At 38.7% G+C, this 72,089-nt stretch overlaps 1 long non-coding RNA gene across 1 annotated transcript; it reads left to right on the top strand.

Annotated features, from left to right (window-relative positions):
• The first annotated feature begins 30,922 nt into the window (after positions 1-30,922).
• LOC117095402 lies at positions 30,923-62,337 on the top strand. Its single transcript, XR_004441959.1, has 3 exons — positions 30,923-31,138; positions 36,691-36,793; positions 62,155-62,337. It is a non-coding gene; the product is annotated as an uncharacterized LOC117095402 (long non-coding RNA).
• Positions 62,338-72,089: the final 9,752 nt, after the last annotated feature.

Genomic DNA, 72,089 nt, shown 5'->3' with positions numbered 1-72,089 from the left:
GATCTCCTGACCTCGTGATCTGCCCACCTTGGCCTCCCAAAGTGCTGGGATTACAGGCGTGAGCCACCGTGCCCGGCCATAATTCCTATTTTTACAACTTATGGTTATGATGATAATATGCTATAAGTTTTAATTTTATTGTATATTGTAAAATATATACTCAGTATTGAGGATTTTCTTTAATATGCTAGAGTTTATATTATTCAATGATTATAAATTTTTTGAATATTGCTTTTTGAAATACTGACCTATAGGGATGGTAGGTGCCATATATTATTCCCTCCAGCCTACAGATTCATTTCTTTATGGATTACTTTTATTTCCATTATTAACCATTGCTAGATCAGCTGGAGAACCTCCATTTGCAGCCTCAGGGCCACTCTCTAGCCGTCTCTACCCTGTTCAGTACCTATTGGCAGAAGCTGCTCCACACACTGCATCAGTGGGCTCTGTGGCCCTCCATCTTCCTGTTGGGTTTGACATCTGGCGGAAGATCAGAAGGCAAGAAAAGAGCAAAGTTTGGGTGTTTATTCCCTCTGGTTTCCTCCCTGTGAGGCCTCTTTACACTGACAGAGCTGCAACCAAAGGCCACACCTCTTGCCAGATGGCCCTTTCCACACAAGGCCCCTTTCTGGATTCCAGTAAAGGTTCCTTTCACTATCACCTTAAGCCTGGAGGTGAAAAGCCTGCTGCTGCCACTACCTCTGAGGCATTGCTCCCTCATTTTCAGACTGCTTATACCCTCTTTACAACTTTGTAAATCATTCTTTTTATTAATCTCCTTAAATTACCCTTCTTGGATGTGCCATGCATTTTTTGTCAGAGCCTGGTCTGATAATGAGGCTGAGTGTATTTCCATTTGTTAGGATATTTTTCTATGTGATAACTTTCATGTATCATGATTTGTTCTCTAAAGGATTTGTTGTATTTTAAAATAATCCACAAAATATACAAAATAAAATAAAATGAATATTGGTAAGAAAAGGAAGAAAAGAGACAAAGGGAAAAATAAGGACAAGGACTTAACTAAAATTGGGAATTATACTAGCATGTGAGAAGTGGAAGCCATTTTGTCTCCAAACTTGCTAACAGACAAAGCCAAAAAGAAAAAATATTTTAAAAAGTAGTTCAGACTGGGCATCGTGGTTCACGCCTGTAATCCTAGCACTTTGGGAGGCCAAGGCGGGTGGATCATGAGGTCAAGATCGAGACCATCCTGGCCAACATGGTGAAACCCCACCTCGACTAAAAATACAAAAATTAGCTGGGTGTGACCTGTAGTCCCAGATACTCGGGAGGCTGAGGCAGGAGAATCACTTGAATCCGGAAGGCGGATGTTGCAGTGAGCCGAGAACACGCCAGTGCACGCCAGTCTGGCGACAGAGCGAGACTCCATCTCAAAAAAAAAAAAGTTCATAGGAGAAATACAACATTCGTCACATCAAGAACAGAGAAAACTCCTTTAAGGTAAAGAGGAAACAATGCAATAAATGGCATCTTTAACCACATTCTGAGTGTCCCAATCAGATGAAAATATTTTCCCTAAAGTGACAAAATATTACTATCTGATTTATATAATGTTTGCTAAGAGGAATCTTTACTAGTTTAAAAACAAAGTCATGTTTTCATTTTCTGGGGTGATAGAAGCTAACTTTTAATGGGTTTTAACTTTTAATGAGTTATAATGAGTGAGTTTGGCGTCTTATGCTTTATGTCTGTTTTTGTTTAAAAATATGTTTAAATAATTTCAGAATTGATTTGCAACCATCGAAATGATCAGGCACTAAGAACAACAAAGCTAGATTAAAGATAGATTGCACTATATATGTTTATTTAATCAACCTAGGATTAAAATGATTATACATGAGCAGAACTGTGGCGCTGGATTGGCATATATAGATTATAAATTAAGAAACCCTAAGAAAACATTTTTCCCCTAATAAATTGTAATTATCACCACAGCCTATTGGCGGCACTAATCTGGAGAGATGTTAACACCACTAGAATATAAACTCATACTCATCATATTAATAATATAATCATGTAGTGCTTTATAATTTGAAGAGGATTATGGCACACACACACTGTTTTAATCCCACCACAGTTTGGTGAGACAGTCACTGCTATCCTCATTTTTATAAATTAGGAGAATGAGTGCAAAAAGGTGAGGTGACTTGCCCAAGGTCTTACAGATGGTGTATGTCAGAGCTCAGAGTAGAACCCCAGAGATCTTTCAATGGGGATCTAGTGTGTTTACTGTATCATAGTCTATGACTCAATGCTTAGGGAAACTGAGGGGAGAGGGAGGGAGGAGGAATCCTCATGTGGAAAAGCAATATTATACCTACAACTAGAAAGAAAAGACTCGAGTGTATAAATTCCAGTGATTGAAGTTTAGAAAGGACTTTAGAAACCATTCAGTTCAGACCCATGTTTGTAGCTGTACAAACCTGAAATGGCTAAGATTCCCCAAATGGCTTCATTTTCATTCCCTCTGATTTGTAATACTTTTCTCAAAGGAGTGCTAAGCCAAGTGAAAGAATCTTTCAATTAAATATATGTAAATCTTTGAATAATGAAGCTGGCAACTTGGAGTATGATTTTTCAAAAGGCACCTTTTGAATTAAAAGCAATCACAATTCATTTTTGGATGAGTCTTAAACTCAAGTGACAATATAGTCTACAGTCACCATTCCCAAGCTGCACTTAGGTGCCCTAGGGCGGTGCAGGGAACTCACAGGGACTACAAGGTATTTTAAACTTTAGAGGGAAACATGGTATTAACTGACATCTGCCAATAGCATGAGACCTGCTAGCTCAAGGTAGTTTAAACATTATTAGATCATGCTACATTCCTTTCTATGACAGCTTCTTATTGTAAAGCTGAGTTTTTGGCAACTGACATCATAAAAACAAATATGGCACCACAATCAGTGTGAATTAGGAAAAGAGGATAGCCACACCTAATCTGATTTCCAGGATTTGAAAAGCTGTGCAGTGCCCAATAGGTGCACACAGCCTGTTAGTAACTGATTGTGGCTATGTACCAGTGAACTAAAATATATTTTATTTTAATATATGTGTATTATTTTTTAAATGGCTATTGAGTTGTTAGGACATAAAACTAAGTTGTTTTGACTTAGCTACTTAATAAATGAAACTCAAATATCTCTTGGCCTTGGGACAATGTGAAAAAAAAAAATTACTGTAATACTAAAGGTACCATGAACCCAAGAAAGTTTGGGCATCTTTGTCCTAATGGTAAAGAATGTGGACTCCAGGGTTAGCATGCCAGCTTTACCACTTACCGCCTGTGCTACTTTGAGCCAAGCCTCTCTCTGCCTCCATTTCTTTATCTATAATATGGAGCTTATAGTGGGACATACAACAATAGTTTTTGCATGGATTAGTAAGTCAGTGTATGTAAGCTAGGTAGAAGAAAGCCAGTAACAGAATATTTTTTCTATTAGTATTAGCCATTATGCTTATATGACAAGCTTTCACTACAGGCCTTCCGATTGCAGTATGTGCTTGCTCAGTCAAATAAAGAACATGCAAGCTTGGGGACGCTGTGCATGTGGAGCCTGTGACCTAGAGAACTTTCTTCTTTCATTCCTTTTTTTGTTTGTTTTATGTGGAAGGAAGCATACCAGAAATTTTTTGGAGAAATTTCAGCTAGCATTCAGTGCTTTCTCAGTCAGAATTCCAGAGAAGGTAAGGCGTTTCAATGTTCCACACACAGCTTCAGAAATGTTCATGTGTACCTTTTGCTTGGTAAACAGAACTGAAATAACTTCAGTCCCTGGCAAGGTGAGTGTCTGCACTGATCATCCTTTTGAGGAAATGACCTTTGAAACAATTGCTATGCCTATTCCCACATCGAGAATTAGCTTTCACTTTCTTCTCTGTGGATCTTTATAGCTGTTCACAGCTATATTTTGGAAATGTCACATCTCTTGAGCTGTGTTTTGTCTGACTTCCCATGTAATTATTAGTTTCTAAAGAAGAGGTGTATTTTATTTCTTTTTAAAGTTGTCTCTTTTTTTCTAACAATTACTGTGTACCTATTTTATGCACTGAAAGTAGCGTAATAGCTTCTAGAGAACAAAAGATTCTGTTTCAGATATTAAATAAGCAAAGATTTAACAATATGCAAATTAATTACAGCAGATTCATACTATTATAAGTTATAGTTTTAGAAATTATTCAATGACATTCTTAAACACAATATAGTAATGAGCAAAAAGAATACAAAATCGTATTATCAATATGGACCTGTTTTATAAAAATGGAAATTAGATATATTTAGATATATGTATGTACACCCATTTTAGAAGTCTGAAAACATACAGCAAATATGATTAGATATATGCAAAAACTTCATTTCACTTACATTTTGGTTCAGTTATTTCAACTGAAAGAGACAGAATAGACAACTAACATTAAATAAGAAAGATATTTCATCATCACAGATGTCTAGAGAAGGCTTACAAGCATTCCAAGGAACTAATATAAATATGTCATTTTATTAAAATTATTTCTAGCTATGGCCAGCATAAGTACATGTGAATATGTGATCCCTTAAGAAGTTCATTTGTAAGTCCACAGACTTAGGTTTGCCTAAAATGTAAACTCTAGCAAGGTGCTGCTCGGTAAACTTCTCAGGGAAATGTGTGGCAGAATATAACAAATAAGTCAGTTTATAAACTAGATATTTGCATACTTATTCCCATATAAAATCATAACTAAAGTTAATTCTCTTGTTATATTTGAGCACTGAAGCATAAAAACAATGAAATTAATGGTACATGAATGATAAGGCATCATGACTTGAGGTCATTGCCAAATTGTCCCAATAGATGTTAGTTTTAATAAGCTTGGAGATTTTAATAAATATTTATTTGACCAACTGGAGATTGTGTATTATAGCATTAAACTGGTCATATTAATTAGATGCTTTAATTATTTCTAGACTCCCATAGCTTTTGTTGTTACCTGGAATACCAGAACATTTCAAGATAATAATTAAATGTGAGGTTTAATATCATCTCCAGAGCAGGGACCTTGTGCAGCATGTGCTTACCAATGATAATAACAGTTAATAATATAAATAATCAATGATGTTAAAGTTAGTTAAAATTAAATTTTTTTCAAAATTTCTCAATCTAGCACATAATAAAATAAACCTAGTCATTTGGTTAATTAGTCATCACTCTTGATTTTAAAAAAAGGAGAGAAGGGGTTAGAACTATAAAGGATAAGAAAATGTAATAAGAAAGCTAGTGAGTATTTGGCCAAATAAGAACAGAACTGAATATTATCTCGTGTAACCATATAATTATAGGTGGGATATAAGGAAATATCCAAAGTGTGGCCTAGTGCACTCAGAAAAAATAGTATCACCCCCACATTCTATTATGAACAATTTCAAACCTAAAGGAAATTTGGAAAACTGGTACAATGAGCACCTGTATGCTCACCACCTACATTCTAGCAAATATTTTGTACCCGAAAGAAGCATTAGAAAACAGAGAAAAGAGAAGAAGTCATTCAGGGTGGCAGTTAAAAAAAAGTACAATAAACAACTATCCTTATATCAAAAATAAATAGTAGGAAATAAAATTAAATATAAGATCCCATTCACAATAACAGCAAAATATTAAAATGTCAAGAAAGCAACAAGAAATGTGAATGATATATATAAAGGGAAATATTTATTTTTCTGAGTCACATTAGATAGTAAACAAGAAAGCATACACTCTTGATTTTAAAAAATCACTCATCATAAAGATGTAAATTCACCTTAAAATAATGTTGAATTTATTTGCAATCTCAATTAAAAGTAATCAAATTGCCTTTTACAAAAACACTATTAAAATTTGTTTGAAGGAATACACTTGTGTAAAGTGAGGAAAAATGTGAAAAAAATCTAAAAAGGGAGAAAAATATGCAACATATTAAAATGTTTCAAAAGGCAATGTTCAAAAATGGTGGCACAAGAATAGACAAGGAAATCAATGGAGGAATCGGTAACAGCCAGAAATACATTCCTAGAAAAACTGAAATTTTAGTGTGTTAAAATGGGGTTGCCAAACTGTTGGGGAAAGATGTACTATTTCGTACATGTTGTTGGTTCATATGTGTAGCTATTTGGACAAAATGCACTTACTCTTTACTTCATAATAAATTCTACACAAATTAAAGGTTTTAACTTTTTTTTAAATGTAAAATAACCAAAGACAAAACTTTTTTGGTAATCTTGGACTAGGAAAGACATTTCTCAGTATAACAAAAATCTGTAAGTAATAAACTAAAATCCAGATAAGTTTGTTTCAAACACTTATGTTTAATGCAAGACATTATAAACAAAGTGAAACAATAATACCAATGGCAAAGAAAAATAGAATCGTTACATATGTGACTGAAAGGATTAATTTAATACACAAAAACTGTCTTTTTTTTTTTTTTTTTTGAGACGGAGTCTCGCTCTGTCTCCCGGGCTGGAGTGCAGTGGCTAGATCTCAGCTCACTGCAAGCTCCGCCTCCCGGGTTTAGGCCATTCTCCTGCCTCAGCCTCCCAAGTAGCTGGGACTACAGGCGCCAGCCACCTCGCCTGGCTAGTTTTTTGTATTTTTAGTAGAGACGGGGTTTCACTGTGTTAGCCAGGATGGTCTCGATCTCCTGACCTTGTGATCCGCCCGTCTCAGCCTCCCAAAGTGCTGGGATTACAAAAAACTTTCATATAAATCAATAAGAATAAGGCAAATTACTCTGTAGGAATTTGGACAGAAGATAGGAGAATTGAAAGAAATACAAATCAACAAAAAACACTAAAATTGCATGGCCTTGCTCTTAAATAAAAACAAGATACATTGCTTAAGTCTTTTAAGAAAGACTTAAAATTTATAAATAATACTGTGCATTAATAAAGTCTAAAGAAAATGCATGCATTAGCCAAGAGGTTAATGAATTATATCTAAATTATTCGTGATTAAGAATTAAGAAAACCTAAACATACGGATATAAATAGGTGCCCAAAATATATTGTGAAGGGAAAAAGCAAGTCATAGAACAGCACATAGTATGAGACGATTTTGTTAAAAAAAAAAAATGTACATACACGCATGCCCTGCATAATGACATTTTGGTTAACGATGGACAATGGTAGTCCTGTAAGATTATAATACTGGGCCGGGTGGGAGGTGGGCTGATCACTTGAGGCCAGGAGCTCGAGACCAGCCTGGTCAACATGGCAAAACCCCGTCTCTACTAAAATATACAACAACAAGAAAATCAGTGAAGTATGGTGGCGCAGGCCTGTAATCCCAGCTACTCATGGGGCTGAAGCACGAGAATCACTTGAACTCGAGAGGCAGAGATTGCAGTGAGTCAAGATCACACCACTGTACTCCAGCCCGGGCAACACGGCGAGGCTCTGTAGCAAAATAAATAAATAAATAAGATTATAATACTATAGTTTTACTGTACCTTTTCTGTGTTTAGATATGTTTAAATACACAAGTACCACTGTGTTACAATTGCCTACAGTATTTAATACAGTAACATGCTGTACAGGTGTGTAGCCTAGGAACAATAGGCTAGCCCATCTATTGTAGGTGTGTAGTAGGCTATACCAGCTAAGTTTGTGTAAGTGTACTCTGATGTTTGCACAATGAAATAATCTATGATGTTTCTCCAAAAGTATCAAGTATCCCCATTGTTAAGTGACACATTGCTGTATACTCATATATATGTATGTTCACATATTTATATGTGTAGAAGTCCATATACCAAACTATTTTCAGTGTCGACTTCTCAGAAGTGAGATGATGAAGAATAGGAAAAAGAGTCATAGGGACTTTTATTTTTCTTCCACAAAACTTCACATTTTGGGATTTTAAAATTTTATCTATATAAGAATCTTTACTTTTTTCGATAATCATAGGCTAATAATTTTTTTTTTCTTTTTTTGAGACAAAGTCTTCCTCTGTCACCCAGGCTGGAAGTGCAGTGGCATGTTCTTGGCTCACTGCAAGCTCCACCTCCCAGGTTCATGCCATTATCCTGCCTCAGCCTCCCAAGTAGCTGGGACTACAGGCGCCCGCCACCGCACCCAGCTAATTTTTTGTATTTTTACTAGAGACGGGGTTTCACCATGTTAGCCAGGATGATCTTGATCTCCTGACCTTGTGATCCACCCGCCTCGGCCTCCCAAAGTGCTGGGATTACAGGTGTGAGCCACCGTGCCCAGCTGGCTAATGATTTTTTTTTTACAAGGAGCATCCATTTTATAGTGGAAGAAAATGTAAAAGACTAAAACACTTTAAGTAAAAAAAAAAAATGATAAAAATAGTTGACAAAAGAAAAAGAAAATCAATTCTGCAGCTTCTTTAGTGAGAAAAGACTGGCTTTCACAGCCCCACGCTTAATGTGTCTTATTATATCTGAGTTAACTGTGTAGTTACACTGTTATCTCTACACTTGATACTTATAACCTATATATAGTTTTCATTCCATTAGGAGGGTCCAGTCATTCTCAGCTAATAATGTTTCTATCTTCATAAAGTCCTTGTTTAAGGAGCATGCCAAGCATTATTATAGATAGGTATCAGGAATAAGAGAACTCCACCTGCCAACTGTGGTCTCGATTCTGTTGCTCAAGAGAGGCAGAACAGATGCAACCCCCCATAGCATGAGGCCCTCAGAGCCTCATTTGTGCCTGAGTAGACCACAACTTTAACTTACAGCAGACATTTGTTATAGCTACCTTTTGTTCTATACTTACTATGTGCCAAATGCAGCTCTAAACTCTTCATATTATTAACTAATTTGAATCTCATGAACAATCCCATAAGGTTATTATCCCTTTTAGTATTTTCAGTGTACAGATAAAAAAAAAAAAAAAAAAAAAAAACCTCAGGTCTAAAAGGCTCAGTAACTTCCTTAATGACACATATCTGGAATGATGTTCATATGCTAATTCAGGATTTCCTAATTCTAATGTTCATATGGCTTTGCTCTACTTAAGAGTAGTGGAGTATCTAGTGAAGAGAATTTTTGGGGGGAGGATGGATAAGAAAACAACTATTGATATACAAGCTTGTATCATGGTTAGAGAGAGCTTGGGCAAATGTATGCAAGATCACAGGTCTTCTGAAATTTCAGCTCAATTTTCAAAGCTACTGTGACCTGTCAGGGTGGTCATTGCCGATGCCCAGTGGCTGGGAAGGACAACAAAGGCTCCAAAGATAAAATTTTCTTGATGGCAAGAAAAAAATAGGGTCAGATCTATGTTATGAGTGTCTGAATACCAGAACCTGACCTAGCTTTATTTATGTTAGCAGAAAGAGTTTCTGTGAATATGAAGACTTTGGTAGAAGAGGCTATCTTAGAATGAGATGCCCTTAGATGATATTTCAAGTATTAAAATCTCTGGGGTCAAAGTCCTGCACTAGTGGAAGTGACTAAAATATGAGTTTCAGACTCAGGCAATCCTGCTTCAGATACGAATGACATGCAGAATGTGCTGCTTAAATAGCAGCAGCAGATCTCTTTTGTCTGGGTCTTTAGATGCTCAGCAGGTCTCTGGCTTTGCTAGCAATGGTCATGATGAAAGGGGTGGGATCCAGTCTGTTACAGCTGGTCTCTAGAATTGGTTATGATGTTCCCATCCTGAAGAGAGTGTGTGGGAGTCATAGTCCAGGGCAGTTGGGAGCAAACAGGACCATTCCTTTGCACAAGTATAAGCATCCTAGGGGAATTCCTAGAAATACTGGGGGGGTTCCCTTAAAGAGGGATGCTGGGTTTCCTGTTACTCTGGGCTGCAGATTACTGAGTGGTGTACTCTGAGGCAAATTATTCACAAACCACGTTGCGAAACAGCATTTCACCAGATGCGTTTTCATGGCAGGCTTGTTGAAGGCAGAAAAACTGCCCAAGATTGGGACATCTTCTGGAAGTTTTGAAAGAAAAAAATGGTACCTGATGGCCAGGAAGTTTGACTATCAACATAAGTCCCAAGCAGTGAAATGGGTTTCTGATTTGGTAGAAGTTCTAAAATATTGATCATGACTGAAACATCACACACAAGCAAATCTAAGTGAAATGTAACCATGGCCACTGGCTCGTGAGCAGTGAGTAAGTAATGCCCACTGTCCAGCATAAAATAGAGCTTAATGGAGTGAGAACAAAGTGGCAAGTAATTAAAAGCCACTTCTAACAATCAAGTGTGAATGCCCCACGGGAAGGATATGTTCTGGACAGCTGGCCACAAAAGACTGGGGACCTCTTTCACTAAATGACAAGCCAATATACTTACTCTGTAATAAAGGTCTTCCTTCCTAGCCATTTGCATGGACATACAATCTGAAGATTTCATGTGGTGATCTCTGATTCAAAGATTTCCTTAGTTAAGCAAATTACTAAAGCAAAAACTTTCATGACCTGGAAGGAAAAAGGAAACAGAGCAACCAAGGATTCTGCCTATATATGGCAGGATCGAGCCTATTCCCCCATGAATGTGGAACTCACTGAGTGTGGACACTCAGTGTGTGCTTCACACCTTCACAAGCATGAAGAATAAGGCTAGTTTGTTTCCCAGGTTGACTAATGTAGATTGCAGCCATCCCAAATATAGACAGGATTAACTAATTGGACTCACTTCCTGCTATTACCAAGCAATGAAACTTGCAGTTGACCTTGATGTAGGTTTTAAGGGGTGGAACACTTAGCCTTTGTCTTCCACATATCACCTTCTTCTAGCCCCAGCTCTCATCATGAAACAAAGATGTGGTTCACTGAGTGCTGAATACCTCCTTTTGTGGTAAGTACAATGACAAGTATACCCATCACATTGAATGCAAAGTGGCCCATTGTGAAAATAGGTCACACATGCTGTTTCTATGTCGTAAATACCAAGGCTACCTGGACATTGTTTTTAGAAAATAGTGTCTATTGTCTTTTTGCTTGTATAAGTCTTTCATGAAGCCTTGATCATTTTCTGCCCTCACTTCTTCCTCAACATTTAGAGGAAACAGCTTCCAACTACTTCTCATCTTTTCCTGTTTTCTAACACCCCACTCCTCCCGCCCAGAGACTTTCTTTCTTCTACCCCATAGGATTATTTTATGCCTGACATCTACCCCTACCATGTTGCCTCCACATCCTGTCATAACATGAAGCCTGTACTCTCATGTAGGCCCACACTCTCAGGCTCTTCTTCATGCAGCCACCATGGGAAATTTGGCTTCTTTTTTGATCTCTGTTCTCTCATGAAAAATTGACTTTTAACCTTTCTTGGTGGTAGGCAAAATGAAAGGCTCAAGCAGAGGTTGGGAAAGGATGTGAACCCTATCCAGGCTAATAATAATTATTATTCTATGATACCTGTTTGTGATCTTTAGTGCTGTTTTTTATTTTTCATTTTTTGCTATTGATGATGTTGTTTCTTTCATTAACTGTTTTGTGGCCAGGCGCAGTGGCTCACGCCTGTAATCCTGGTACTTTGGGAGGCCAAGAAGGGTGGATTACCTGAGGTCAGGAGTTCAAGACCAGCCTGCCCAACATGGTGAAACCCTGTCTCCACCAAAAATACAAAAAATTAGCCGGGTGTAGTGCCACGCACCTGTAATCCCAGTTACTCAGGAGGCTAAGGCAGGAGAATTGCTTGAACCCGGGAGGTAGAGGGTGCAGTGAGCCAAGATCATGCCACTGCACTCCAGCCTGGTGACAGAGCGAAATTCTATCTCAAAAAAGAAAAAAACAAAAAACTGTTATTTAGCAGTTATTAATCTGTAGGTTTTCTCAGTATATTTGTCTTTTTACCATCCTACTCTAAATCTTTAGGAACTACATCGTATCACAGGAGTGCAAGATTTTATGTTTCTTTTGTCTTGTATAAATGTTTTCAAACTGGTTTAACCTTTGAGTTATTTTGGTTTCAAAACAAGAATTGTGATTTCTCTCCTTTGGACATATCTGTTGCAACCTTACTCTTTCCTTTTACTTTGCTGGATTGCACAGTTGCTAACTTACTGCATGCTTAGGGCACAGAATACAAAGCATTTCCTTAATGACTCCAGATTTCACATGGAGAACTCAGACACATGTTTCCCATTTTTCTCCCTTTTATGCTGCATATTTGTGCTGAATCATTTTATTGGTAATGGGAGAGATGCCAGAATATTTACAGGATCATGATCATGGGAGTGTGCTGTTATTTGTAATATGTCTGGATAATACCAACATAATCAATCAAAATGGAAACATTTGGTCAAATAAGCATTTTCAAAATCATTAGTATAATGCTAATAGCTTTGAGTATTTAACCAAACTTACAGTTATTTGGACATGATCAGAAACAAACTTAGCAGAGTACCTTGTAAACACTTCTATTTCCAAAAAATGAAGAAATTTTGTTGGAATTTTGTGTAGTTGCAGCATCGCTCAGGAAAATAGGACTCCATCAGCAGCACCAGAACTGATATTCTGAAGGAGACATAAGCAAGTTGCTTAACCATGCCATGCCTCAGCTTCCTCCTTTACAAGATGAACATTACTAAGTCTTATTTATTTTGGGGGACCTTTGGGAATATAATGAAAACTGTGAACCCTCATAGATAAATACAACATGAAACTTGCAAGCGACTTCTAGAGGTTTTACAGACATCCTAAAGTCAATCCACACATCTCGTAGGGAGTTGTTAAGAACTCTTACAACTGATGACTTTTGAAGTCTTGTTAGTTGAACATTTTATGATTCTGTGAATTTTCTCCTCTCTCCTCAACCATTCCTTTACCATGAACTCCTACAACGCATATTACGTGGGAGTTGTAGATTTGCTAAAACATGCTTTGTTGCCAATCTAGTAATGCTTCTACATTTTGTGGCTTCTTTTCGTGAGCAAAGATTCTCATAGAATTAAGAAACATGAAGAATCAGGATCTATTCCTGTCTCACAACCATCCAGGCATGACTGACAAGCACCACCTTCTGGAGGAAACAAGTAGTAAATGTCAAAGTTGACGATCCTTGATGCAGCTATGCTTTTCTCGGGTACCCAGGGCCCAATCTCTCCCTGACTTCAGCATCAGTCTTACCCCACACTTCTTAAGCAATCTCTTTTTCCTTACTCTAACCAATGGTGAAGCTGCCTTTTGCCTGGGGAACCTACAAAATGGTTTGAGTCTAAAAATTAATTATATTAATTGAAAGAATTCTACCTTTCATTAGAAATCTCATAGTAACAAACTTCAGATCATTTGGAGATACTAGGCTAGAGTTCATACTAGAGGCCATATGTCAAAGGACTTTCATATGACTTGTCATTAAAATGTGGTGAAGTAGTTTAAAGTACTTAGTGGGAATAGGGAAGAGACTATGAAAACAACAAATGATCTTGGATGTAACAATGATGAATTAATTAAAATAATGTTCCACTGTATCCCTATGCATAACAAAGCATCAAAAGAGTGATTCAAAAGATTTATTTTAAGCATGCAAAATAGTTTTGGATAAATAGCTATTCTTGCTTTTTCATATGCATAGTAACTTTTTATACATACTTTGGATTAGTTGTAAGATGCAAATTTATTAAATAACAGAATTGCCAGAAATTGTTTGTGGATATCCTCATTATGACTCAAAACACTTAATTTTCTGTTACAATTTTCATAGCAGGCTTTTTTGTCTCAAAATTTTTTCTCTGGTTCACTGGGATCAGATCAATGTTTAAATGAAACCAGTTGCCCTGTGGGAATCCCGAGGAGTGGTAAGTTCTATAAGGGTTTTCTCCATTGTCAAATTGAAAGACCCCATCCCATTTATATCTTTTCTTAATCTAAGAGGCAAGAATGACTATGTTTCCTGAGAAATGATCCTTTTCTTTAAAATAAAACAAATTATTTACATCCCATTCACAATGTATCTTAGAAAACTTTGGGAGTTGAGTCAGATAATGAAATGTTCCTTGAGGCCAATAATATCCCAGAACAACACTGGTTTTCTAGGGAGATAAATTGAGTACAATGAAGTTTACTGTGAAGGAATCGCAAAAATGAAACCTTAGAAATATAGACTCTAGACATATTAATATAGTTTTCCTGGAATTTAATGAAAAAGTAGGCATTGATTGTTTACTCCTAGGCAAAATTTCTCTGACCTACCTAAAAATCCTCAGTCTGTGAGTGTTTGGTCTTCCCAAGGGGCTATTCATCATTCTGTGGTGCTATATTTATTTTTTGAACTTACTTTCCAGATGGACATATGTATGGTTTCATTAAAGCCAAATGTGGTTTATGAAATATGAGAATAATAGCTAATCATGCCAGTGAGAGCACCTGAGTGAGGCAGACTGAGGGCATTTTCAGGAAAATCAATAATAAAGTTAAAGTGGCTACCATTTGAGGGGTACCTACTATTTTCCAAGCACTTTTTATATAGGGATATAACTATAATCTTGCAGAATAAATACAGTTCCTATTTTCTCCATGGAGAGATGAGGCCCTGAGAGCCATTAAATGATGGAACCAGGATTTGGATCCAAGTTTGTCTGGTCCAGAGTCCATGTACTTTCTGTTCTGCACTACTGCCTCTGAAGGTAAGTGTTCAACCTTGGGGGCTTGCTAAATTGCACAAGTTCTCTATAACAGATAACTGGAAAATGAATAATTATGAAAATTCTGCTTAGTCCATCCATGCACAAAATTTTGTCTTTAAATAATATGCCTTGTTGGTAGATACTTTTTCATTGGTACTCTTCATTAAGCATCTCAGATGTTTGTTCAGCTGAAAAATCATCAGCATAAGCATACACAGAGGTTCAGCCTACCATCCTTTAGGAGCACATTTGGAACATAAAAGTATGGCAATATCAAGAAGAGAATTATTAGGGCAGCTATGCTGCCAGAGTCTTAGGAATAAACAATGAAAAGAATAAGTCAGAGACTGATAAATCAATCCAAGACAAAGCATTGGTGCAAGACAATGAAAGCAATGATACAGATACTTCAAACTATTTTCAAAGAAAGGGAAAAAAGCTTCCCATGTATTGGGGATGTAAACCCAGCAGAAGGAAATCTCTCCCACACTCCTGCCCTCATCCTGTTGGGAGAAGTGTTGATAATGACCTCAAGGAAAATCTTGGAGGTTGTACTGTTTTAAAATAGGCACTTGGCCAAAGAGAAGAAGTCTGCAGCATGCCAACATCCAGTCTAGTACTGGGTGCTCCTGATAAGGAACAGATGTAAACACAGACAACTGTTCAAATTTGCCAGGAGAGCTGATCATCCTTTAGCCAGTAATCAAAGTCTAGAAAATAACCAGAAATGCTTTCCTATAAACAAAGAAAATTGGAAAAAGAATGGGAAACTAACATCCAGGTTTTTAAATTACTGAAAAAGGCGAGGATGTGCTACACATTCACACATAACAAAGACACACGTGTCAAAGATGCAATGTGGTGAATGTTACAGAGAGGGTCCAGGTGCAGTGCCCACTCTGTGATGGGACATGCGGCTGGGACCTAACAGCCCTGCAGGGAAGGGCATGGGAAATTAATGGGCATCAATGCTGGAATTGTTCACATACCTCATCACACGGAATGAAGAAGTTTTACTGAAATGCTTCCCCAGGAATGGCCTGTAAAACCTCAGTGTGTCTGTTTCCAAGTTAAGAACACAGAAAGTTCAGAAACTAGAAAACAAAATGCATTTTTGTTGGGATACTTCATGTTGCAATACTGAACCTCTGGGTTTCTAAGTTCAAGGCTCAAAGGTTGCTTTTTTCCTCTTAGGTATTTTGCTTTAGTTCTGTCTATAAGTTGGAATTGCCAGGATTCCAATAGAGCCTGGGTTAACTGAGAAAAAGATTAACAGTCTTTTTACTCATCATTTAAAACTCAAAAGAAGAATTATTTAATAAAGTTAAACAGCAGCCCTAAAGAGCACTTTAAAAAGATGCTATAAAAATATAACCCTAATAAAACTGGGCCTCTCTGTGACCTACCTCAGCAAGCGTCCTACATAAAAGAAACACCTACCTGACATCCAAAAAGGAATTCAAAAGCAATTTAAAACATAGTGATGTCTATAGAGAGGCAGCAAAGAGGTCTGCCATTCACAGCACATAGCAAAACCTCCTAAAATGTCTTTTCCCCTTTCTCTCCCAAGACTTCACATAACAGAATCACTCTCCTAAGTACGTCTCCACACACGTTTAAACTTGGTCTCCCCTAGTTGAGCCTATGTTGACTTTCCTGTCTCCAGATCTCTCTCTCCTTTCTACTCCATCCTCTCTCACACATTTGCATTTAGGAGCAAGAAGAGCAATTATTCTGTATAACAAAATGATATGTACCTTTTAATGGAAATTAGCTTAGCCCTTCAACTGTCAGCTCTGTATTTGTCCTTCATGTCAGATTAGAAAAGCAAACACCCAAGAACCAACATGATCTCTTCCTTCACTGGAAGGACGGGGTATGGATATGCATTCTTTAGTGTTTTTGTTGGTCCTTGTCATATTAAAAAAGGCTTAAAAGGACCCAAATAATACACAAGTCTTAATACTTTCATTCCTGTAATCTTTAAATGATCAATTATTACCTAACACACATCCTTCATTCTTGTTGACCCTGAATCTTTGGGTCAAACCTTTAGAAAGACATCTGTACTTGAATAACATAGATTCAACTCTCTGGCTTTTCTTATGATATAAAATTGTTATATGCACTTCCCAAAAGCTCTCTCACATTTTGGGAACTCTGTATATATTAAAAGATAATGGGAGACTTCTAAACAGAGCCCAGATGGTCTGGTTTTCAATTCAATGCTGGTTCTGTTTAGAGCTAGCTGAGAAGAAACGGCAGTGACATAAAGGGAAGAAGGAGGGGTAATGAGATCAGTGACCTCTGAAGGAGTTGCCTGAGTGGAAAAGGTAAGTGTGTCAGTCCCAGACGTGCTTGTCTCACACCCACCCTTTCCTCCTCCTCTCTGTGTCCTCAGGAGGCTTATTCCACACACTATATTTCCTAGTATTTCTTGCCTGCTGGTTCGTGGCCAGTAGGAGCCATCAGTAGAAGGCTGGAGAACAGAAAGAAGAGAGAAACCAGAGTATGTCTCCTACTACTACTCATTTCATCCAGACAGCAACTTATTTCGTGACTGAACTTGACCAGAACTAACAAGAGGCCATTTCTTATCTTCATTGATCCCACTTTGGGTGACTATGTGCATATGTTGCTGAATTTTGTCAGGTGGCGCTGACCCTAAAATTCCGGGGGCCGTGGCATACTCTATGATAGATGTACTGTATTTCCTTTCTAAAATCTGAAAAATTATGAGTTATGAGACTTCTCTACCCCAAGAAGTTTCAGATGAGGGACTACAGATGTATAACATACAAATTCCATATGATTTTTAATTCATAAAAAACTAGACATGTAATCGGACATTAAATTTGACTTTTCCTGTTGCCTTGGATTTTCAACAACAACAAAAAATGCAGTAGTATCTCCCACAGCTTAAAGAAGATGCTCTACCACGTAAGTGAGACACACTTGGTGATTATGCTGGTTATTCTGCCGAAGCTAGCCCATCCTGCACCTCCAGACTACAGAAGGTGTGGCGAAGAACTCATTTTGGGGATAGATTGATGATTAGATTTCTTTACAGAGACAGTTGTTGCTGTGTTGGTCATCCATCCCTCCCCACTCTTGAAGCATCTAAGGAGTCCTCCCCTCAATCCAAAGGAGGGATGGCTCCAGGAGGAACCCTGAGGGAAGGACCTATGAACACCTAGAAGATGCAAGACAGGAATCTGGCTCATCCCCAAAGAATGTCAATGCATGAGTCTGTATATGAAGTATCTGTTGCTTGGTGGTAGAGGGAAGGGACAGGTCTGAGTTGGGACAAGCCTGCACTTCCACAGTTTAGAAGGGCAAAGAGAAGATTTTCATTTGGTCCAGATCCAGCCTACAAAAGGGGTGCCCTTGAGAGGGATTCTGCAGAGGTGAGGAGACCTAAGGAGCGGGCTAGATTGCTCAAAGCTTGAGGAGTCTCAGCAGGTGGGAAAAGTCATAAAAATATCCAGGTGAGACTCATCATTGGATATGATCACATCCAGAAGTCTCCAGTGGAAAGTTATATCATTCTCAGTCACAGAAGACCCTTTCATATCCTATGCATTAAAAATGAGATAAATTCTGGGTATGTGGTAGGGTTATCAGAAGAGAGGATTGAATACACCTCTCTTCTGCACTATAAGTTTCCTAGCCTGAAGGAGGCTTAACCAAGGGAGAACTTTAAAATTGAATGACAGTGTAAATTTTGAATGAATGATATTTCTCTGGAACTGGCATTCTGATGCTGGGAAGAAGAAACGACTTATTTCAAGGCAGACATGCAAATAAGCAAAAAGAAGCAACAGCTCATAGGCTCCCTGTAGGCAGTGTATGTGGGATTGCCTGCAGTTCTGGGCAGGGGAGGACTGTCAGCCATGACGAGGCCTAGTGGGAAGATGTGCCATGACCACAGGGACTTGGGAACTGAGAGCAGAGGCACATAAGCCAGACACCTGTCATCTGTGGGTTAAGGAAGTGGTGATAGTAGACCTAGTATTCTTTCTACACCATGAGAACCCTTAGGAGTGAGTCTGAGATAGGGCCAAACACACAGTAGGCACTCAGTAAATTTTTGTTGAATGAGGATAATGTAAGTTGTGGAGCAAATCTACCTTCCTCATGTTCTAGAGTATTCTTTGCACATTTGAACGTGAGCTTCTGCTAAAGCAAAAAAAGGGCTTTGATCCATTACTTCGCTGTAAGAATAACTACTGCCACCAATAGTATGACATGCCTGAAGGTCAGGCAGACCCTCATCAGTAGAGACCTACAACTCTAGAGGAGCTGTCATTGAAGGATGACTACTAACTTCCCAGCTACAATTTACCTATAAGGCTGGTGATGCAATTTATCAATAAGACTGGCTTATTATTTAGACAGTGTCTCTAAGAGGATGTAATCAGGATAGAAGTAAGATGGAGTTGTTGAGGCACCTAAAGACCTTAAACCCTCTTCTTTTATAGCCTCCGTCTTTTGGGAACTCAGAAGTCTCTCTTGAGATTTTTTTTCTAATTTATGCATTGACAGACCAGTCTCCTCTGCATTGCTAGAATTACTTAAAGGGATTAATTTCCCTCCCTTTAAGCCATATCCTACCCAGTCGTCACATTTGTCTTCCTAAAATACTGCATTATCTGTATTTCTTCTTGCTTAAAAAATGTTCAGTAGCTGCTTACTGCTTATGAAATAGAACCCAAATTCCTTGGTCAGTTATGCAAAGCACAACATAGATTTAAGCAAAGATTTTGAGTGGAGTCATTTCACCGACAATGACACTCCAGCCACCATGAATGATCACCCTTTGAATGTTGATAGAATTGATGGATTCATGGTTTCCACCTGCAGTCTCTCCCTGTTCCAATATACCCAGCAAAATGTCGCCAGATTTACTTTGTCGCAGAAACATTACTAGCTACTCATTACCTACCAAAAAAATCCCTAATGTCTTAAGTCAATGGCTGTTAACTGTGAGTGTATGTTACAATTAACTATGTTACAATTAACTGGTGGGTTTTGTAAACATGCCAACAATGCTCCAGTCATCTGAGTTAGAAGTGATAACCAGTGAGGACCTGGGGTCGTCATTCTTTTCAAAGCTCCCCAAGTGAGTCTAATGCATAGCCAGAATCCAGAGCCACCATCTTGGCTGATCTTTCAGGAGCTCTGCATAGGAAATGGCAAGGACAGAGGCGTGAGAGGTAGGATCAAAAGGAGATAATTGAGGTAATTGAGATGTTGCTTGCAGATGCCCTGGGGATGAGAAAGCTAGAGTTTTTACTCTCTGAGTGCAAATGAAAAATGAACTCTGCAACCAGCCCTTGCCAGTTACAGTTCCTGAGCCACTCTTCAGTCTTTTATATCTGGTTCTGGCAGAAGTGTCAGCAGTGCAGCCTTTAGCAGGTTCCCAGTAGTGCTTTGGTAGGCCGCTGTCCCCATTCTGTGCCTGTGTGTCCCAACCCTGCCCTTTCCTAAGGGACAGGACTCTGAGAGGCACAACTGCAAAAGTAAGGCTTTATTGGCTGATAATTTTTCCCATTGCATAAAAAGGAATAGGGAGACAGAGTTTTGTCTGTTATAGCTACTTATAGGGTACTCATAGCTCTTTTCTCCCTGGGGTAGAATTAGGTGCAATTTATGTCACATAGCCTCCCTGCCAGGATTTCTATCCCAAAGTGAAACAGAGACTCTTGATGGACATAAATGATACTACTATGAGTGAACAGAGATAGCTGTGCCCCCTAACTCCTATTAGGAGGTATTAATGTCTAGGTTGTGCTATGAGATCTAGGGTGGGCTTTATCGAAGCGCTTTATGACTGTGCTTTCAAAAATGTTTCCCTCTAGTCATCATTATGAGGTAATGTATTAGGTAATGTCTTGAAAAATGGCCAGAGGGCTGAAGTGTCAGCTTTACAGCTCACATACCTGAAAATAACAATGTTGGTTATTATTTTTACACTACAATATATTTGGAATGCCTCATAAACAGAAATTAATCATGACAACTCTGTTTCTGTACTTAAACACAACCTTACCAACAAAAAATGCTCAGAGAAGCCTAGGCCATGAACTTAATACTTTAGAGAAGAATTTCTCTCTTTTATCCCATCTAGAGAACATTCCCAGCATCTTTTGTCTCAGCCATAAGAGCCAACATCAGTTACCCGAGGTTCACTAAAATCCACAGATAATCTCCAATCAACATGTTTAAAGAGTTACAACCTCCATTTCCATCTTATCTTCTACCAGAAATTCCAATAACCACAGAGAAATGACTTAATATATTCAGCTCTAAAGACAAAAAGACTACTTGAAAAGTGAGTGTTAGCAAAGAAATGACCACATTATTTTGAAACCCCATATGTATGTATATAACTCATCTCATTAAAAAAAAATTTTTTTTAGTCCTGTATGTGTGATTCAGTGCTGTTTTTGTTTTGTTTTCCTTTGTTTTGTTTTTGGAATTTAATACCTTATAAATAAATGAAAAGACAACTTAGTGTCTGTGAACTGGGCCAAAAAAAAGCATTGATTTGTGTGGGTCCTATACAGAAATCACTCTAGCAAGTATGAACTTCACATGCAAAGTTTGGTCACTACTTTGGAGTAACACTTTTCAGATTATTGAAAGAAAACAATATTAATAAAATATGAATTAAGCATACACTATGTACAAAACAATATCGGCAAAATGCAAAGTAGTATCTCTACAGTCCTAGATTCTAGGAGATTTATATATAATTGAAGATATATATATACACTGTCCTATACAATTACCTTGGACTCTCAATAAAACTGATAGTTTTCTCATACTGCACTAATCCAATTAGTCATTTCCATGAATGTCCTTCTGCTGGAGATTAGGGACTAGGTCATACTTGCTTTGTTGTTGTTACCTCCAGGTGCCTCATAGAGTAGATATTCACATGAGGTAATTAATATATGTTTGCTGGATAAATGACCATTTATAGAGAATGTGTACACTAATATATGTATATGCAAATACACATATATGCAATAAATACATATCCAACTTAAAATTATATATATATTCACTTACATGAAATTTGATGTATATTTGTGTAAGATTAGAAGAAAGGAAATAACAAATGTATTACAATATTTCCATCATGCTGGTGTTACAAAAATGGAGCTATGTCTAAATTGCCCTTTAATGTCATAGTACAAGTGGTGGCCTACAAGACACATGAGTAGGAACTGGTTTGGCCTTTATTTTAACTGAATCTCTGGCATAACAATGCCCTTTAGCACGTTTTTCCAGATGCATTCTCCAAGAGTTTTTCAATAAAGCAGATTTTGGCATTGCTGCTTCTTAGTGAGGTCCTGAAAAAACTGCAATGAAAAGGAAGATAACTTCCTTCCAAATATGTGTCTCTGTATTATATGGAAATAAACAATAAAATATGTGATACAATATTTGTATTACCTGAATTATGTATTTTGAGGTCCAAAGAATGAAAAAGATGTTCCATTTTTTTTCTTCCAGCTTGCTTGGAGGCAAATGTCCTTTAAAATTTGCACATCATGAGAATGGAATGTGCTCAGAGATCAGCTGAAAGTTTTTTTAAAAAAAATGAGGGCTTTGCAGCTGTGGCTGTGTGCTTAGGCTCAGCAGGAGAGGACAGGTCCCCTTCTGGTCATCCTACAGGGAGTTTTGACAAGCTCACCAGGGAATACAGACAATGCTCTCTACCCTGATAAAGCCCCATGTGGGCTCTAAGCCAAACAGATGCAGGTGTATTATAATAATAATATATTTTCTAGTACAGTATAATCTGTTTCCCACTATAATCTTTTGAACTAGACAGAAAAGATAATTATCCCCAGGTTATAGACAAGGAAGCCAAACGTTGGTGAGGTTTAGTGGCTTGGAAGTTTCCACAGTAGAAAGAGGTTCAATTGGAAATAGGACCTAGTATCAGATTCCCTATAGATGTCAAAGGATATAAATGTTTGCAGTCTTATTATTTCCTGACTTTTTGACCCTCTGCAAGTTTCTCAAGCTCTGAGTTTGACCAGCTTCTTCAATAACACAGAATAAAAGTCTCTCACATTGTTACTCTAAGGGTGAAATAACATCTGAAAATAGTTTTGTCAACAGCGAAGTAGTATTCAGAGTTCTTGTCTGCTTACTCTTTTATTCCTCTCCAAACAGAAACTAGTTTCCCAGATGCATACACTTATAACAACACAGATACACAATTCTTTATATACAATTCTGAAATCCCCAAGAATCTAAATCCAAAAGTATGTGTAACTCATTTAGAGGCAAAATCTTCTCTGAATTGACAGGCCTATGTATTACCTTTGTTTTTCTTTATTTAGTATGAGTATTCATTTGTTTCACAGCAGAAATACCAATGTAATTACAAGGTCATGAGTTGCTGACTCATACCTGTAGGAGGTATTCTGCAATAATTGTTAACATAACATTTTATCTTTATTGGGATTACCAAATATCCTGTATCCCAATAAACATCTTGTCTTAGGGATTTTGGAGACTTGTAACATGAGGCTTGTAACATAGAATCCCATTGACCCAGCTTCCAGATCACCCCACGATGCAATGCTACAGTTCTAGGTGAAGACTGTTTCGTTCTCAGAGGCTGAGTAGTTCTGGGGTCAGCCATAGGTTGGGTCTACTCCAGAGCAGACTTGGGACAGCCTTGGAGATGCCAAACACTTTCCATCCTGAGCTTCACCTTGATCCCTGTGGCCCGTAGAATGATTCTTCTTACAGCAACACATCCAAGTGATAGAACCAGTAGCCATGTTAAAAAATGGATGAGCACTGGCCAATTCAATCTGAGTTTGAATCCCTGACCTACCACTTACCAGTTCTGTACCCTTGACAAGTTTATCAAGTTTTTTAAACTTCAGCTTCTCATCCTTAAAGTGGGAATTTTTATAGCGTTTTTGAGGGCTGTGTAAGTTTTAAATGGCACAGCATATGTAAAAGGGCTTTCTGTGGTGACTTACTCATATTAAGTGTTCAGTAAAAGTCAGATTATTTTCCCCTTTCATTTGTTGGCATTTCTGTAGTAATTCCATAACAGAAATCTCTACCATAAGGCTATTTGTGAAGAGTTTCTTCAAATAACTGATTTATTGTTGTGGTGGTTGTTAATTAAAATAGCTGATGATTGTTATTGCTTTTTTATTTCTGAATCTCAGTCTGGATCTGTGCCATTTTCAAGTCCAGAAAGTTGAATTGGTTTAATTCCAATAGTATTCTGCCAAGATATTTTTTTAAGAAAACAAACTCCGTTAATAATGTATGAGGTTTATAATGCACACATATCAGTTTGCAGGACACAGAGCAAAATACCCCTAAGTGATAAAGTGTGCTTATTGTAGGTCAACTAATCCCATTTCTTAAACCTGGAATATATGAAATTTGATGCTTGGCTCTAGTCTGTAAAGAACTGCTGGGCACGGACTGTACCTTGGCTGTGATTCATTCTAATCTTCTGAAGGCTGGAGCTCATGACAATAGAGTGTGAGCCTGGCATGACTAATTCCCTTATAATTATCAAAAGGTCTTGAGTCAAAAAGTTCTCTCCCGAGTTTGATCACAAGTCGTAAATGCACAAGGAGAGATTCCCTCCAGTTTTCAAGTTTCTCTCTGCTGCTGACTTGGGCAGCATGGGAGTCTCTTCTCAGATTACCAGGGAGCCTCACGGTCAGGTGCTGGATGATGCTCTTGACCCTTCTCCTCAAGTAAAGGAGGGCATGCTACACAAGGAAGGATTGCAAGTTTAGGGAGGTGGCGTTATAGGTCAGTGGGGAAAGGAAGGACAATTCAATAAACAGTCATAGGACAGATAGACATTATAAACTAAAATAAGCCTCCCTAATTTGGATTTGAGGAAATCAATGCCAGGTGATTTAAAGACTTGAACAGAAAAAATTTTATAAGAAAATACGATATGACTTCAGGACAGTGATACAATTTAGATGTTTGTTCCTTCTGAGTCTCATGGTGAAATGGAATCCCCAGTGTTGGAGGTGGGACCTGGTGGGAGATGCTTGGGTCATGGGGGCAGATCCCTCATGAACTGGGGGTTGGTGCTTTCTTCCCACCAATTAGAGCTCTCTAATTTCACGTGAGATCTGGTTGTTTAAATGTGTGGCACCTCTCCCCTCACTCTCGCTCCCTCTCACCATGTGACATGCCTGCTCCTGCTTCACCTTCTGCCATAAAAGTTTCCTGAGGTCTCACCAGAAGCCGAGCAGATGCTGTGCCATGCTTCCTTTACAGCCTGCAGAACCATGAACCAATTATACCTCTCCTTTATAAATTAACCAGGCTTACATATTGCTTTATAGCAATGCAAAAATAGCCTAATACAGATAGGGAAGGAGTCTTAAAAAAGCAAGAATGCACAAACCATGAAAGAAAATGTTGCCAAATTTTACTAAATGAAAGTTAAAACTTCTGTAGAAGAAAAGGTACCAAAAGTTACCATAACACTATTTTTATAAAAATTGGAAATGTGCAAAATAGGTCTATATATTATTTTTATATTATGTATATAATATGTATGTTTGTGGGATGTGTGTATATATATATGTGTATATAAATATATATATATATATATATATATATATATATATATATAGCATAAAATACTCTTGAGAAAAACATGCATTAAATTCAGAAATTACTGGAGTTACCTCCAAGAACACAGTGAAGGAAATGAGAGAAGAGAGTGATACACAGGGGGCTTCACCTGTATCTGTAATATTTTATTTCTTTAAAATTTTCTTTCTTGGCTGGGCACAGTGGCTTATGACTGTAATCCCAGCACTTTGGGAGGCCGAGGTGCATGGATCAGCTGAGGTCGGGAGTTCAAGACCAGCCTGACCAACACGGAGAAACCCCGTCTCTACTAAAAATACAAAATTAGCCAGGTGTGGTTGTGCATGCCTGTAATCCCAGCTACTCAGGGGGCTGAGGCAGGAGAATTGTTTGAATCCAGGAGGCAGAAGTTGCAGTGAGCCAAGATTGTGCCACTGCACTCCAGCCTGGGCGACAGAACTAGATTCCGTCAAATATATATATATTTGTATGGAATGCACAGTGGATACACAGGTATTTGTTATTTTAGTAATTCTTGTATGTTTGAAAGATTCTATATTTAATGTAAAAAATACTATTCACTTGATAAACAATTCACTTTGTGTTTACATAGGCAAACATTTGGAAGAACTAGCAAGCTTCAGAGTCCCTGGGCCTTTTGCCTCTCCTACAACATGGATCAAAGCCTGCTTCTCTGTCACCTCATTTATTTTTCCTAAGTTTGACTTGAGAGAAAAAGTGAAAAGTTTTCCACCGATGGACTGGAGTTCTCCTCTGCCATCAGAGCAACACAGACAGTTTTCGCCTCCTTGCAGTTGTCTTTTATGGCTGGAAATATGTGTGTTGTTTCCCTTCCTGCTCCAATCCCCACATCCGGGAAGTCCTACAGTTTCCTCCTCTGGGTTCTGGGATGTGCTGAGGCATAGCAGAGTGGGTGATTGTCATTGAAACTTGGCTGCAGCTGCTGCTGCTTCTGACACTGGAGAATGCACTTTAGCATCATGTCCCACTCTCTGATGCTAAACAGTCCTTTTCAGTCTTTTAATAGATTCTTGGGGGAGGAGGAAGTGGAGGCTGAGGTTAGCTTTGTTCGCTTGTGTGCCTGTCTCAGTCAGATTGGCATCTGGCACCAAGCCTACTGTTTACTCAGATGGTATTGTTTTCTGTTATACACACACACACACACACACACACACACACACACAGCACGAGCTCAAACCATATGTCTCTATGTCTTCAAGTTACGTTGCACTGACCAAAATCATATTTACCACACACTGAGGTATAAATTCAAAATACACGTTCTTTGGCCTCTGTAACCATGTCAAGTGAGGTTCTGTTTTTTTAATATGGCAGTGGGTTGGAGGCACTAGAGAAAACTCCCTCCAACTGATCTCTACACTCTTTAGTGAAAAGAATGCATAGACTGTGGTGAGAGGACCAGTTCAACCAATTACCTCACGCAGAGATAATTCAGTCTTTCTAGGGAAGCCTCAGTGGACAATTCATGTGAATTGAACTTCCCAAATCTTTCCCTCCCAGACTTCTAAAGGTGGCTAGAATGCATCTAGAAATCATATGAAACCCTGCCTTCTTTTTCCACCCAGACGTGGTTTTCTTCCAGCTGAAAGTGTCCCAGAGCCCCTTAAGACCCACCTTCACTTTCTAGGGTGAGTTTAGAAACTTCAGAACTATGAGAACAGAGGTCAGCAAACTATGTCCCCATGGACCAAATCCAACCAGCTTCCTGTTTTTGTAAATAAAGCTTTACTGAAACAAAGCGATGCCCCCCCAACTGCCTTTTTTTTCTTTTTCTTTTTTATTCAACAAATTGTCCATGGCTGTTTTCATATTACAACGGCAATGTTGAGTATTACCAGCAGAGGACGTTTTGCCCACAAAGCCCAAAATATTCACTATGTGGCCCTTTGCTAAAAACATGTGCAAGTCCCTGGGAAATAGAATCCTATGTCCTGAATGACTAATTGAATTAAACCAAGAAATAACAGGTCAAAGATATGCTCATATTCAATTCATACCAGGTTCATACCAGGTAAGCTGTGAAACTAGTGGCCAAATGTGCCACCTCAATTAATATTCAAATATTATGAAATCAAAGAAGTTCTCTCCAAAAAGTAGGCCTGCCATTGATTAGAAATTATTCCCTGCTGCCCTATTATCACTCTCCTCAACACAAACCATAGAGTAGCCCAGGGCTTTAGTTTCTCTGTGACTCATCCTCTTTGTTCAAGCTGACATTGCTCCCCATACTTGTTACCCCACACCTGATAGCCAGGCACCAAGATGACCATAACATTGGCATAACCAACAGTGCTTGGGGATGTAATGACACACTGCAAACTAAATGTGATAGAAAGGAAAACACTAACAAGCTTTCTCAAGCTCCGAATCATACATTCATCACGAGCATGTGACTACTATTGTTCCTTTTGTCTTAGAAGAAAACTCATGTAGAGACTGACTAGGCATAAAAGGCAGATTTCATATATATTTATTTAACAGTTCTGTGAGTTCCAAAACTGCCTAAATAATTCAATCCACAGGAAAAGGACCATTCCAAAGAACTCCCATCCTATGACTTACTAGAGTTAATGATGTTGGTTTCCAGACAGATTGTAACTGCTGATATTATATGCATAATAATATATTCGGTAAAGTTAGTTACCCTAAGAAAATCTACTCTGGGTACTTTTTTTTTAGAGCTGTCTGCTTTGTGGTGACTGGACTGAGAGCCAAGAGACTGGAAATCGTGTGACTCAGGGCAAATCGCTCAATCTCTCAGTTTCAGCCAGACTCTGGAAATGAGGAGTTTAGACAAATAACAAGAAAATCACCCTCCTACCTTACAAAGCACTTTTCTGAATGTTATCGTATGATTTTTAGATGAGTTGTGTATCTCCAACATACATAAATGCCATTGAAAATTCTGAAACCAGCTTGGCAATTCTTCAATAGTCTAGAAAAAGCAGGTCAAAGTGTGCAGTAGTTTGAATATCCCCTCCAAAACTCATGTTGAAATGTAATTGTCATTGTGATAGTATTATCAGGCAGGGCCTTTAAGAGGTGATTAGGTCATGAGAGCTTCAACTTTCTGAAAACATTAGTGCCCTTATCATGAGAGTGAGTCAGTTATCATGGGTGTGGGCTCAGGATAAAAGGATAAATTCGGCTTGATTTCCTCTGTTTCATGTGTTGGCTGTGTGATGCCTTCTGCCATGTTATGACACAGGAAGAAGACCCTCACTAGATGTGACCCTTCAGTCTTGGACTTCCCAGGCCCCAGAACCATGAGACAAATATCTCTCTCTCTCTCTTTTTTTTTTTTTTTTTTTTTGTAAATTCCCCTTTCTGTGGTATTCTGTTATAGCAGCACAAACAAAGACAAAGTGTGATTCTCATTTTTTCATCATGCCCTTCTTTATAACAAAGACATTGCTCAAGAAATAGAGTATTTTAAGGGTTTGAATTTCTTTATCCAGCACTCACCTATGCCCACTTCTTACCTAGTCCTCTTCAGATACTTTTTCTAGGTAACTGACCTCAGTTAGTTGTGCCATAGGCCTAAGATTAGAACAAAGCCACTAAACCCTAACAGGTAATATAAAAAATGCAAGCCTGTATGCACCAGCATCACTCAACTAAAGCCTGATCTTTAGAACTAGAAAAGATTCATCCGTGTGTCTTGGGTACATTCCTCTCCTTCCACTAGTGATGCTCAGTTAACTTTGTGTGGAGTGTTTTACCAGACTGAGCCCGTCTCTTTCCCAAGCATCTGTGCTAATCCTGGTGGAGTCCTTGTGGTGAAAACCTCAGACTTCGGTCTTCGTTTTCAGAATTCCTATGCAGAAGAAATTTTCTGTGTTTCTGACTGTGTGTACACAAGGGCACAGTTTTGTGGATTACAGTGTGCATTTGTGGGGCAAGGTTTTGCAGTGTATGTATTTGTACCATGGTAAAGCAGTGGATGGAATGTGGAAGGGTTAGGACACATTTTCTTGAGGCCTTTCCAAGTTGCTAAATGTTTTCTGTAAAGCTCAAGTGTATAGTCAGGCTTGGATTTCCTCTTCTGACATTCTCAGCTGGTGGCATTTGTGCCTCTGGGAGTACACCAGAGTGACTGGAACTGAATGGTTGGCACAAAAATCTTCTGGGACAATGGGTAAAGAAAGATGTAAGATCTGTCTGCCCAGTAGCTGAGAGTTTGGTGTGAAAAGAAAACAAAATCAACTTCCAACTCAGTTTCTTGCCCAGTTACATTCTGCTAGTCAATCAAGTCATCCAATCCCAAATGCTTAGGAATTTTAAGGTGATTCTGGTAGTTTGGAAATTAAGTACACAGGCCAAACATCAGAAGGCTTGGTGAGATGCTCAGTCCTAAGTAAAAACAAGAATTAAACTAGAAAAACATTAATTGTTATAGTATCTCTTCCTGATGGGTTAGTTTATCTTATATGCCCTGAAAAAGAAAAAAATGTTGCATTTGAGTAAGAAAATAAAATAAACTGAAGTGCACATGTGTCTGACGAACATCTATTTTTAGGACATTTTTGAGGTCTTAAAAAAGAGTATAAGTAGCTTGGAAAGATTTTTCAAGAACAACATTTAAGTTGACATAATTATATTGGTTTGGTAGACTTTTACTTTAGGGTAATGGTTTCCTAATTTGTTAGGACCCAAGCAACACTCATCTGTTTTAACCAAAGTAGCTACCCTTTCGTCTTCTTATTGCCTTCTGATTTTGAGGTTCTCTGTGTGATTTCCACTGCAAAAGAACTGGAAGAGCATTCATTAGGTCATTTCTGAGAATCCTTATGGCTTCTCTAGCTGATATAATGGAAGGAAAAGGGAGATAAATCATAGAGAAAACAGTGTGACAGACACTGCTAATTTTCTACCTAAATCATCCTCCTCCCACTATTCTACCCTAATTGTTCCTTACTTGCTGAACCCCAAGTTTACTCTAATACTTGAAGCTACCATGAGTTCAAGGATGGAGACCATCTTTGTCCCAAAAGTGAACCTCTATTGATCTGTATCAATCAGAGTAGTCTTAATTGCTGGCCAGTCATTGTCTCAGGCATGGACATGTGCTCCAACTCTGAGCTATGTGGAACTAGGATCTCCTCGCGGCATCTGAAGAAGACTTTCCTAGACAGAGAAAAGCCTTTCAAGGTAAAATCTGTTTTCTCTGCTGGATTTCTGAACCAGGGTTAGCCACATAATTTGCAGGCGCAAGTGAAAATTTAAAATGTGAAGATCCTTATTCAAGAAGCAGAATCAAACATTTTCCTTTTTTTTTTTTTTCAGTGGTCTCTCCTTGACTTGTCATTGTGGTTTTTATTTGTGCTTTTGGTTTGGGGTACCCTCAGAGACACCTAGAGCCTCGTTCTGCAACTCAGCATGTACAGCACACATTACTCTGACCCCGATTCCCTGCACCTATACTTCAACCTCTGCTGCAGGCAGAGGTGGGCAGCAGCTGTTGGGCAGTGACTGGGAGCAAGTGGCCTAGAACTTGTCCCAGCAAGGATGTCAGGCAGGACTGCCCATGAGTTGGGGCTCTGAACTCTTGGTACATGCTTCTTTGTTCCATCATACTTCACTTACAAAGCACAAATTCTAAGTAGAATGACTAAGAATTCCAATACGGTGATCACAGAGCATTAGCACCCAAGCAGGACCTGCTGAACCTGGGGCCCTACAGGAGAGCACTGATGGCCCACCCTTGAAAGTGGTCCTGGTCTTCATGTCTGGATCAGCCTCAGCTATCTCAAGACCACAACGGAAACACAGCCAAGTTACAGAAGAAAGACCAACAGCACCAGAGCCCTTCATATTATTAAGCTGCTAAATTAACTAATCTTGGAAACTTCTAGACTCAACAATTCTTGTGGTATGAGGTAATAAACCCCTTGTTTTGTAGGCCATTTTGGGGGGTTCTTTTATTAATCACAACTAAAGCATTATAACTGACAGGAAAGACCACATATTGGTGAAAAATGTCTACAGAGGGACTAGCAGGAGATGGTAAAGCTAAAGGAGTTTTGCTCTAATGTTCAAATTCATGTCACCTGCCTTAGAGAATACTGTTCCTGCTTTTCCCTAGCCACTCTGCTGGGCATGAGAGGCCCCCTGTATCCTTGGACCCAGAGAACAGAAAATGTCTTCACTTATACTCTGCCCCCACACATTCCTCCACTCTTGGAAGATTTAACAAGTTCAAGTGAGAAGATATTAGCCAAATACAACAAGAGGCTAAACACAACACCCATGTTGATTGATTGGTGTGTAAGAATTGAGATGACGGAAAGAGGTCACTCTGAGCTTCAGGAATAGCTTGAAGCTAACTAATAAAACAGGTGAGGTTTGTTTTGGGCCCTCCTACCTCCCTCATAATATATTCTTCCATCCTTCAGAAGTCATCTACTACATAAAATTCTGGTTTCATACTTGGTCATTCCTGCTTATGGAGCTAACTAATAAATGTAAGGTACTATCTTCCATAAAGGGTTGGCTGCCCAGTGCCTCAATTTCCTTTAAATGTTCGTGATTTCATGATTCTTCACTGCTTTATTCCTGCCCTCCTACCTGGGACAGTGGATTTTGGGGACCTTGAGAAGTTCTAAATTTATAAAACTCTACTCAAATTTATGGGACTAAAAGAAGATTAATAACATCCTCTGGAAAAAGTAGCTCCAGAGAAAAGTCATATGAAAAAAGGCCTTTGAAGGATGTGGGTTTGATCACATACGTATAGGGAAGCCTTTGGTCCTAGGAAGCTGGTAGTTTTGCACACGTGCAGCTGTCTCCCTCTGGTTGAAGAATGGAATATGATCCTTGGAAGCATCTTTATCCGCATTTTAAAAATGGTTAGGCATGAAGCATGCTTCCCAGATACTTCTAGAGATTAGCATAGGGGCCTATAAATTATGATTCTTTATTCTTATAGGTTGTATACTAGGTTGAAAAATATCCCCACAAAATTTATGTCATCCTCGAACCTCAGAGTGTGAGCTTATTTAGAAATAATTAGCTAACATATAGTCATACTGGATTCAGTTGGGCCTTAAATCCAATGGCTGGTGCCCTTATGGGAAGACAGATGAAGACATACAGAAATGAAGGTCACTTAAAGATGGAGAAACAGATTGAGTTCTATTGCCACAAGCCAAGGAACACCAAGAGCCACCAGAAGCTGGAAGAGGCAAGAAGGGATCTTTCCTTGAAGTTTCAGAGAGAGCATGGATCTGCCAACATCTTTATTTTGGACTTCTAGGCTCTAGAACTATGAGAGAATAAATTTCTGCTATTTTAAGCCACCCAGCTTGTGGTAATTTGTTACAGTGGTCCTGGGAATAATACACAGGTGAAAAATAGAAGTAGACCCCTCATGGGGCACATTGACCATCATGGACTAAAAAGGCTTGAGAGCTGGCCACTGACTGGGCCCTCCATTTCACAAGGGGACATGGAGGAGTATTTCTTCAGCACAATGCCTGCTCACTGTTGTGCATCAGAAGCTGTGTTTACTTTCCGTCTCATATGAGCCCATGAGGTAAGAAATATTGAATTGGATGCCATCTCAAAGGTCAGCATGCCTGTCTATTTATGTGCCATTCACACTCCTCTGGGTTTCTCTCACTCCTACCTTTTCATCAAAATCCTTCTACCAAAGTCTGATCACAAGGTCTTCCTGTATGAACTGGTGAGTTTTTCTCAGTGGCATCGACAAAAAGGTTGAAAGCTGTTGGAAGCTTCCTCCATAGTAGATTAGCAGCACATGGGTGAACCAAGCTCATACATTATTCAGAAAGGAAAAATGTGGGCTTTGACTGAACTTTGAAGGAATCAGCAGCTATTCGAGAGGAGAGTGCCCTATTGTTCTGCCTCACAGAACACAAAGAGCAAGTGGCATTCCTTACAGCATAGCTAATGGAGTGCACGCAGACACTGTGATGAACTGAGCAGTGGACATCTTTCATGAGCTCTGAAATCCTGTGCAGAATGACCTATTGCTGATCAGAGGGAAGATGTTCACACTTTTTTAAAAAATTTATGTAGCATTATAACTCATTACTATCCAGAGGAGGAGGTTTCTGGAAGATAAAATGGTGCCATCTGTGGAGCATGTATTTATCAACAGTACCAGAGTCCCCTTGGAAGGGTTATCAGGAATACCAGGAAGATTAGGTTGACCTTTGGATCACTGGCAGGTCTTTCCCAAAAAACATGGGAAGCCTTTCCTGTGTCATGAAGCAAGAAAAGAAATGGTTGTGTAATTCAATTTTTTTAAAAAATAAAATCAATACTACACGTATTTCTTTGATACCAGAAAAAGATTTTCCAAAATGGGAAAAAGAAACCCTGACCAAAATGTTCAAGTGAAGGCTAATAGGACCTTCAGTCAAGAGCATTTACAAGAATTCTGAATTAATTCCTGGTGAAGTATCTATTTAAAAAAAAAAAAAAAAAAAAGGTAAAAGACTGCTATTATAGTCCTCCTGAAGTCCTATTTTATCATCAATGTATCTGAGTACATCTTGAAGTCATGATTAACTCATTTAAAAGTTCACTTGTGTATGCTTATAACTCCTGTTCACAGAGACCCAAAGAATTTTTCTAGTATTCACTTACTTGAAATTTTTTCTAGCTAAAAATACAAGCAAAAAATAAGCTCATAAGAATAATCAATCTCAGAGACAGAGGAGACAAATAAAGAAAAAAAAAGGTGTTGAAAAGTAGAGAAGATAAATGGATCTGAATAACAAATGAAATTTTCTCTCTGGTCCCAGTACTTTTCTCCCAGGTGAAAGATACTGAATGCTGGCATAGCTGCCACTTCTGATGCGGGGCCAAGGAGATTAATGCAGGAGGAGACCTCTTAAACAGGGGCTTTGTCAAGAATGGCCTACCACATTCATTCATTGGCCCTCTGCCATCTTTAATGTCTAAGCCAGCTAGATCGAGACATGGTTGTGTTTTTAACTAGCATTCAACCTTTAGGTTTTACAATGGAATTATTTCCCCAAATCTGCCACGTGCTATTTTCTAGAGTGGATTGACAATTATTCTCTGGACTTTTTGGTAACCAAGAAGTTCTAGCAACTAACCCTGGTATGAACACCAGAATCTGCAGGGCTGAGAGAGGGAAAGAAAGGCAAAAGTGGACGAATGAAGCTGAAGGTAAGGATTATACAGCTGTTATCTGATGTAGAGCAATGTTATCCAAAATGTAACTTGAGGTGCATTAGAGGCTTGGCCAATAAAATATCAAAAGAAGACTGCCCATTTTTTTCAGTTTTAAATTATTGGAGAAAATACCAATAACCAATAAAAGGAAGCAAGCAATAACACTGAAAATTGCTCTTTCAATATTTGTAAAACTTGGTTCTCTGAATATAATTCTTAAGCACTGAAATAAGAAAGATACTATAATAAAGATCAGTTAGTATTAAAAAGACATCTAAAAAAACCCCTATTGTTTGAAAGTTAATAACCTTGTAATTAATCCAACTGTCCAGGATATTAATGAAAACAAGAATATTTAGTTCAGCCACTCTCAGTAACTCAATAAACTATGTGGGATCAAATTGGTTACTTAGTGATCAGCGGTACTTATAGATTAAGAAAAGTAGGCTGGGCACGGTGGCTCACGCCTGTAATCCCAACACTTTGGGAGGCTGAGGCGGGCAGATCACAAGGTCAGGAGATGGAGACCATCCTGACTAACACGGTGAAACCCGTCTCTACTAAAAATACAAAGAAAAAACTAGCCAGGTGGGGTGGCGGGCGCCTACTCGGAGGCTGAGGCACGAGAATGGCGTGAACCCGGGAGGCGGAGCTTGCAGTGAGCTGAGATCGCGCCCCTGCACTCCAGCCTGGGCCACAGAGTAAGACTATGTCCCCCCACCAAAAAAAAGAAAGAAAAAGAAAAGTAGATTACATTTCAATTTATTACACCATTTTATAGAAACATAGTCAGAAACATAGAGAACTCTAATTATAAATATAGTTCCCACCCAATAAGATCTTTCTTTAAATCCCATTATAATAAATGTGCTGAACACAAGTTTTGTTAAACTTCATGTTGGCACAAGTTTTGTTAAACTTCATGTTGCTTCTCTTCCTTCAGGCGATTTACTCAGCAATTAATTACATTCAGGCTTCATAGTTAGCTTTGCTTCAGGGTTATTTCCCCAACTGGATTACAGACATCTAAAACCACATCCTTTCAGTTTGAGAGGACTTTTTAAAGGTCATCCATCTAATGCTTGCCCTCTACTCCCCACCCATCCAATGAAGGGAATAATTTATATCTGGCTTTAACAATGGCTGGGGAATCTAAAATAATGATCATCTTATTGAAGATAAAGCATCTCAATATTACTGAAGAAATAAATAATATGTTTGAACTATTCAAAATATCCAGTAGCTTCTCTAATGTTGCACAGCTGTAGTGCACACCTTACCCCTGTGAGCTGGGCTACCCTTCTCTAGCTGGGTAAGCTGAGCAGAAGCAGGCCGCCTTGTTACTTAGTGGGAGATCACCCAGCACTGCCATATAATACAGGTCTTCCTGTAAAATAGTGCCTAGAACACAAAGGGAAATCAAATATTTGAGCTATATGGAGGCTGAATATCAAATTTCCCCAACAGTTGCATTGATTCACTTGACTAGAATTCATTCTGGAGAAAAATATCAGATCTGTTGAGACGTTTTATTTTTTAAATAGCTAATTAAGATAGCAAACAATGTACTTGAAATAGTCTTATATTTTGAGCTTCCTGTAGTATAAAATTTCTACTTATAATGCATCTATTTTCTAATTATCTTTCTATAGTATTTAAACATACGTGTTACCAAGGTTACTGAGTAGATAATTTCTGTTGAGTAATGAAATTTTAAATATCTGGGAAGACCAACATAAAACAAATCCCAGTAAATGAATTAAGCATATATTTATTTGCCCACTATGCTAACCATTGTGGGATTCAACAAACACTGAAAAAAAGGTATTATCTTGTTTATATTTTGCCTGGCAAATATTCCTAAATATGTGGATTAAATTGATCTTTCGTCATTACACTTGCTTGATCATAAGGGAAGGAAAGTGATTTGTTAGGGGAATAAATATTTATGTTGATAGTCCAAATTTTGATTTTTAAGAACTGTCACTATTTTGTCATTTTTCTGGTGTTCAGATTTTAAAAGCGCAATTCAATTTATATAGTACTTAAAGAAAAGCAACATGATTTTTTATAAACTTATTTAATAATACCTATAATGCTTAAACTTATTAAGTAATTTGGTAATTTAAGAAATTTGTTAATATTGAGTGAAGCTATATGAATCATTCCAAGTAGCCAGATTTGCCCTAATAAAATTCTTTAGCATTTTTACACATAAAAATTATTTGCAATTCAATACTTCATCCCTTCATTCATTTCATAGACGCTATGGAACTCCTATCACATTCCAAGTGCTGTGTTGATATCTGGAGATACAGACAAGATCAAAGCAGATGCAGAGTCTTTCACATGAATATTTGAATCAGGTAATACGTTCCCCAAATTAGCAAAGTATCTCCCAGATTCTTTCTTTGATGATATATTTGAAATCCTAATGCTGAAAGTTAAATGATCAGGGTTTTAAAACTAGAAGCAGTCATTATCAGAATTTTATATACTATTTATTTTTAAGAACATAAATTGTCCAAGTCTCATTATAATTTTAAGTGAAGTACTTTGGGTAGTCACAAATAAAGTAATGGGCAGGTATTTAGTATTCATATTGTGTGGATTTAAATCTATACTCTGCCACTTGGTATCTCTGGGATTTTGATGAATGATCAAACTCCCCGAGCCTCAGTTTTCTAATCTGTAAAGCAGAAATGATAATGGTATGTAGTGATTAAAACAATTTACTAGTTGTAAGTGCTTAGAACAGTTCCTGGAATATAGAAAATTTGCAGAGACATTTTAATTTTATTATTTACAATTTAGTTAATGGAATGGCTTCAATAATACAGTAAAATGAAGATATTCAAACAAGCAGGAGGCAGGTGAAGAGTATTGGCCTCAGCTTTAGAGACCAGAGGTTAAATCTCAATGCTGCCACAAAAGGGTTCATGGAAGTCAGTAAACAATGCTTTTTTTATTATTGTTATGAAGATACAGTGCGTGGATCCCTCTCAATTGTCTATTCTTCTCTGTCACAAAAATGTGCCTGCTTTTTGTTACCATGTGAGAAGCAAATGAATTGAACTAAATGATTTCTAATGCCTTGTCCACCTCGAAAATTCTACGGAACTGTGATTTCATTCCAATGGGCCATATCAGGACTTGGCATTATTTTCATCAGTGAACCATTTCGTTAGAATTTTTTTTTCGAAATGATATTAGTAAATATTGAAGGAGGCTTCTCTCACAGAGCTCCTTATACAAATTAAAACAGGGCAGTAGAAGGTTTTCAGGTTGGTGAAGTCTCTAGCTTTTAGTCAACCATTCCAAAAAACATTTTCTTTAGAATCCAAGGGCTTGCAATTGTTCGGAATAAAGGATAAAGAAGCTGTTCTGATTTATTAAATAAAAAGAGTACCACATATTTAATTTTTAAAATGTTTCAAAGTGCTTTTGTATTTATTATTTCATTTTTTCTACCTTGACAGTAATTTTTCAGAAGAGAACTTCACTGGAAACCTGACATCCTAGGCTTTGCATTCATTATATGATTTACCTATAAGGAACAGATTACATGTCTTTGAGTCAACTCACTTATATGGTGCCTTTCTCTTGTGAACATTTAAATTGTTTTTTCAAAAAGTTACTCGGGAAAAGTTAGTCCTCAAATAGTCAAGTTATAGTTATAAAAAGAAAAATGAATTAGACACCCAAACACAGTCTTGAGATTTAACAGCCTTTGTAAGCAGCACTTTTATTTCCATACATAGAGTTTTAATCATTGGCACATCCTACTCACAACTATACATTGGAGATTAAATAATTATTTGAAACATTACCATGACATTTGCAAAAGCAAACATACTGGACTAAAAAGAAATATACTAGTGGAAAGAAAAAAAATGTTCAGCTATCTTACATTGCCTTGAGATTTTCTTATTAAAGATCCTTACAATATTGTCACAAATTGAGGACATGTCCAAAAACTGAAAAATGTTAGGAAGGTTCAATTTAGTAGTTTGGTTCATCTTGACTGAACATCATTGCCTGGTAAATCAAAAAAATAATTGTGCAGGTGTCCATTATGAGGATGAAGAGAAATGTTTAACAATAAAAACAAATTGGTCAATACAGTCATTATATACTATCAGTCTTCTATTCCTCAATTTTTTAAATAAAGCAGTGGTAAAATTAAATCAATTAGTTTGCCAACAGATATATATGGAACATCTGCTGTGTGTTTTCACCTGTGGAATATTTCGTAGGTTAAGACATGTCATCTGTCTGTGGTGTGGTTTCTTTTTTTTTTTTTGAGATGGAGTCTCGCTCTGTCGCCCAGGCTGGAGTGCAGTGGTGTGATCTCGGCTCATTGCAAGCTCCGCCTCCCGGGTTTACGCCATTCTCCTGCCTCAGCCTCCTGAGTAGCTGGGACTGTAGGCACCCGCCACCACACCTGGACAATGTTTTTGTATTTTTAGTAGAGACGGGTTTTCACCATGTTAGCCAGGATGGTCTCGATCTCCTGATCTCGTGATCCACCCGCCTCGGCCTCCCAAACTGTTGGGATTACAGGTGTGAGCCACCGCACCCTTCATATAGCAGGAGCGGTCACATGTAAACACGAGAAACAATTCTTCCAGCTTCGTTCCTATCACCTTAGCCCAAGGCACCATCATCTCCTCCCCAGATTTCTGCATGTCCTCTGTTTCTTCATTTGCCCTTTTATAATATTTCTTTTACACAGGAGTCAGTGATCATCCATTACATTTAAAATAAAACCTATACTGTTTAGCATAACAGGAGGAGAAGGGTGAAGAGGAAAAGAAATCATGCTATTTTCCCTATCCCATACTTTTCAAATTTCTCCACAGTCTGACCCTATCTCTCTTACCACATCTCTTGTCACTTTTCACCTTGCCCAGGCTGCAGTCTATCTTTTTCTGCCGTAAGTAATACCGATGGGAGTAGGTGTCCTTATCTGTCTTGTTCTTTGTATCTGCATTGTCTAGAACAACGTCAGGTATGTAGGAAGCATATAATAAATATTTAAAATAATAAGGAATAAAAGAGTATTATGTACTTTCTATATATTGGTAGGCTAAATTTGCAAACTGTTTACAGACATTAAAGAACAGAATAATCATTTATTTTTATATTTATTTATTTTTGAGATGGAGTCTCGCTCTGTCGCCAGGCTGGACTGGCTTCAAGCCATTCTCCTGCCTTAGTCTCCTGAGTAGCTGGGACTACAGGCACGCACCACCATGCCCAGCTAATTTTTGTATTTTTAGTAGAGACGGGGTTTCACCATGTTGGCCAGGATGGTCTCCATCTCCTGATCTTATGATCTGCCCACCTCGGCCTTCCAAAGTGCTGGGATTACAGGTGTGAGCCACTGTGCCTGGCCCAGAATAATCTTTTATAAAATCATAATACATACCAAGTTCAAAAATAAAATAATTTTTAAAATAATTGGGACAGTAAGCATAAGGTAGACCTCATGGGAGGTTAAGCCTTGAGATGGGTCTAGAATAATAATCTGAATTCAATAGGTGAACAGGAGGGATGAAGTATAGCACAGTACAAAACCAAACGTGAGCCAGGAGTGGGAGTAGATGTGTGAATATGGTTGGAAGAGAACATTAAGAAGGCCAAACTGATAGACCCACACATTCAGATTAAGGAAGACTGGAAACGAAGTGTGGATAAGAACAGCCAAACTATTGAAAGACTTGGGCAGATCAGTAAAGGAGATTATAATTAATTAAGTAGGAAAGCAAAATGGATTAAATGTTTTTCAGGAGATTGCCATCATGACAAAAGTAGTGTTTTAGGAAGATTCATCTTGCAGCACGTGGAAGGTGGAATAAAGGAGGTAAATAACTTTAGGCCGGAATACCTGCTGACCAATGTCAATCTTTGAGAATGAGGTGATAAGGTGAGGGCCATAGTATGAAGTGACAAAGATAGTAAGAGAAAGGGGACCAAACCATAGAGGACAAAAACAACCCATGGTGTGAATTTGGGTATGCAAGAAGGGAGAAAGTCAAAGCTAGTAAGACACAATGTGTACTAAAAAATGCCCTTTCCAGCAGGAGACTGGAGACAAAGGAAGCCATATTGCTAAAGGTCAACCTTCTACACCCCAAAGATAAAGGTTACCCATGTGCTTTAAGTTTCTGTATCTTTCTCAGTAGTTGAACAAATTTAAAATATGTCATTCTAGAATCCTATTATTAGATTATAGCTCTTTTAAAGTCTCTCAGTGAGTTATACATCTATATTTATAGCTTTCTTATCATCAGTCAATCAATAAAGTGTTTCAGTATAATTTATAGGCTGTTTGACATAAATATCCATTAAGGTGTCTTCCAAAACACCCCTTCTCTGCCTACTCCATTCACAGAAGTAGATCTGGCGGGCAATACCTGATTGAACACTGACATGGGCACCTGTTTTAAGCTGGTCCAGTTAGAACCTGGCCTTGAGAATTTTAACCAGTAAACAATAGGCAAAAAGGAACAGACGCATGTTCCTTACGGAACTCTAGAGAAAAAATTCCATGAGTTTGTAGTAGTATCCCTTCAAGTGCTTCATTGTTCAAGTCTTTTTTCATTTCTTTTGTCCCTTTTTATCATCTTCTGGTTTCTATTGTATACAACTCAAAGAAATTTAATGAGTACCTAGCATAAAATACTTATAGAACTTGTATCAAATGCGGATGCAGATGTTTCTAGTAGAACTGGGAAATAAGAGCAGAACAAATGTAATTGTGGAACTTGGAAAGAAAGCTTGCACATTAATAAAACCCTTTGCAAAACTCATCTAAAACAGGCAAGCAACATTTGACTCATAAACACAGGATTAGACTTCTGTTTGTCTTTCTCTTCCCAGAAGAGTGATGTTTTTAGTATGACGTTTTCCTACGTTTTCCCAATTTACCATCTCCTTGGTCAAAGAAATAAAAACTTTTAAGTTTGGAGGGTATAAGAACAGATGAGCTGTGGTTTCATTTAAAAAAGATAGAAAGGTATAAAATCTAAATTGCCAGAAATAAAATGTGAGTTAAGACGTAACAGTTTCAACGGCGATGCTAGCTTCCCCTGGTCACTGGGATTCTAACAGTACAAACGCTTAACAGGGTTGAGACACCCACTCTCTTATGGATGGAGAGAATATGAAAACAGCAGAGCCTGTTTTTGTGAATGGCACCCAAGGATGTTTCTACTCACCCAGAATAGTACTTCAGTTCATTAACTAAAATACTTTTGTAATATGGTAGATTGGTTTTGTATTCACTTTACTTTGGAATATTTTATGAGATGCTTACAGAAGTAAGCTTAAGAAAAACTGGGCTTTTAAAATAAGAATCAACAGGGTGGGAGGCGTTGGTATATTCTTTCATTTATTCATTTATTCAAAATATTTCTTATGCTGCCAGGTGTCATGCTAACAAAGTGATTTCATAGACTGTTTGTTTGTTTGATTTAAGGATTTGGTTACTGCTTACATAAATCTTGCTCTGATAGAAAGGCAAACATTAAGCAAAGAATTGTGTAATAATATGATTACAAACTGTGACAAGTAAACTGAAAGTAAAAGAAACTGACAGAAATACTATTTAGTTAGGAAAGCCTCTCTGAGGAAATCTGCATGAGTGTGAAAGAATGACTGCATCTTAGCCAAGAATTGAGGAGAAATGGGATGGGTTTAGAGTCAGGGAAAGGGCATTCTGGAAAAAGTGAAAAACTTGTACAAAGGTTTTATGGCAGGAGAGAACTGAGTGCCGTTGAATAAATGAAAGGGGCCAGAGGGCTGGACCCTAGTGAAGCAGGAGTAGCATACAATCGGAGGAGGCTGGAAAACTGGGGAAGACAAGAAAACAGAGGTCCTTACAGGGTAGGTTAAGGATTTGGGGTTTTATCTTGAGTGCAACAGAAAGCATATCATTGAAATGCTGGAAAGCCTATTCGACCTGCTATGTTGAGAATGGGTTGTTGCAATGAATCAACAGTGGAAGCAGAGAGACCAGTTTAAAGGTCAAGGCAGTAGTCCAAGGAAAAGATGAGATGCCATCCATGGAGCAGCGATGGAGAAATGATAGCTGAGTTTTGGGACTAATGCACTTCTAATCCCCTAGATCATGCCTACAGTTTGACTTGGGAAATTACTTTAAAAAGACATTTAAGGCTAGCCATATGGCATCCTTCCATCACTATTCCATCTGAGGTGGTTTTGCTTGAGTATTTTATTTTGCTTTTTTTAAAAACAAGGTTTTCTATAAAATGTTGAAAAATAAAATATGTGTAGAAAAACAAAAAAGAAATTCATTACTACATCATTTACACGTGTGTACACACACAAACATGTATTTATCTAAAAAATAAAACTATATGAACTGCTTGTCATTGCTGTTTTACACTTAGCAATATGTTATAGATATGTTTCCTTGTTAGATTATGCAAATCCTGATTCTTTCTAATGGCTTATTAGTCTTCTTACTCTATGAATCAACTATAACATATTCAATATAGGAATTTAGGTTATTTTCAAATTTTTGTTACTACAAATAATGCTGCATTTCTATTATTAAAAATTATCCTTCAGGGGACATCGTTATTTCTGAACACTTTTATAAACACTCTAGAAAATATTTCTGTAAAATTAATTAGTAGGAATAGAATTGTTAAGTCAAAGGGTTTAAATACTACATAAACGTATAACTATTGGAAAGTTGCCCTCTCAACTCTTTTGGTTGAGATTCCAGCAGCTTTAAAAGTACTTTCAAAAATACTGGACTTTTACTAATCTGATAAGGCTAAAATTATATCTCACTGTTGATTTAATTTGCATTTAAATGACCACCAGAAAGGTGGAACATTGTCCTACATGTTGATAAACTACCTGTATCTTTTTGTCTGAACTTTTTGTTATACCCTACTTCCTTTTTGTGTTATATTGTTTGTCTGTTTCTTACTGTATTGTAGCAACTCTTCCAATAGTTGGGATATTAGCCTTTGATGATGATATTTGATGCACATATTTTCTTTTACACAGTTTTGTCTTTTCACATCCTCTTATAGGCTGTTTTATAGTGAGGAGGTTTTAATTTCATATTTAGGGAGTCAAATTTGTCCCCTTTACAAATATTTCAACTTTGAGGTTTTATATCTGAATCTTCCTTACCTACTATATATCATTAAATACTTCAAAATAAGAGAAACATGCATAATGTGTTCACTGACTTAGAAGCGATGGGCTTGAATTTCTAACAAGAAATTACACACATAAAAACATGGAGCCTGATAATATCATAAACATGGAATTGGTTATCTCTCACTGATATAATTCACTAAATACTATCTAGGTGCTAGTCAAAAAGTTGAGGTTAATTGTTACCTGATTGTCCTAAGATAACCTACTCTTAATTCATGAGAAAAATTGCTTCCACTTTTATAGGATGTTGTGAATTCTGGCCTGAGGACACAGCCTACACTCCCTCTTTTAAAAGAATCTAGTGATAAACATTGTTTGTGACTTCTGTCTCCAGTAGCCAGTTCCTAAGCTTGTTATTACTAGGATCTCTATATGCATTTAGACTAGAGACAACTGAACAAGTATTACCAAATCTGTGACAAACAAGAAGTAACTCAGTTTGATGATAAGCTGTGATTAACAAAAATCATTTCAGCTACCTTCTTCTTGAGGTATCATAAATGAATGCATTAAAATAACACACAACCTTGAACTATAATTGCATTGTAGTTCTTTGAAGAGTGATCTCTCAGGTTCCTGATTTCATGCTCCTCAATGTAAAATGCTTCTAGACAGCATAATGTATTCTTTACCACAGTGTTCCTTTTGATGATTCAGTGCAAACTATAGCAAATATGTTCAACATATTATGGGAGCTTGTTTGATAAAGGCAATCAGGTCCCAAATGTTTCTGAAATGAAATAATCGTATTAACTTGACTCGAAAGATTTTTTTTTAAAGATAAGTTGATGAACAAGATAGAAACTTGCAAGTTCTTGAGGCCATTGGGAAAAGTATTTCCATGGTTCTACTAGCAAGGGAAAAAGGAAGATATATGTACTCAACATCATCTTTGATAATTCCATTCTATTTGCTTCCCCAACTGTGTGTCATAAAAGATTCCTACAATATTCCTGGGACCACAAAAATAAGCCCTTCTAATCAAAGAAGTTTGGGGAACATGAAACTAAAAATAGTTACAGCTGGAGAGCTGTATTATAGAAGAATCTCCAGGGCCTTTAAGATGTTGATACTCTTCATTAATCTCTAAGAGAGAATATTGTTTGTTGCTTTCTGAAACCAGAATTTATTTTCCAAAAAATAGGGGAAATACCTCTGAACGTTGCATGGATTTTAAGAACAACAGTCTTGGATAGGCTGCCCCACGGCATTCATTTGTCTTAACTACACTGACTTCATGTCTTTCCTCTAAGACTAGAAAAATATTAGCTTTTTGTTCATCTCTTCTAAGATTTACCACAGGCCTGACATGCTACCTATGGTCTTCACGTTATCCTTTTAATTTCTGCTTCTTTACCTTTTCTTCATATGAAAATGTTTAGGATTTCTTCATACAAAAATGCCAGTATTGTCACTGTGCTGGTTCAGTTGTTTATGCGTATATTTTATTGCCCATTTTATTTGTATGTACTAGTAGGTTTTAATTTTATGTTTCTTGTTAAACCATCAATACCTTCAAATTACTAAAACATGTTCTCTATTTTCCGTGTAATTACTCTCCATCCTCCCCCAGCACACACACACAGTCTAGAATAGTTCTCTGCCCAGCGTCGATTCCAGAAGATGTAACTGCCTGATCTACCTAAGAGCAATGTGCTGTTGCTGTGTGGGCTGCATGAGTATGAGTTTATGTGCATGTTTGTGGATGGTGACTGCCTCCAAGGGCAACACCTAAAGCAAAACGGAATCAATATTCAGCAGACTCATTTCTTCAGCAGCTGAAATGAACCTGCAGGAATCTTGCTGTCACTGATACGTTCTTGAACGCCTGCAACTATAAATTCACCCACCCACCTGAACACGCTCAAGGGAAATAATTTTCTCAGCTTTGGAATGCATCCCCCTCACAGTGGGTCAGATAAAAAGCCTTGAAGCAGTAACCAATGAGTAATGAGAGACTGAGAGAGTTGAGTCCAAGTGATTTTTGTGGGAACCTTCAGTAGGCAGAGTGTAATGACAGGATTGAGGCTTAAGTGCTGCTCTTGAATATTCACCTTCTGCTGTTTCATATGTCATTCCTCTGCCTTGTCATCAAAAGACAATAAATTCCTTTCATTTGAGGGGCTAGAGAATGGGATGCTTTGGTTCATGCAATATTCTGGTTCCTGAGTACCGTCCCAATAGTTTAATAGTTAATTCTCATTAGCAATCATTCTGTATTTTACTGGAAGGCTTTGGAAATAGTTATCTGGATGAATCAAGGATATTCAAGGTCTTGCAATGACAGGGGCAACATCAGGACATTTCCATGCAAAGCACTACACGCACACACACACAAAAAAAGCCAAAACTGTTCTGACCATAACACATGCTTTAGAAGTTGTTAATTTGGAAACAAACCTTATTTCCATTATTTACATTGTCCATGTCACCCACAAAAATGAACCATGAATTAACTTTTTTCTATGCCATTTAGTTGGTGTTTCTTTTTCTATGCCATTTAGTTGTTTGGTAGTAAAAAACAGAGTTTATTCTCTATTAAGCAGTTTTCTGTGACAATAATGAGCCTATCATTGCATATTAATTTTCAATTGAAGTGTTCTGGCCAAAGAAGCAGGCTGTTGTCCAGAATGAGAAATTGCTGACCCTTCCTGGGCTTCTCGCCACTGGAAGTGTGCTCCTCCAAACATGAACACAGCTCAACCCCACTTAATTCCTTAGAGCAGATGAGGTCATATCCTGGTGCTGTAGCGCTCTGCTCTGTACAGTCCCAATAATCTGACCATTGCTTGTATGAAAAGTAATGCTCAGAATTTTAGATTGTACAGCTAGCTAACAGAGGAGGGTACTGTCTGTGTGGGGAACACTACGTGATTCATATTTTCTTTGAAAAATTAGAGTCATATTTCTCTGGTGTGTCAACAGTGATGACTGAAAGCAGATTGCAGATTCTTTGTACTAAACTAGAGGGAAAATGTTGAGGGCGGGGGGGAGAGCACAGGACGGCAAATGAGAGAGTTCTCTTCCAGCAGGGAGGACGATATTCCTAGCAAATATACCTAAATCAAGTGCATAGTCCTTGGAATGTAACAGTGTAACCTCATGATGTGAGAGAGGCCACAGTAAGAGGAAAATGTGAACAGAAATAATTATTCTTGGCTAGCTAGGAACAGAAATGAACTGAGGGCATTGAGGACATCTGAATGTTTGTGTGAGGCAAGAAAACAAGGACACACATTGAGAGAACAGGCAGGAAGAGGAAGATGCTGTTCCCGAAATAATTTGGTGCTGGGACTTGAGTGCTGTACTAAGACTCTCTTGTCTTCTCTTTCCTTCCTCTGTGGTCATTCTGCTTTGATCCCATCAGCATCTCTTCAAAGACGCAAGACCCAGTTTATCCCTCTGCCAAACATATATTACACCTGCCAAAGTCAGATGGGAGAATATGAGCCCTATCGTCAAAACGGTTTCTGTAAATCTGTTAAAAATACCTGATTCTATAGTCCTCCAAGGGAGGTGGGCGGTGGGTGGTGGGTGGAGGTGGCTGTCATTCTCTAAAGAAAAGAGAAGCTTGGGGAGGATGTTGAAAGAAGGAAGGAAAGTGATCTATCCTCTTCCTCTTTAGGAAAGTAGCTCTCTAGATGATCTCACATCTTACTGATTCCCATAGTGTAGGGCCCTCACGGTCACCTTATAGTTCCTTCAGGCACCAAATCACAGCACTTCACTCCTTGCTGACCTTGTTTTCCTACCAGGCTTCTGGAAGCTTCATTAGATGCATCTGCCAGTCCCTACCTCATCAGTGATTTGCCCTCAAACCAAGGCTAGAACAGAATCTAGGGGCACTCCAGGGAAACAAGTTCCACTCAATCCTGCATCAAGAAGCACATGTTAGGAGAAAGAGGGATTCACTGTTCCTTCTGGAGCTAGACAGAATTCCAGTCATTCCATGGAGAACTACAAGATGCATTAAGCAGCTGTTGCCCCACTCCTAGACAATGTGCACTTTCTCTAAGAAGACACATCTAGCTCTCCAAAAATGGCCTAACATGTGCAATCAGCATCTCAGGGGAGAGGCTACAGAACTGAGAGAATGGATGAGGCTGATTGTAGAAGGTGCAACTAGGGTGGTGAATTTGGGGACATTATATATACCATTAATTTCTACGAATTGAATCAAATGCGATTTTCCATGCTGAGGCCTATTAATTGAAAAAAAAAAAAAAAAAAAAAGGAAGAAGCAGCAGCAGCATGAATGGTGCTGAGGATGACTGGATGCCCCAGCACACAGAGCTGTTCTTACTGAAACCATGAAATACTCTTATTAAATGAAGTTAGAGAGAATATCCAGCAGGGTTCCTCTATTGCTTTTCAGGAAGCATTACAAAATGGCAGGGGTGGCAGTCTTTCCAAATTATAGAATATCAGGCTGACAGCCCTAGCATCATGGGCTCACAAAGACCTCATTGAATGTGACAGGCTGGAAATCTAGGTGGCATAATGAGGCACATAAGCAGTATTTTCAAGGGTGCTAGCAGCTATTTCATAGCTCTTTTCCCCCAAGGCATGTAAGCTTCCCAAAATCGTCTGTCTATTTTCATATATTTTCTTTTTCTTCATTGTTCTTCCCCCTATATCTAATGCACTGACATTCAGTGAGTTCTGCCAGATTTCAAATATATACATCCCTTCAGGAAATAAAAGATACTCAGACTTCTTGACCATTTGAATTAAACGTGAACATCTTACTAGAGGATATATGATCACAATAGTTGTTTTCTAAAGATAGTCTCATGTAAGATTTCTGGCTTGCTTTATTCAAGAATTGTATTCTGTTTGACATCATCAATGTTACCTTGCATCAACACTTTAAAATTCTTTTAATTAAAATAAGAAATCATCAAGGTTTATATATGACAACTACCTATGATATTTATTATTTTAGAGATGGGCAATATAGAATGAGATTGACACTGTAAATAACAAGGATGGTGTGGACTGGACGGGGATTATATAATTGAGACGTCCCAGTTTTCTGCAGAGGCTGACCTCAATTATACATGGAATGAAGTATCTGGATTTACTGTTTCCATGATGCACATTTAGGAAAACATTATAGCTTAAATGTAGAAAACTTTATGTACAGATATGCAATGTATAAGGAACAGATAAACTATGAAGTTAACCTTTTTATTTTACAGACAATCTTTCAAGCATATTTAACCATACAGTTTTGGTGTTCAATGAATGAGTTTCATTTGTAACATGATACTACACGAGACTGTAACTATCATTACTTTTTCCAAATAAAGCCTTTAGTCATCTAAGCAACCACGGTGGAGCAACCACACAGCCATCTTCAACCACCACAAGAGCTGGGAGTTGAAAGAGACCCATGCTCCATCTGGCATTCTGTGTATTCCCACACTTTGCGGGGGGAAAAGCAAGACTTAGTACAATGAGCAAGTATAATTTTGAATTTGTAGATCTGAGTTGATGATCCATTTCCTGACCTTTTCAGCAGCAAGTCCTCAGAAGTATTTCAGTATTTTCAGCTATGAAATTTTCAGCTATGAATATTTCAGCCCTTTCTCACGAAGTTCTGGCTATGAGAATCTTTCTGAGTGATCTCTGATTTATTCCTTTTCTTCCTCTCCTCTTTTTCTTCTTTCTCCTTTCTTCCTGCTCTGGCTCTCTCACTTTCTCTTTCACTAATGTTGGGACCAATATTCCTGAGGGTGGCAAGCAGTTCACTGTGGGAGACAGTCACTAACCTCTGGCCCAGAAAAGGGGACTTCCATAAGTGTGTGTGGATAGGCAGGACAGGAGAACAAAAGAATGACAGACGATGTTTCCTCAGAAAGTCCTGTTAACCCTTGTCCCCTAGCTCAGCCTAATCGCATTGCTCTGCTCGCCTGAACTTCTAATGGAACCTGTTTTCACTAACTAAGGCACTGTCTCTGTTAAGTCTTCCTGAGTACTTCCTAGAAAAGGTCAAATGCAAATAATGATGTTTTACAGAAATATTGTACCTTCTCTCCTGTCACCTGGAGTGTAAGAGACACAGTCACAACTGCAATGCACATAATGTCTCACATTAGTCAGACAGGAATTATTTTAGGGATAAAATTCTTCCTCCTCCTCCTCATCATCATTGCTAGAACTTCACTATGCTGCTTTTACTGTGTCCTTGGTAGAGTGCTAAGCACATAACCCTCAGTATATTATTTAATTCACCAACATTATGAGATAGGGGGCATCAACATTCCCATACTGCAGCTAGGGAAGTCAATATTCCCCAAGGTCACACAGCTAGAAAAGATGAAGGCAGAGTGCAATCCAGACAAGTTGACTACAGATCAGCACCGTAAACCACCCACCATGATCATAGCAACAATGGACTTCTCTTTCATGCAGAACAAACTTCTTGCCCACTTCCCATTTCTAATTGACTACAGCAATTGCAATTCTTGCTGAACCATTCTCAGCGTGTTTGTGTTACTTGAGGCATCTGACTGTAGGCTCTACCTATAGTCCCTGATGCCAACTCTACTCTCATTTCTTGCTTTGCTGTTTTCTTGTAAAGGCTGTTGTTTCTTTGAGTCCCCCTTTCTTCATCTTTTGCTGCCTCTCTGGCCCTGAGAAGTCATTTAAGTTTTGTTTTACCTGCTTTCTTCGAATGAAACCTTCTTTCTTGTAGCTCTTTTGTCCCTGTTTGCCCCCCTCCTTCACCTCAGTCCTCCCTTTCTTTCCTTTTTAACCAGCCCAAGGCCTCCTCCACAGGAACATTAAAGACTGGGAAAACACTTTACAAATTATAGAGTATTGGAAGAATGTTAATTATTCATAAGAATTAAAGTACCATTATTCTGTAAAGCAATCTAGTGTGGAGTGAAACGAGCATGAATATTGCCATCAACCTGAACTAACTTTAAATTCTGGTATCATCACTGCCTGGATGCTTGTACTAGTGTGTGTATAACCCAAGGATGTGAGTGAAGCTTTATAAGCCTCAGTTTTTTTATGTTTAAAAGAAGGATAATAAGTTGTGTTAGATTAGGCATCTGATATTAGTAATAACCAATGTTTAATAGTGCAACTAATAGTCTGGCTCTGTGCTATGAACTGAATTGTGTCCCCTCTCCCCAACCCCAAATTCATCTGTTGAAGCCCTAAACTCCCATGTAACTGTATTGGGAGATAAGGCCTTTGAAGAGATAATGAAGGTCAAATGAGGTCATAAGGGTAGAGTCCTGATCTGATAAGATTAGTGTCCTCATAAGAAGACAGCTGTGTCTGTCTGTCTGTCTCTCTCTCTCTCTCACACACACACACAGAGAGAGAGAGAGACAGAGACAGAGAAAGAGAAAGAGAGAGAGAGAGTGAGTGAGAAATAGAGAAGAGGCCATGAGAAGACACAGGGAGAAGTCAGCCGTCTGCAAGCCAGTTCTGGAGGCTGGGAAGTCCAAGATCAAAGAGCTGGTCAATTCAGTTTCCAGAGCCCTTACTGGATATTGAATTGGTCAGCACTTTGATGTTGGACTTCCCAGCCTCCACAATTGTAAGAAAATAAATTTCTGTTGTTTAAGGCACCAGTCTATGGTATTTTGCTATGGCAGTGTGTGCAGATTAATGTAGCCCTTAAGTGTGTTACTTTCTATAAGGATAGAAGGTAGGGCCTATAAGTATTTTTACTTACAGAAGAGAACATTGAACTTCAGAGAGACTAAGTAAAATATTTAAAGTCCCATGAAGTGGCACACCTGGAACTCACGCTTAGTGCTGTCCAACTCCAAATGAGGTTCTTAATCACTATGCCCCTTTGCATCCTTTAGCTAATAAAATACACAAGTGGCCTGAGCAGTTCTGAGAAGGTGTCACCTTTCCCCATTATATTTGGTCCAGATGTGTCCACTGGCATTTTATAAGAATCAGGGCTGGCCGGGTACAGTGTCTCACACCTGTAATCCCAGCACTTTGAGAGGCCAGGTGGGCAGATTACAAGGTCAGGAGTTCGAGACCAGCCTGACCAACATGGTGAAACCCCATCTCTACTAAAAATACAAAAATTAGCCAGGTGTGGTGGTGCACACCTGTAGTCTCAGCTACTTGGAAGGCTGAGACAGGTGAATCACTTGAAACCAGGAGGCGGAGGCTGCAGTGAGCTGAGATTTGTGCCACTGCACTCCAGCCTGGTGACAGAGCAAGATTTTGTCCAAAAAAAAAAACTAGGGTTGTCATTTAACCAATGCAACCTCAAGCCTTCCCATAAGAAATCCTTACCTCTTCTTGAGTTCTCTATCCAAATATTATGTATGCTGAAAGTATTCATTGAGATTATAAGAAATGTTGTTTTTTACTTAAGAACACTTTAAGAGATATTCATAACAAGTAAAATTGCAAATGGTTTCTCTAAATGTTTACAGGGTTTTCCTAGGAAATGTGTGTCAAAAATATTATTTACTACTATTATTTTTTGGTATTTTTTTCAGCTATAATTTTATACCATGGCTAATTAATCTAACAACTAGTGATTTATAATGTAATTAACTGAATGTCAGACATTGTTCAGATTGGCTGGTACTCTTTAAAAGAAGTATTCTCATCAGATAACTCAGAGCGGCAGCTTTCAATAAATATTGCAAAGTACACATAATTTTTAAAAAGAAAATAACATCACATCTATATTATAAATAAATAAATTTATGATAATATAATATTTCAATGTGGTTTAAATAGAAAATAAAATGAAACATTTTCTTCTCCATGTAGAATTTGAATTGAACAGATACAGATTGCTAAATAGAAGGATCAAGTATCGGGGGCGGAGCAAGATGGCCGAATAGGAGCAGCTCCAGTCTCCAACTCCCAGCGCGAGTGACACAGAAGACCGGTGATTTCTGCGTTTTCAACTGAGGTACTGGGGTCATCTCGCTAGGGAGTGCCGGACAATCGGTGCTGGTCAGCTGCTGCAGCCTGACCAGCGTGAGCTGAAGCAGGGCGAGGCATCGCCTCACCTGGAAGTGCAAGGGGGAAGGAAATCCCTTTTCCTAGCCAGGGGAACTGAGACACACAACACCTGGAAAATCGGTAACTCCCACCCCAATACTGCGCTTTAAGGAAACAGGCACACCAGGAGAATATATCCCACACCTGGCTGGGAGGGTCCCACGCCCACGGAGCCTCCCTCACTGCTAACACAGCCGTCTGCGGAGATCTATCCGCAAGGCAGCAGCGAGGCTGGGGGAGGGGCGCCCGCCATTGCTGAGGCTTAAGTAGGTAAACAAAGCCGCTGGGAAGCTCGAACAGGGTGGAGCTCACAGCAGCTCAAGGAAGCCTGCCTGTCTCTGTAGACTCTACCTCTGCGGACAGCGCACAGCTGCAGCCCATTAGGGGAAAGAGCGGGGGCGGTGCAGACGCGAACGACTCTGTCTGTCAGCTTTGGGGAGAGCCGTGGATCTCCTAACGCGGAGGTTGAGATCCGAGAACGGACAGACTGCCTGCTCAGGTGGGTCCCTGACCCTGAGTAGCCTAGCTGGGAGACATCCCCCACTAGGGGCAGTCTGACACCCCACACCTCACAGGGTGGCGTCACCCCTGAGAGGAAACTTCCAAAGAAAGAATCAGACAGGTACACTCGCTGTTCAGCAATATTCTATCTTCGGCAACTTCTGCTGCTGATACCCAGGCAAACAGGGTCTGGAGTGGACCTCAAGCAATCTCCAACAGACCAACAGACAGTCCTTCTGACTGTCAGACGGAAAAACTATCAAACAGGAAGGACACCTATACCAAAACCCCATCCGTACGTCACCATCATCAAAGTCCAGAGACAGATAAAACCACAAAGATGGGGAAGAAGCAGGGCAGAAAAGCTGGAAATTCAAAAAATAAGAGCGCATCCCCCTGCAAAGGAGCGCAGCCCATCGCCAGCAACGGATCAAAGCTGGTCAGAGAATGACTTTGACGAGATGAGAGAAGAAGGCTTCACTCCATCAAACCTCTCAGAGCTAAAGGAGGAATTACGTACCCAGCGCAAAGAAACTAAAAATCTTGAAAAAAAAGTGGAAGAATTGACAGCTAGATTAATTAATGCAGAGAAGATCATAAACGAAATGACAGAGATGAAAACCATGACACGAGAAATACGTGACAAATGCACAAGCTTCAGTAACCGACTCGATCAACTGGAAGAAAGAGTATCAGCGATTGAGGATCAAATGAATGAAATGAAGCGAGAAGAGAAACCAAAAAAAAAGAAGAAAAAGAAATGAACAAAGCCTGCAAGAAGTATGGGATTATGTAAAAAGACCAATCTACGTCTGATTGGGGTGCCTGAAAGTGAGGGGGAAAATGGAACCAAGTTGGAAAACACTCTTCAGGATATCATCCAGGAGAACTTCCCCAACCTAGTAGGGCAGGCCAACATTCAAATTCAGGAAATACAGAGAATGCCACAAAGATACTCCTCCAGAAGAGCAACTCCAAGACACATAATTGCCAGATTCACCAAAGTTGAAATGAAGGAAAAAATCTTAAGGGCAGCCAGAGAGAAAGGTCGGGTTACCCACAAAGGGAAGCCCATCAGAATAACAGCAGACCTCTCGGCAGAAACTCTACAAGCCAGAAGAGAGTGGGGGCCAATATTCAACGTTCTTAAAGAAAAGAATTTTCAACCCAGAATTTCATATCCAGCCAAACTAAGCTTCATCAGTGAAGGAGAAATAAAATCCTTTACAGATAAGCAAATGCTTAGAGATTTTGTCACCACCAGGCCTGCCTTACAAGAGACCCTGAAGGAAGCCCTAAACATGGAAAGGAACAAGCGGTACCAGCCATTGCAAAAACATGCCAAAATGTAAAGACCATCGAGGCTAGGAAGAAACTGCATCAACTAACGAGCAAAATAACCAGTTAATATCATAATGACAGGATCAAGTTCACACATAACAATATTAACCTTAAATGTCAATGGACTAAATGCTCCAATTAAAAGACACAGACTGGCAAACTGGATCAAGAGTCAAGACCCATCAGTCTGCTGTATTCAGGAGACCCATCTCACATGCAGAGACATACATAGGCTCAAAATAAAGGGATGGAGGAAGATCTACCAAGCAAATGGAGAACAAAAAAAAGCAGGGGTTGCAATCCTAGTCTCTGATAAAACAGACTTTAAACCATCAAAGATCAAAAGAGACAAAGAAGGCCATTACATCATGGTAAAGGGATCAATTCAACAGGAAGAGCTAACTCTCTAAATATCTATGCACCCAATACAGGAGCACCCAGATTCATAAAGCAAGTCCTTAGAGACCTACAAAGAGACTTAGACTCCCATACAATAATAATGGGAGACTTCAACACTCCACTGTCAACATTAGACAGATCAACGAGACAGAAAGTTAACAAGGATATCCAGGAATTGAACTCATCTCTGCACCAAGCGGACCTAATAGACATCTATAGAACTCTCCACCCCAAATCAACAGAATATACATTCTTCTCAGCACCACATCGCACTTATTCCAAAATTGACCACATATTGGAAGTAAAGCACTCCTCAGCAAATGTACAAGAACAGAAATTATAACAAACTGTCTCTCAGACCACAGTGCAATCAAACTAGAACTCAGGACTAAGAAACTCAATCCAAGCTCAAACATGGAAACTGAACAACCTGCTCCTGAATGACTACTGGGTACATAACGAATGAAAGCAGAAATAAAGATGTCTTTGAAACCAATGAGAACAAAGATCAAAATACCAGAATCTCTGGGACACATTTAAAGCTAGGGAAATTATAGCACTAAATGCCCACAAGAGAAAAAGGAGAGCCGGGCGCGGGGCTCAAGCCTGTAATCCCAGCACTTTGGGAGGCCGAGACGGGGGATCACGAGGTCAGGAGATCGAGACCATCCTGGCTAACACGGTGAAACCCGTCTCTACTAAAAATACAAAATCTCGAGGTGGCAGGCGCCTTAGTCCAGCTACTCGGAGGTGAGCAGGAGAATGGTGGAACCGGGAGGCGGAGCTTGCAGTGAGCTGAGATCCGGCACTGCACTCCAGTCCGGTGACAGAGCGAGACTCCGCCTCAAAAAAAAAAAAAAAAAAAAAAAAAAAAAAAAAAAAAAAAAAAAAGAGAAAGCAGGAGAGATCTAAAATTGACACTCTAACATCACAATTAAAAGAACTAGAGAGGCAAGACAAACACATTCAAAAGCTAGCAGAAGGCAAGAAATAACTAAGATCAGAGCAGAACTGAAGGAGATAGAGACACAAAAACCCCAAAAATCAATGAATCCAGGAGTTGGTTTTTTGAAAAGATCAACAAAATTGACAGACCGCTAGCTAGACTAATAAAGAAGAAAAGAGAGAGGAATCAAATAGACGCAATAAAAAATGATAAAGGGGATATCACCACCGACCCCACAGAAATACAAACTACCATCAGAGAATACTATAAACACCTCTACGCAAATCAACTAGAAAATCTAGAAGAAATGGATAATTTCCTGGACACTTACACTCTCCCAAGACTAAACCAGGAAGAAGTTGAATCCCTGAATAGACCAATAGCAGGCTCTGAAATTGAGGCAATAATTAATAGCCTACCCACCAAAAAAAGTCCAGGACCAGATGGATTCACAGCTGAATTCTACCAGAGGTACAAGGTGGAGCTGGTACCATTCCTTCTGAAACTATTCAATCAATAGAAAAAGAGGGAATCCTCCCTAACTCTTTTATGAGGCCAACATCATCCTGATACCAAAGCCTGGCAGAGACACAACAAAAAGAGAGAATTTTAGACCAATATCCCTGATGAACATCGATGCAAAAATCCTCAAAAATACTGGCAAACCGGATTCAGCAGCACATCAAAAAGCTTATCCACCATGATCAAGTGGGCTTCATCCCTGGGATGCAAGGCTGGTTCAACATTCGCAAATCAATAAACGTAATCCAGCATATAAACAGAACCAAAGACAAGAACCACATGATTATCTCAATAGATGCAGAAAAGGCTTTTGACAAAATTCAACAGCCCTTTATGCTAAAAACGCTCAATAAATTGGTATTGATGGAACGTACCTCAAAATAATAAGAGCTATTTATGACAAACCCACAGCTAATATCATACTGAATGGGCAAAAACTGGAAAAATTCCCTTTGAAAACTGGCACAAGACAGGGATGCCCTCTCTCACCACTCCTATTCACATAGTGTTGGAAGTTCTGGCTAGGGCAATCAGGCAAGAGAAAGAAATCAAGGGTATCCAGTTAGGAAAAGAAGAAGTCAAATTGTCCCTGTTTGCAGATGACATGATTGTATATTAGAAAACCCCATTGTCTCAGCCCAAAATCTGCTTAAGCTGATAAGCAACTTCAGCAAAGTCTCAGGATACAAAATTAATGTGCAAAAATCACAAGCATTCTTATACACCAGTAACAGACAAGCAGAGAGCCAAATCAGGAATGAACTTCCATTCACAATTGCTTCAAAGAGAATCAAATACCTAGGAATCCAGCTTACAAGGGATGTCAAGGACCTCTTCAAGGAGAACTACAAACCACTGCTCAGTGAAATCAAAGAGGACACAAACAAATGGAAGAACATACCATGCTCATGGATAGGAAGAATCAATATCGTGAAAATGGCCATACTGCCCAAGGTGATTTATAGATTCAATGCCATCCCCATCAAGCTACCAATGACTTTCTTCACAGAATTGAAAAAAAACGGCTTTAAAGTTCATATGGAACCAAAAAAGAGCCCGCATTGCCAAGACAATCCTAAGTCAAAAGGACAAAGCTGGAGGCGTCACGCTACCTGACTTCAAACTATACTACAAGGCTACAGTAACCAAAACAGCATGGTACTGGTACCCAACAGAGATATAGACCAATGGAACAGAACAGAGTCCTCAGAAATAATACCACACAACTACAGCCATCTGATCTTTGACAAACCTGAGAGAAACAAGAAATGGGGAAGGATTCCCTATTTAATAAATGGTGCTGGGAAAATTGGCTAGCCATAAGTAGAAAGCTGAAACTGGATCCTTTCCTTACCCTTATACAAAAATTAATTCAAGATGGATTAGAGACTTAAATGTTAGACCTAATACCATAAAAACCCTAGAAGAAAATCTAGGTAGTACCATTCAGGACATAGGCATGGGCAAGGACTTCATGTCTAAAACACCAAAAGCAACGGCAGCAAAAGCAAAAATTGACACATGGGATCTAATTAAACTAAAGAGCTTTTGCACAGCTAAAGAAACTACCATCAGAGTGAACAGGCAACCTACAGAATGGGAAAAAATTTTTGCAACCTACTCATCTGACAAAGGCTAATATCCAGAATCTACCAAGAACTCAAACAAATATACAAGAAAAAAGCAAACAACCCCATCAAAAAGTGGGGAAAGGATATGAACAGACATTTCTCAAAAGAAGACATCCATACAGCCAACAGACACATGAAAAAATGCTCATCATCACTGGCCATCAGAGAAATGCAAATCAAAACCACAATGAGATACCATCTCACACCAGTTAGAATGGCAATCATTAAGAAGTCAGGAAACAACAGGTGTTGGAGAGGATGTGGAGAAATAGGAACACTTTTACACTGTTGGTGGGATTGTAAACTAGTTCAACCATTATGGAAAACAGTATGGCGATTCCTCAAGGATCTAGAACTAGATGTACCATATGACCCAGCCATCCCACTACTGGGTATATACCCAAAGGATTATAAATTACTCTACTACAAAGACACATGCACACGTTTGTTTATTGCGGCACTATTCACAATAGCAAAGACTTGGAATCAACCCAAATGTCCATCTGTGACAGAGATTAAGAAAATGTGGCACATATACACCATGGAATACTATGCAGCCATCAAAAAGGATGAGTTTGCGTCCTTTGTAGGGACATGGATGCAGCTGGAAACCATCATTCTTAGCAAACTATCACAAGAAGAGAAAACCAAACACCGCATGTTCTCACTCATAGGTGGGAACTGAACAATGAGATCACTTGGACTCGGGAAGGGGAACATCACACACTGGGGCCTATCATGGGGAGGGGGGAGGAGGGAGGGATTGCATTGGGGAGTTATACATGATATAAACGTCATGCACATGTACCCTAGAACTTAAAGTATAATAAAAAATTAAAAATAAAAAAAATTAAAAAATAAATAAATAAAAATAAAAAAAATAAAAAAAAAAAAAAAAAAAAAAAAAAAGAAGGATCAAGTATCATAGAAAGATTACCATCAATGACAACATTTTCTAAAATGGCAAAAAGCTCTTATGAAAGTTCCAGAATAAAACAAACAAAAAAGAGTAAAACTGTAAGATAGTTCATTCTTAATAAGGAGATAGGGATAAATTTGGTCCCACCCTCTGCTCATGTCCACTCTCTGTGGAAGCTAGTCTGAAGTTTTTGCTTTTTTTTTTTTGTGGGGGGCGGGGATGGGGTCTCACTCTGTGGCCCAGGCTAGAGTGCAGTGGTGCCATCTCGGCTCACTGCAAGCTCCATCTCCTGTGTTCACGCCATTCTGCTGCCTCAGCCTCCTGAGTAGCTGGGACTACAGGCAGCTGCCACCACGCCCAGCTAATTTTTTGCACTTTTAGTAGAGACAGGGTTTCACCTTGTTAGCCAGGATGGTCTCAATCTTCTAACCTTGTGATCTGCTGGTCTCGGCCTCCCAAAGTGCTGGGATTACAGGCATGAGCCACCGTGCCCGGCCTGCTTTTGTTTTTTTTTTCACCCGGGCGGGAGTGTAGAGGCACACTGCAACCTCCTGCCCCCAGGCTCAAGTGATCCTCTCACCTCAGCCTCCCAAATACCTGGGACCACAGATGTGTACCACCATGCCCAGTTAATATGTTTTTGGTCAAGATGGGGCTTCACCATTTTGGCCAGCCTGGTCTCAAACTCCTGAGCTCAAGCCATCCACCTGCCTCAGCCTCCCAAAGTGCTGGGATTACAGGTGTGAGCCACAGTGCCTAGCTAGTCTGAAGTTCTTGTTGAGATGAGAGTTGAAGACATAGATGTAAGAGCAAAGCCAGGCAGGCAATTTCATCCAGGGAAATATCAGGGGAAAAGGAGGCTCTTCTACTGGGATTATGAACCAATAACCAACTAATCAAGAGATTTCTGGACTTGCTGCTGTTGTTCTGGAAGTTCTAGCCATCCACAGGACCCAGAATTGTCCCCAAAGATGTAAAGCCAGAGAAGACAACTGCCTGAAGGTGGTGCGACACTGCACCTGGGATGGGGCCATAATTGGATTGTAGACCTTGCCTGTGGGCCACTAGAACTATTATTTCCCAGCTGGCTGTGCAGGTTTACTCTGCTCATTTCATCAATTTGCGATATCACCTGGCATTTTATCCACTGTTGGATTTTTTGTCAGAATTTTATGGATAACCTTCTTTTGACTTACATTTCAGTTTCACTTCTGGAAAATTTAAAAAATATTAAAACCATGCAAAATTTTGTGTATATATGCCAGTTTGAGTTACATTCTAGGTTTAGATAATTTTTGTCTATTTCTGACATGAATATCTGGTAGTAATCTCAAAAACTCTGTGAGACCCAGAACAGTTCCTTCTTGTGTGAGATTGTCCCCATGTATTGCTGGACATGTAGCATCCCTGGCTTCTCCCCTCTAACTTCCAGCAGCTCTCTACTCTTCCACTCCCCACCCCTCATGCTGCCCCTATTAATTAAAATTCTCCCTAAAATGCAGTCTGTCTTTCTTCAAGAATCACTAATAGAGGTTGAAACATGGGCTTTGGAGTTAAGATGTGGATTCTAATTTTAATTTGCATGTGCGGAAAATTATTCAAAATTAAGACTGGCTTGGAGTTCAATCCTATATTGAATTCTTAGAAAGTTCCTTGAAATACTTGAACCAAATACAAAGTCTCTCTCACCTAGAAATTGAATACCTTTTTTCATTTAGCGAATGTTATGACTATCTATTATATCCTAGGGTTTTCAACAGACAACGGCAAAGGTGGAAGTGAATAAAATATGACAAAATATATCTTTGCCAATGGGAAAGAGCTGGAATCATAAAATAATTCAGGATACCCAGTTAAATTTGAATTTAGATAATCAACTAATAGGGTTTTTTTTTTTTTTTAAGTAAAAGTATGACCTATGCATTGGGACATATTTGAATTTTATGGGAACTATCAATGCATGGGAATATTTATACTGAAAAATATTTGTTTATCTGAAATTCAAATTTAACTGGGTGCTCTGCACCTTGCCTGGTAAATCTATGTTAGTTACTGGTGTAATCAGACCAATATATTAGCATTAACCCTGTCCATGTTAAGTTGAAATATTTTGAAAGAATTTAACCATTAACATATCCACAAATTTTGAAGCCTAATATATCTTCATGTATAGATGAGTGATTATATTTAAGAAATCATTCATCAACAAATAAGTCAGCTCTCCAGGCAATTGATAGATAGAAAAATAAGATTTCTACTTCTAAGAAAATGTGTTATTTTATAAAGACACTAATTGTAAAGAATTTAAACTCTATTTCTGAATCTGGGGAGCCAGGGCTAGATTCCATCATTCCTCTGAAATAATAGGTAATATTGTGTGTATCTCCGCACTTTTCCAAGGAAGAGGACCATCGCATTTGTCAGATTCTCAGAAATTTTTAAAACACAAACTTACTAAGAATAACTTGACTCAAAGCAAAGTTCACGCTTTAGGATTGATAGAAATGTTTTGTCTTGAATGTGGTGGTGGTTATATGTATGTATTTATGTACCAAAATTCATAGGACCATACCTAAAACTGGTGAATTTTAATTATATTTCAATTAATAATTTTTTTTAATTTTAAATTTAAAAAATCAAAGTTCAAAAACAACTCAGAGAATAAACCAAGAATACTTTTTCTTTTTCCCAAATACATATTTTCCAAGAATTTCACTCCCTCTGTTGAAAATTCTTCATTCCAGAGAGAAGTCACTTAAGTAATATAACTCCTTGGGAGAACCAGATAACTAACATCATTCCAAATGTTCAAAAAGGATTAGCATTTCCAATCCAATTAAAGCATTTTCTCTCCAAATTTCCTTATCTCTATGCTAAGTGAAATAAGTTAGAAAGACAACAGAAACTGATGGGCAATTGTATTATTTAAGCATTATGTGCTCTCTAAATTGTTACTACTTCTGTCCCCAAATATGTTTTTCTTACCTTGCTAGGAGCAGCATCCCTATTGATTATTAATCAACATAATGCCTGGCCTGCCAGGGAGTTATGCTCTTGAACTAATTGCCATTCACTCCTTGCCATGGTCTGAATGTTTGTGTCCCCTTAAAATTCATATATTAAAATCTTAACCCCTAAAGTAATACATTAGGAGGTAGGCTCTTTGGGAGGTGATTAGGCCATGAGGATGGAACCTTCATGAATAGGATTAGTGCCCTTAGCTCTAACGAGACTCCTCTCTCCTTCCATCAGGTGACGACAAGTGAAGACACAGCAAAAGGCTTCATCTTTGTATGAGAAAACAGGCCCTCGCCAGACACCGAATCTGCCAGTGCCTTGACCTTGGGTCCTCCAGCCTTCAGAATGTTGAAAAACAAATTTCTGTTGTTCATATGCTATGCAGTCTATGATATTTTGTTATAGTACTCCAATGGACTAAGCTACTCTTATATACTCCAATAATAAAAATTATCTCTAGTAAAAATCCGATTGTCTAGTCATGTTTTATTAATTTTATTCATCTGAAAAATGGAACTAATATTGCCTGTTTGAAAGCTACTGTGCTAATCAATTTCAAAGGGGTTTATAAACTCTACGGAACTCTTATCAACTGAAAGTGTAGAAGCTAAAAGGTTAGAGTAAGTCAGATGCCTAATAATCATAAAAAAGAACAAACCTGGCCGGGCGCAGTGGCTCACACCTGTAATCCCAGCACTTTGGAAGGCTGAGGCGGGCGGATCACGAGGTCAGGAGATCAAGACCATCCTGGCTAACACGGTGAAACCCCGTCTCTACTAAAAATACAAAAAATTAGCCGGGCATGGTGGTGGGTGCCTGTAGTCCCAGCTACTCAGGAGGCTGAGGCAGGAGAATGGCGTGAACCCGGGAGGCGGAGCTTGCAGTGAACTGAGATCCGGCCACTGCACTCCAGCCTGGGTGACAGAGCGAGACTCCATCTTAAAAATAAAAAAAATAAAAAAAATCTTCACTACACATGAATCACTGTACACATTATCTCATTTGATCTTCAGACACCTCTGCCGCATCATTGCTATTATTCCCAATAGAAAAATAAAAAAATTGATTGATTGTACCTAGATCATGTTATTTGGTAGAGTCAATGAGGTAAATCCATTTCTGACATGTCCACTCTAAAGAGGATAGTGGGAATAGCTGAGAGGGCAAGATCTATGACACATTCTGCCCTTTATGCATTTGCACTCTCACTCTTACAAGACATCTCATCAAAGGCATGTGTTCAGATACTAGTATTCATCATACAAAGAATTTGGGTTCTGTTTCTCACTCGCTCTCTAGCTCTCTGCACACATGCACACACATATATAATGCACATATATCTCATATATAGTGTATATATGTTATATAGATATGTAGGCACTGTCACATATATATAGCTTCATTTTACTTCTAGGAAAGCTATGAAAATTCTGCAAAAAAACATTGCATAAGTGAAAATGACAAATAGAAAAATAACATAGTTCACATCTGAAAATAAAATTAATGCCTTTTATTAATATTTATATTATATGATACTGGGAAATGATTACTTTGTTTTGATCATCTGAATTATGTCTGCCTGAAATTAGTTTGTATGCTAAAACATTCTTTGGTGAATAAATTCTTCAGGGTCTTCTGGCATTTGCAGCTCTGGAAAAAAATCATTCTGTGGTGAGAATCATTATTTAGTATTTATATGTTCCTTTTTCTCACATTTGCAAAATATACTCTATGATCACTTTTTAAGATAAAGATAATTGCATGTTGACAAGGTGTCTTCAAGAGAGGTCCTGAATTCCTCAGTTCTTTATCATAATCACCATCTACTTCTGATAACTGTAAAATAGCTGTTTCTTATAGTCCTTATATTTTACATTTTTCATTATCATTCACTGTGACAAGAAAAAATGAGTAGTATCACTTTGGGTAGGGTTTTGGAGCTTATGTGGGGTGGAGAGAGAGAGATCTTAGTCATAGAGTTCACATAACCCTCAAAACAGGTTTTCCACATCTTGATCAATGATAATCCAGATAATTAACCTGCAGGAACTAAAGGACATCAGTGTTCACTGGGGCCAGAGGATAGTCAGGCATTGATACTTGAGTAATAACAGAGAAGATATTTAACACTATGTTCCAAACACTTTATGTGTACTTTCTTACTTAGTCCTCATTATAGTCTACTAGAAAGGATGTATTCCACATCCTTTTTTTACAGATGAGCAAACTGAGGCACAGAAAGGTTAAGAAACTTGCTCGAGATCACCTAGTCAGTAAGTTGGAATTTAAACCCACCAAGCAATCTAACTCCAAAATCTCTACTTATAGTTATCTAATAGTCAGTATATATCAGAATAACACTATTTCTATTACATAGTCAAGGAATAACTCTTCATGTCCTATATTGGATGCGGGTCTCAGTCTTCCAAAATGATTATATTGCAAAATCACAAGTTCTGATTAGCTTCATAAAGAGTGAATGATGTAAAACATTCAGGAAAAATCAGTGTCAGGTGACATGAATTGAGGTTCATGAGTTTTGACAGTCAACACAAGACCGTATGTGAGGCGTTAGCTTACGGGAATGTATGTATCAGCCTCCTGGCCCCTGGCCATGCTGTATGTTTTCCATTTTGCTCACTTCATTTTAGATGGGCTTCTTTTATTAGAGGAGATGCCTGAGTATGTAATCAATAACATGAAAACAGAACTTGGCAGCTGTGTAGGAGATTACAGATGTTCATATGTGGCCTGTGCACATGCCTATAGACACACAGACCCCAATTGCAAAATCATCAAAACACTATATACTGCCTAGAAGGCCGATTAATGGTATGACCTCTAAAGTGACAGTGAGTTGGAGGTCAATTTATATTTAGCTGCATTGGGTTAGAATGTTGATGGAATGATTCATGTAACAAAACCATCCAGGGTCCCAACACCATTCAAAATGCTTATTTTAATACTGATTTTTCTGGCAAAATGCTGTTTTAAGATGACAAAAAGAAAAAAGTAACACAAATACAGACATAGCAGAATTGGCATGAAAACAAATCTTTTAAGTATTTTAGAAAATGTATTAAAGAAGATACATTTTGAATTATGACTTAAGGTCAGTAAATCAAGGCTTTCTCTCCCAGAGAAGGTAAAGAACCACACAGACAACATTCCATCTTTTGTATGTGTGGAAGCACTTTTGATGTGTGTGGGGGTGTAGCATGTGTGCGTGTGTATGAGTAAATCCTCCAAAAGGAGCTTATGTGGGGTGGAGAGAGAGAGTACACCTGTTGACCAACTCAGGGTAGCTATGGCATAAATATCAGAAAACTAAAGCTGATCTGCCTAATAATTATCTGAAATAAAAAGAGCACACTTTACACTAACTTTTGCAACACAACCATGCTCCCTGAAACATAGAGCTTGTTTATAAATTCAACTGGGACACCAGTCCAAGGTAGTTTAGTTGTAAAAGTTAAAAAATAGGTAAATTATGAATTGGTTTGGTCTCCAAGTCTTATGGCATTACGATAAAAATGACAACGCTGCCATAGTGACATGTTGCACTTGAAGATGATACTGCTGTCATTTTAATGTGTGGAATGGCTGAAAAGATGTTCCACAGTGCATACACACTTGATTCCAATTCCAGATTCTACCTGTTATACCATGCAGTCTAGATGGTTCAGGCTTTTTTCCCTTGTACCTCCTTCCTTATTTCACCTGACAATGAGCTCTGAAATTCCACGAGGTCTGACCCAGACTAATAAAGGAAAGTTCAGGGTTACTGCCATTTCCAATGCCAAGAAACTCCCTAGAGCAGGGCAGCCTAAGACCCCTATCAGGCCCATGCCTCTAGATCACATCCCTTCAATCCATCTTTTATACTGGCTGCCAAAATGATAGTCCAAATGTGAAAATCTACCCATGAAGCCTTGGCTTAAAACCCTTAAAATGCTTCCCTAGTGCCTATAGGAGTAAACTGTAAATTCCTTTACTTGGCAAAGAACTGCAGGATCTGGCCACTTCCTAGAAGTCAACTCTCATCTGTCATTTCTGGATTGCTCTTTGCAAACTGGCAATCTTGAACTACTTAGAGTTCTCTGAATGCTCCAGTTCCTCTGTTGGCACCCTGCCAGGGTTCTTCCTGGAACAGCCTCCCAGCTTGGGTGCCTGACAGCCTCATTCATTCTTCAAGCTTCTGTTCAAATGCTACCTCTTCTGAGAAGGCAACGCTTCCGGTGGTTTTGTTGAGTGAGTTCCCTGTGTTCAGGGAAAGCTGATAGAGTTTGGATGTTAGTCCCTTCCAAATCTCATGTTAAAATGTGATCCCTAATTTTTAAGGTGGGGCCTAGTAGGAGGTGTTTGTTTCATGGGGGTGGATCCCTCATGTATGGCTTGGTGCTATCTTCAAGGTAATGAGTTACCTCAAAGTGTATTACTTACTATGAGATCTGATTGTTAAAAATAGTCTGGCACTGCCCCCGACCCTCTTGCTCCTTCTCCCACCATATGACATGCCAGCCATCTCAACTTCTGCCATAGGTAAAAGCTTCCTGAGGCCTCATCACAAGCTTAGCAGATGTCAGTGCCATGGTTTTTGTACACCCTACAGAACTATGAGCCAAATAAACCTCTTTTCTTTATAAATTACCAAGCTTCGGGTATTTCTTTATAGCAATGCAAAATGGACTACTACAATAATCAACCAGAAAGAGCTTTTTATGAATGACTGACAACCATCCTAACTACTTAAAAGACATTTTTCTGTGGTGGAGGTTTTGAAGACTATTATTCATTCTTTCATTCTGTCCAGAGTCACCCGATAAAGTCACCAACAACTGATGACCAAAATCAACCTATGAATGCTCATTCTGCAAGTGAATGCAGTACCTTGGTACTCTCTAGTACCTTGGTAAAGAATATGAGGCAGTATAGTCCAGCAATGAAGAGTAAAGACTTAGGGGGACTGTCTTAGTTCATTTGTGATACTCTAAGGGAATACTGGGGCTAAATAATTTGTAAAGAACAAAGGTTTATTTGACTCATGATTCTACTGGTTGAAAGACTGAGCATCTGGTGAAAGCCTCAGGCTACTTCCATTCATGGCAGAAGGCAAAAGGGAGTCAGTGTGTGCAGAGATCACATGGTGAGAGAGGAAGCAAGAGAGTGAGAGGGGAGGTGCCAGGCTCTTTTTAATAATCAGATTTCAAAGGAACCAACAGAGCAAGAGCTCACTCACTACCCACCCCAGGGAGGGCATTAATCTATTCATAACATATTAGGCATCTCCCATTAGGCACCACCTCCAACACTGAGAATCATGTGAAATTTGGAGAGAACAAACATCCAAATTATAGCATTCTGTCCCTAGTCCCACAAATCTCATGTTCTTCTCATATTACAAAATGCAATCATCCTTTTTTTTTTCTTTTTTTTTTTTTGAGACAGAGTCTCTCTCTGTCATCCAGGCTGGAGTGCAGTGGCATGATCTGTGCTCATGGCAAGCTCCACCTCCTGGGTTCACACCATTCTCTTGCCTCAGCCTCCCGAGTAGCTGGGACTACAGGTACCCACCACCACGCCCGGCTAATTTTTTGTATTTTTAGTAGAGATGGGGTTTCACCATGTTAGCCAGGATGGTCTCGATCTCCTGACTTCATGATCTGCCTGCCTCGGCCTCCCAAAGTGCTGGGATCACAGGCGTGAGCCACCACGCCCGGCCAATCATCCTTTTTTAATAGTCCTCAAGACCATGTCTATGGCTCATGCCTGTAATCCTATCACTTTGGGAGACCGAAGTGGGCAGATCACTTGGGGCCAGGAGTTTGAGACCAGCCTGGCCAACATGGTGAAACCCATCTCAACTAAAAACACAAAAATTAGCCAGGCATGGTGGTGCACACCTGTAATCCCAGCTACTCAGGTAGCTGAGGCACAGGAATTGCTTGAACCCAGGAGTTAGATGTTGCTGTAAACCAAGATTGTGCCACTGCACTTCAGTCTGGGTGACAGGTGAGACTCTGTCTCAAAAAAACAAACAAACGAACAAAAAACAAAAAAAAAGTCTCCAAAAGTCTTAACTTATTTCAACACCAACTCAAAAGTTCAAAGTCCAAAGTCTCATATGAGACTCAGGGAAAGTTTCTTCCAGCTATTAGCCTATAAAATAAAAACCAAGTTCTTTTCTTCCAAGATTTAATGGTTACCAGGCATTGGGTAAACACTACTATTCCAAAAGGGATAAATTGGCAAAAAGAAAGGAGTAACAGGCCTCACATAAATCCAAAACTCAGCAAGGTAGACGTCAAGTCTGCAAACTCCAATACACTCTCCTTTGACTCCATGCCCTATATCCTAGGCACACTGGTGCGACTGGTGGGCCACATGACCATTTTCACAGGTTGGCCTGTGACTAAAATATCCCTGGATTTTCCAGGCTGTGATTGCATGCTGCCAGAGGGTCTATAATTCTGGAGTCTGGAGAATGGTGACCCTGATCCCACAACTCCACTAGCCATTGCCTTAGTATAGGCTCTTTGCTGTGGATTCACCCCTGTGATAGACTTCTGTCTGTCAAAAAGCACCCAGGCATTTTGATACACCCTCTGAAATTTACATAGAAGCTTTCAAGTCTCCACCACTTTTGCATTTTGGGAGACTGTAGACTAAGCACCACGTGGACACTGCCAAAATTTATGGCTTGTGCTCTCTGGAACAGCAGCCCAAGTAGTACCTGAGGCTGTTTAAGCCACAGATAGAGCTCAGCAGTGGGGATGTATGAAGCAGAGTCTCAGGACAGCACAGGGCACCAGCATTCCAGGCCTAGGTGCCTGGAAAAATTGAGTAGAAGTGGGAACTATAATCTAGCAATACTACACATTCTGGTTGTTGCATACAATTACAACTAATATCAATTGACCCAATATGCACACTCATTCCAGAAAGACTCAAGTGTGAAAAGGACAGGTGAAAATCTAATTAGAATTTGCAAACAAATTGGCTGGATATTGAATTGTACCTCTTAATGAACAGGGGAAATAGAGAAGGCAGTTTTAGCTAAATGTTAATATAAGATGAAAATGCTTCAGAGGATTGCAATCAGCCAATGTTCTCACTCAGTCCAATGCCAAATTGGAAGTAAACTGTCAATAACGTTTTTGGTTTCTTTAGGGAATGTTTTCATCAATAGGATTTTTTGACTAAAACATAGTTTCTAACTTTTTTCTTAAGGCTAGTCTCATTGCTAACTTTATAAAAATAACTTTGTCGAAACCAAACCATACTTCAAAAGAATTCTGCCATATTACCATTAAATGAGGCTATATTTTAAATAGCAGTGGTACCAGAACTGTCTACTCATAAAAGTTGCATTTCTACATGCCTTTCCTTTACATGAAATCAAATACAAAAGGTCATGGATAAATTTTCTGCTAACTCAATTTTATTTTTCCAAATTGCAGTAGTGGCAAGACTGAAAGTCCCTGCCATAAAAGACAAATCATATGGAAACTGAAGACAGAATATTTGGGGCAAACTGGGGGGTTTAATGAGGCTTTTGTGACTGCAATTAAATTCCTGTGAAGGCCTGGTTTTAATCCCAAATACCAAGTGGACCCCTTCATTTATTTGCCCTAAATTTAAGTCAAACAAACATATCCCAAACTAATTCATTATTCCTCCCCCCACCTTATTTTGTACAACTCTGATCTTTTGTCTGGTTTCCCTTGGCTCAGTTATAAAGGACTGCAAACTCAAATATATATAAGAATTTAGCATACAAAAGTGGTACTTCCTGTCAGTAAGAAAATATGGGTTATTCAACAAATGGTGTCAGAAAGTAATAAATGATTTGGAGGAAAAAAACCCACAAAACTGGATATTTACCCCATGTCATAAATTACTTCAAAGACTAAAAAGAATTAAAAAGAAAACCTGGGTAATTTTTAAAAATTAACATAGAATGGGAAAAGTCTTTATAAGAGAGACAACTCAAACTACATTTAATTGTTCATGATTAATAGAATGACAAACAACTGGAAAAATTACATCCAACATATGTAAAATATCAAATAATTATTTTAAATCTAACAATTGCTTAGCATGTAAAGAATGTTGACATACAATCCATTGGGAAAAACAGAGGCAAACAGCATGAACAAAGGGTACACACACACTCAGACACTGCTATAAATAAATTCTAAACATATAAAAACATACTCAGCTGGGCATGGTGACTCACACCTGTAATCCCAGCACTTTGAGAGGCCAAGGTGGGTGAATCACCTGAGGTCAGGAGTTTGAGACCAGCCTGGCTATCATGCTGAAACCCTGTCTCTACTAAAAATACAAAAAAATTAGCTGGACACAGTGGCGCATGCCTGTAGTCCCAGTCACTTGGGAGGCTGAGGCTGGAGAATCACTTGAACCCAGGAGGAGGAGGTTGCAGTGAGCCGAGATCACACCACGGCACTCCAGCCTGAGTGATGGAGCAAGACTCTGTCTCAAAAGAAAAGACCAAAAAAACCCAAAAAAAACAGAAAACATACTCAAACTTCTTTAAAATTACATAAATACAAATTTAAAATGTAAGAAGATAGTACTTTTACCTAAGAGTCTGCTAATTCAGTCTGATTATAGAGCTTTTGGAAATTAGGGCCACCATATTTCACATGCTGCGGAACTCCAGGGGCACCATTCATATAGGATTGTATGTTGTCCAGTATGGGAACCATGAGGAAAACAGGCCCTCTCAGACACTCACTGCTAATGAGATTATCAAAAAATATACATTAATGTTTTAAATACTCTAAACTTGGAACTAGCATTTCACCTTTAGGGCATTGTCTTATAGTCACTGAGTACTGCCTTGCAGGGTATGCACTGTCGGAAAGTCCCATTCCCATAGTCTGTGGTGTAAATGCCATCTCTCTAGGAATTGGGTAAATGACTGACTTAGCTTCGCACAAATGTGTGCAAAGACATATGTGCAAAGATGTTAATTGCTTCAAATTTAGAATAGACCAAAAAAACAGGAGAAAAAATGTAATCCAGTAGGAAATTTGCTTAAATCATTCACAGTACACACCCAGAATAGCATAAGATGCAGCCATTAAAAGAATGAAGCAGTAGTTCTCAATAGGTGCTGATTTGGAGAGATCTCTAAGCTATATTTTTAAGGAAAAAGCAAAGTTCAGAGCAGTGCAAATTGTGCTGTTATTTGTATTTTTGGGAGTATGTGTGTGTGCATGTTAAAGATAAACTTTTAAAAAGCAGATAGCTTTTTCAGAAAAAAAGGTACAAAGGAATTTATTAATGATGAATGCCATTAAAAAACTGAGTCAGAAGTGGAGTTGCTTATTTGTCAATGTATACCTTTTTTATGTTCTCTGAAAATATTATAAAGTTCATGTATTATTATTATTTCAACAAAATAAACAACCTATTTTAAAAATTTGATTTTCAATATCCAAATTAAAAACAACTATAACAGGTTAGTAACATTTAAAGATTGTGAGAAAAAAAAATTGCATGGAAAAGGTGAGGCTCCCTGCCACCTCCACCAGAACAGATGCTGGTATCCACATGTGGGAGACCCATAGATGGTTCACAACACAGGACTCTGTGCAGACAACTTCCAGTACCAGCCTGGAGCCTAGTAGACTTGCTTGGTGGCTAGACCCAGAAGAGAGATAACAATCACAGCAGTTCAGCATTCAGGAAGCCACATCCATAGGAAAAGGGGGAAGCACTACATCAAAGGAACACCCCGTGGGACAAAAGAATCTGAACAGCAGCCTTGAGCCCTAGACCTTTCCTCCAACATAGTCTGTCCAAATGAGAAGGAACCAGAAAACCAACTCTGGTAGTGTGACAAAACAAGGCTCTTTAACAACCCCAGAAAATCACCCTAGCTCACCAACAGTGGATCTAAACCAAGAAAAAAAAACCTCTGATTTACCTAAAAAAGAATTTAGGAGGTTAGTTATTAAACTACTCAGGGATGCACGAGAGAATGGCAAAGCCCAATGCAAGGAAATTAAAAAAAAAAAAATTGCAAGAAGTAAAGGGAGAAATAGTCAAGGAAATAGATAGCATAAAGAGAAAACAGGCAAAACTTCAGGAAGCATTGGACACACTTACAGAAATGCAAAATGCTCTGGAAAGTCTCA

This window comes from Trachypithecus francoisi, unplaced genomic scaffold, assembly GCF_009764315.1.
Source record: "Trachypithecus francoisi isolate TF-2019V2 unplaced genomic scaffold, Tfra_2.0 Lachesis_group13, whole genome shotgun sequence".
Lineage (NCBI taxonomy): Eukaryota > Metazoa > Chordata > Mammalia > Primates > Cercopithecidae > Trachypithecus > Trachypithecus francoisi.
The sequence above is the reverse complement of the archived record's forward strand: the minus strand, read 5'-3'. Positions and strand labels throughout refer to the sequence as shown.